At 51.6% G+C, this 71,361-nt stretch overlaps 1 protein-coding gene across 4 annotated transcripts; it reads left to right on the top strand.

The window, feature by feature from the left end:
* The first annotated feature begins 25,118 nt into the window (after positions 1-25,118).
* KY (kyphoscoliosis peptidase) lies at positions 25,119-70,816 on the top strand. Of its 4 annotated transcripts, XM_060010039.1 has the most exons (12): positions 25,119-25,254; positions 28,532-28,594; positions 32,189-32,251; positions 43,005-43,079; positions 44,845-44,907; positions 48,099-48,181; positions 52,269-52,377; positions 55,938-56,055; positions 64,208-64,396; positions 65,707-65,897; positions 69,921-70,444; positions 70,739-70,816. In XM_060010039.1, exons 1-12 carry the CDS (start codon positions 25,119-25,121, stop codon positions 70,814-70,816), a joined length of 1,692 nt encoding a protein of 563 aa, XP_059866022.1. The 4 variants fall into 4 exon arrangements, with proteins under 4 accessions (XP_059866022.1, XP_059866019.1, XP_059866021.1 ...); XM_060010036.1 differs by having other exon boundaries at positions 69,921-70,816; XM_060010038.1 differs by lacking the exon at positions 32,189-32,251 and having other exon boundaries at positions 69,921-70,816.
* The last annotated feature ends 545 nt before the right edge of the window (positions 70,817-71,361 follow it).

The following is a 71,361-nucleotide window of genomic DNA, read 5'->3' as shown; positions in this document are numbered from 1 at the left end:
ACTATTTAATTCTAGGACTTTTTCCTCATTCATCACCAAAAACCTGTCCCTACCAGCAGTCATTTCCCATTTCCCCCTACCCTCAGCCCCTGGCAACCACTCATCTACTCTCTTTCTCAATATGTGGACTGATGTGTCTGGCTTCTTTCACTTATCATAATTTTTTCACCCATGTTTTGTGTATCAGTACTCCATTCCTTTTGATGCCTAAATAATATTCCATTGTAATGGATATACCACAGCTTGTTTATCTATTCATCAGTTAGTGGATATTTGAGTTGTTCCCATTTTTTGACTATTATGAGTAATGCTACTATGAAAGTCCTTGCATAAGTTTTTATATGAACTTTTTTGTTTTTGGTTTTTTAAATGCTTTAATTGAGGTATAGTTGATGTACAATATTATACAAGTTTCAAGTATACAACATAGTGAGTCAATATTTTTATAAATTATATTCCATTTATAGTTATTATAAAATATTGTTTATATTCCCTGCACTGTAAAATGCATCCTTGTAGTTTATTTTATTCATAGTAGTTTGAACCTGCTAATTCCCTACCCCTATTTTCCCCCTCCTCTTTCCCTCCCACCACTGGTAACCAGTAGTTTGTTCTCTATATCTGTGAGTCTGTTCCTTTTTTGTTATATTTACTAGTTTGCTTTATTTTTTAGATTTCACATATAAGTGATGTTATACAGTATCTGTCCTTCTCTGACTTATTTCACTAAGCATAATACCTTCCAAGTCCATCCATGTTGTTATAAATGGCAAAATTTTATTTTTTTTATGGCCGAGTAATATTCCATTATATATATATACATCACAACATATATATATATATATATATATATATCTCACAACTTCTTTATTCATTCATCTGCTGATGCGTAGGTTGCTTCCATATCTTCACTATTATAAATAATGCTGCTATGAATATTGTGGTACATGTACCTTTTTGAATTAGGGTTTCCATTTTTTTCAGATATATACCTAGGAGTGGAATTGCTGGGTCATATGGTAGTTTATTTTTAGCTTTTTGAGAAACCTCCATACTGTTTTCCACATTGGCTGCACCAGTTTACATTCCCACCAAGTGTTTCATGGCCTAGCATGCAATCTATCCTGGGGAATGCTCCATGTGCTCTTGAAAAGAATGTGTAGTTTTTTTAAGGAACCTCCATAACTACCATATGACCCAGCAATCCCACTACTGGGCATATACCCTGAGAAAACCATAATTCAAAAGGAATCATGTACCAAAATGTTCATTGCAGCTCTATTTACAATAGCCCAGAGATGGAAACAACCTAAGTGTCCATCATCGGATGAATAGATAAAGAAGATGTGGCACATATATACAATGGAATATTACTCAGCCATAAAAAGAAACGAAATTGAGTTATTTGTAATGAGGTGGATAGACCTAGAGTCTGTCATACAGAGTGAAGTAAGTCAGATAGAGAGAGACAAATACCGTATGCTAACACATATATATAGAATTTAAGAAAAAAACTATCATGAAGAACCTAGGGGTAAAACAGGAATAAAGACACAGACTTACTGGAGAATGGGCTTGAGGATATGGGGAGGGGGAAGGGTAAACCCTGACAAAGCAAGAGAGAGGCATGGACATATATACACTACCAAACGTAAGGCAGATAGCTAGTGGGAAGCAGCTGCATAGCACGGGGAGATCAGCTCGGTGCTTTGTGACCGCCTGGAGGGGTGGGATAAGGAGGGTGGGAGGGAGGGAGACGCAAGCGGGAAGAGATATGGGAACATATGTGTATATATAACTGATTCATTTTGTTGTGAAGCTGAAACTATCATACCATTGTAAAGCAATTATACTCCAATAAAGATGTTTAAAAATAAATAAATAAATAAACAAATCAGGCCGGAGGGAGAAAAAAAAAAAAAAGAATGTGTATTCTGCTGCTTTTGGATGGAATGTTCTATATATATCTATTAAATCCATGTGATCTAATATGTATTTAAGGCCAGTGTTTCTTATTGATTTTCTGTCTGGAAGATCTATCCATTGATATAAGTGGAGTGTTAGAGTCCCCTACTGTTATTGTGTTACTGCCAATTTCTCCCTTTATGTCTGTTAATATTTGCTTTATGTATTTAGATGGTCCTATGTTGGGTGCATATATGTTTACAATTGTATCTTCTTGGATTGATCTCTTGATCATTATGTAACGTCCTTCTTCATCTCTTGTAACAGTCTTTGTTTAAAAGTCTTTTTTGTCTGATATAAGTATTGCTACCCTGGCTTTCTTCTGGTTTCCATTTGCATGGAATACCTTTTCCAACCCCTCACTTTCAGTATGTGTCTTTAGATCTGAAGTAAGTCTCTTATAAGCAGAATATAGATGAGTCTTGTTTTGGTATCCATTCAGCCAATCTATGTCTTTTGATTGGAGCATTTAGCCCATTTACATTTAAAGTAATTATTGATATGTATGTTCTCATTGTCATTTTGTTAATTGTTTGGGGGTTGTTTTTGTAGGTCTTTTTTGTTCCTATTTTCTTCTTCAAATATTAGTGTGCTTGATGTTGTCTCAGAGGTCTCTTAAACTGTCCTCATTTCTTTTTTCTTTTTCCTGTTCAGCATCAGTGATTTCCGCTGATGCTCTTTCCACTTGCTCGTCCATTCCTCAGTATCATTTATTCTATCATTTAGATTCGTTCTAGTGTATTTTTCATTTCAGTTATTGTATTCTTCTTCTCTGTTCGGTTGTTCTTTATATTTTCTAACCCTTTGTTAAAAACTTCTAACTTCTCACTCTGTACAATCATTCTTCTCCCAAGTTCTTTGATCATCTTTACAATACTACTTTGGACTATTTCTTGGATAGGTTGCCTAACTCCACTTCACTTAGTTCTTCTTCTGGGGTTTTATCTTGTTCCTTCCTTTGGAACATGTTCTTCTGTCACCTCATTTTACTTAAGTTGCTGTTTTTATTTTTATGTGTCTGATAGGTTGGTTACATTTCTCAAACTTGAGGAAGTCGCCTTTTTTAGGAGACATCCTATGTGTCCCAGCAGTGTACTGTCTTCTTGCCAGCAGATGCTGTGTGAGTACTTCTGTTGTGGTGAGCTGACTACTGTTCCTAGTCCAGTTGGTTGCCAGGTCCTGCCTTGTGTGGAGACTGCAGGCCACTGGTTGGTGAGGCCAGATCATGAGATGGCTGACTGCAGAACCCCAGGGGGTCCCAGGGCTAGTGCTAGTTCACTGGTGGGTGGAATCAGGGTCCAAGTGACCCCAGGCCTCTTGCCCACCCCCTGGTGGTAAAGCCAAATCCTGGGGCTAGTGACAGCCTAATGGCAGGCAGAGATGTGTCCTGGGGTCTGGTTGCAGGGTCCAGGGGTCTCAGAGCTGGTGTCAGATGGCTGGTGCGTGGGGCTGATTCCTGACACAGTTGGCTGCAGGGTCCAGGGTGTCCCAAAGCTTGTGTTGGCCTGCTAGCAGGCAGGACCAGGGCTCAGCCAGTCTCAGGGCAGGGTCTGGCCTGCTGGTGGGTAGGCCAGGTCTACAGGCTGCAGGACTGCAATTGTCTTGAGGTTGTTGTCTGCCCACTGGTGGGTGAAGCAGGTTCCAAAGATAGAGCAGACTCGCTGGTGGGTGGGAGTGGAGCCCAGGGGATTCTGGGGCTGGTGCCTGCCCACTGGTAGGTAGAGCAGTGTCCCAGCATCTCAGGTTACAGGGTCCTGGAGTTCCTGGTTGTTATGCCTGCATATTGATATATGGGGCTATGTCCTGGGCTCTCTAGTGAGCAGGACCATGTCCAGGGGCAGCTTTGGTCTCCTGGGATCTTCAGGCAGCCTGTCTGCTGATGGGTGGGGCTATGTCCATGCCCAGTTATTTGCTTGGCCTGAGGCATCCCAGCCCTGGCAGCTATAGACTGTTGGGTCAGGCAGGGCTGGGTCCTGGGGCTAATAATCTAGAGGGAGGATTCCAAAATGGCACTTGCCAGCACTAGTGTCCATGTGATAGAATGAGGTCCCCCAAATGGCAGCCACCAGTGTCTATGTCCCCAAGGTGAGCTACAGTTGCCACCTGCCTCTCTGGGAGACTGTCCAAGATCAGCAGGTAGGTCTCACCCAGGCTCCTTTCAAATTACTGCTTCTGCCCTGGGTCACAGAGCATGTGAGACTTTGTATGTGCCCTTTAAGAGTTGAGTCTCTATTTCCCCCAGCCCTGTAGGACTCCCAAAAGTGAGCCCCACTGGCTTTCAAAGCCAAATGCTCTGGGGGTTCACCTTCCTGGTGCAGGACTCTTGGGCTGGACAGAACTCCCAATGTGGGCCTCAGACCTCTCACTCCTTTGGGAGAACCTCTGCAGTTGTAATTATTCACCTGTTTGTAGATCAGCTACCTGGGGATAACATGGGACTTGACTATATCTCGACTCCACCCCTCCTACCCATCTCATTGTAGTTTCTTCTTTATATCTTTTTCATCAATGGTTATTCTGCAAATAGTTGTAATTTTTTTAATTAATTTTTATTGGAGTATAGTTTATTTACAACGTTGTGTTAGTTTCTAATGTACAGCAAAGTGAATCAGTTATACATATACATAATCCACTCTCTTTTAGATTCTTTTCCCATATAGGTCATTACAGAGTATTGAGTAGGGTTCCCTGTGCTATACAGTAGATTCCTATTAGTGATCTATTTTATATATAGCAGTGTGTATATGTCAGTCCCAATCTCCCGATTTATCTCTCCCCCACTTTCCCCCTTGGTAACCATAAGTTTGTTTTCTATATCTGTGACTCTATTTCTGTTTTGTAAATAAGTTCATTTGTACCGTTTTTTTAGACTCCATGTATAAGTGATATCATATGATATTTGTCTTTCTCTGTCTGACTTACTTCACTCAGTATGACAATCTCTAGGTCCAACTATGTTGCTGTGAATGGCATTATTTCATTCTTTGTTATGGCTGAGTAATATTCCATTATATGTTATATACCACATCTTCTTTATCCATTCATTCGTTGATGGACCTTTAGGTTGCTTCCATGTCCTGGCTATTGTAAATAGTGCTGCAGTGAACACTGGGATGCATGCATCTTTTCGAATTATGGGTTTTTTTCCAGATATATGCCCAGGAGTGAGATTGCTGGACCATATGATAGCTCTGTTTTTAGTTTTTTAAGGAACCTCCATACTGTTCTCCATAGTGGCTGTACCAATTTGCCAAATATTTATAATTTTGGTGTGCCCATAAGAAGAGGTGAGCTAAGCATCTTTCTTTTCCACCATATTAGCCAACCTCCCTTCCTGAGGCCTGTGAACATATGGTTTTAAATCTCTTGTATATGTAACTATCAGTAAAACTGCTGGGTGATATGGTAACTCTGTGTTTAACTTTTTGAGTAACTGCCTAATTGTTTTTGACAGCAGCTGCACCATTTTAAATTGCCACTGACAATGAATGAGGGTTCCAAGTTCTCCACATCCTCACCAACAATTATTATTATCTATCTTTTTTTATAGCCATCCTAATGTGTGTGAGTCATATCTAATTGTAGTTTTAATTTCCATTTCCCTAATGACAAATGATGCTGAGTGTCTTTTCATATGCTTATTGATCACCATGTATTTTTTTGGAAAAATGTATATTCAAATCCTTTGCCCATTATTTAATTGGGCCATTGTTTTTATTATTGAGTTGTAAGAATTCTTTATATATTCCAGATATAAGTCCCTATGAGATACATGAGTTGAAAATATTTTCTACCATATTGTGAGTTGTAAAAATTCACTTCCTTGTTAGTGTCTTTGACAAGACATTTTTGGTTTTGAGGAAGTCCATTTTATCTATTTTTTTGCTTTGATTGCTCATGTTTTTGGTGTCATATCTAAGAAACTCAACCCAAAGTTATAAAGATTTATACCTATGTTTTCTTCTAAGAGTTTAACAGTTTTAGCTCTTACATTTAGGCCTATGATACATCTTAATGTAATTTTCATTTATGGGGTGAGACAGGTATCCAACTTCATTCTTTTGCATGTAGACATCCACTTGTCCCGGCACCATTTGTTGAAGACTATTCTTTCCCCATTAAATTGTCTTGACAACCATGTCAAAAATCAATTGTCATAGATGTATGGATTTTTTTTCTGAACTCTCAATGATGGAATTAGTGCATCTCTTTTTTACCCAGCATGGGTTTTGTGGTCCTTGAAAATGGAACACCATTTTCAAAATCTATTTAAAGGCTCCACCCTACACATTTGTTTAAATATTACTCAACTTGACAAGCTGTCTGTTACTGGAGGTTCCCAAGGGAGACCTTGAGCCAGCCCAGGTCATAATGTTTACTGTGCATGATGCTCCCCATCTACATCCACACACAGCCTCCCTCAGTTCACAGCATTCCATTTCTTAGATGAGGAAACTGGCTCAAAGAGATGGGGGCAACCCCACCACTTGTGACATCCCACAAATCATGTTCAAACCCTTTTATCTGATATATAGGGCATTGCTGAAGCCCCCAACACCCCTCATGCAAGAAGCATTGGCTCACTGTACGCACAGACAGCTGTACAGCCTCTGTTTAAACGCTTCCACAAATGCAGGACTCCTGGTTTTCCTTTTCCTTTCACATCTATTATTTTCATTATGAAATATTTCAAACACACAGAAAAGCACTGTTGACACCCATAACATAACAAATACCCACGTGTCCACAACTGGGAGTGAATAAAGGCTAACATTTTTCTATGTTTGCTTCAGATCTTTTTTTAATGAAAGTCAACTATTACAGATGTATTGATGATCTATATGAATCCCTCCCCAATTCTCTCTCTCCACAATGGAATCACTATCCACAAGTAACAGTTCTGTTACTCATTCGTTAAACCTTTTCCACACATGTATACATGTGTGGACAATACATATTGTTTTGGATGCTTTAAAACTACATCTAAGTGATATCATGCTGTAATATTCCAACCCTAGTTCATTCACCCAGTTTTTTGTTGCAGATGTTTACCTATACAGTTCCATGGAGATCTAGTTCATCCATGGTAACATCCATATAGACTTTCAATGTGAGAGGACATCATGATTTGTACAACCCTCCTGACCATGGACACTTCCCAGCTTGTAAGTTTTACAAACGCTACTATAATAAACAACCTCTAATGATATGAGCTGGGTCATGAGGCATGTATATTTCAACTTTATTAGACGTTGCCAAATTGCTTTCTAAAAGTATTGTAACAGTTTATATTCCCCCCCAGTCTGCTATGAGCAGTCCATCTACCCAGAGCAAACCATGGTGTTGCCAACCACGCTATCCTCTAACATGAAAGAGGGAATTCACTGCTGTTCTCAGCAGCATCGTTTCCTTTCCATGCTGACTCTTGAAGGAACTACCTTACAGTGATGGATGCACTTTCCCCGTTGGTAAGCTCAGACTGTGGCCATCTAAGATCCTCCAGAGCATTTCCCCAAGTGCTCCTATCAAATCAGATACCCCTTAGTTAGAATTGATTTTTCACCCAAATTTAAATTTTAGAGGGGCTGTGTGTGGATTTGGGAGGAGTTCACATTGGAGGGCAACAACTTGCAAAACTGTCCTCTAACGTAGCTCAGAGAGCCTCAAAAATCATATTTGATTTAGGTTATTTAGTTGGTAATGGTTGAAAACATTTGCTTGTGCTCAGAAATAATTTGCCAGCCCCCCAAATTCCATCTTTTAACATGCGCTAGCTCTATTATTACCTAAGATTCTTTGATCCAGTTACCCAGGCATTTTAGTCCCCCCCCCAAACTACAGAACAAGACTAAAGAGCTTTATCATGACTGAAATCACCATCAGCCTCATCAATAAGTAACATGAACTGAGTCACAGTAAACCTGGACAGCACTGGTGTTGTGCAAAATACTTAATGATCTGTACCACACAGAGGCTGATCAATCCATCAGATAGCACCTGTCAATAGCCTGGTGCAGACAGACCATGAAAACCAGGTAAAGAGCAAGCAAAACCAGAGAGCTCCTGTCATTACAGCACTGCCAGACTCTTGCATTATGTGGGCCACAAGCCTCAGGGCTGGAGGAGTGAGTAGAAGGGGAAGCCAGGATATGACACCAACACAGTTTCTAACCAGAACCCCAAGAACAGGTTCACAAAGAGGAGGGAAAGGGCTGCTGCTCTGCATCCATGGTGTGTGCACCTCTGATGGAAGTCTGCCCCACTTCCATCAGCGGCTAATTTGAAGATTGAGGGTCTCTGAGGAGTAGGACAAACTCTTTTGGGCATGAGAGTGAGAGTGAAGGCTGTGGAGGTGGTGGAGATACTGGTGGGGGGGGTGGTAGAGGTGGAGATGACGATGGTGGTGGAGGTGGAGGTGACAGTGGAGGTGGAGGTGGAGATGACGATGGTGGTGGAGATGGAGATGACGATGGTGGTGGAGGTGGAGATGACGATGGTGGTGGAGGTGGAGATGACGATGGAGATGGAGATGACAATGGTGGTAGGGGAGTGGTAGAGGTGGAGATGACGAGGGCGGTGAAGGTGGAGGTGAAAATGGTGGTGGAGGTGGAGGTGGAGATAAGGATGGTGGTGGAGGTGGAGTTGGTGACCTCTTGATAGAAATGTGGCAATAAGTTGTGCCTTATTAAGAAGGGACCAGTCCAAGGGAAAAGTAGAGAGTGCATCCACCTGTGTGGAAATGTACATGATGTGAGCGGCCACCTACCTGAAGAGCTATTGAGTTCAGTTAAAAGAAGAAACAGAAATTATTTTCTCATGAGCATTAACTGGACACCACTCAGATCAGACAGAAAGCCATTCAGAAGATGTGGAAAGCCCTCTTCGCTATTAGCAGCAGCTCCAGGACTTGTTCTTGACTTGTCTTGAAGGTCAAGGAGGTGGCGACCTCATAATGCCACCTCTTATTTCTGCTCCTGGCTTTGGGCAGGCCCAGCTCCTGGGAGCCAAGGGCTGGCAGCTCCCCTCCTGGCTGGCTCACACCTGGACAGCATTTCTCAGTCCTCAACTTCCTCCTCACACCAAGGTGGATGGCTGGGCAGACAGGAAGACCATGGTCGTGGGCTTCATGGTTTCCTTGCCCCCATGACCTGGTCAGGGGCACATGAGAAACAGCGGGTCAGAGCACCCCAAGAGTTCACAAAGTGCAGACTTGGATGTACACATTTTCACGGGTCTCACACCCCTCCTTGCCGAGCAACCTTACGGTGCAGCCCCAGCCCACACCTCTGGTCCCTGGCCCTTCCATCAGATGGGTCCAGGCAGAGGTTGTGGTCTGGCAGGGGGGCAGCCCCCTGAAAGCCCTTCCCCAGTGGCTGGAGCATGAAGTTTGCTGGCCACTACAATTGAGCCAGGGAGTCCCCTTCCAGGAAGTGTCACGAGGCAGATGTGTCAGTAAAGAAGACGCGTCTGTAAAGCAGACGCATGTGTGTTTCACTGGGTTTTTCATACGGTCAAGTTGTGAAATAATAAATATAAAATATATATTAGTCTCTGCCCCAGTGATTGGTTCCCAACACAGACTCTTCAAACCCTTGTGATGTACTGGGTAGTAGGAGGATAGGTGCGCCAGTGAGGTGAGTCTGCGTGGGCTCCTGGATGGGGCTGGTCACCAGAAAGACTAAGCCATGATTAGAAGCTTGGAACTTTCAGGCCCACCCTCCATCCTACAGAGAGGGGAGAAGGGCTGCAAAATGAATTAATAATCGATCATGGCTATGTGATGAAGCCTCCATAAACATCCCCAAAGCGTGGGGTTTGGAGAGCTTCCAGATTGGTGCTAGGAGGGTGATGCACCCCAACTCCATGGGGATAGAAGCTCCTGGGCTTGGGCCCCTTCCAGACCTCGCCCTGTGTTTCTCTTCATCTGACTGTTCATCTGTACACATTATCCTTTGTGATAAATTTTCAGTAGTTGGTAACCCGTTTTCCTGGGTTCTGTGAGCCCCTCTAGCAAATTATTAAACCTGTGGAGGGGTCCCGGGAATCTCCAATTTGCAGTCAAGTCAGATAGAAGTGGGTAACCTGGGGACCTACGACTTCTAATTGGTGTCTGGAGTGGGGTCAGTCTTGTGGGACTGAGCTCCTAACCCACGGGGTCTACGCTAGCCCCAGGCTGTTCGCGTCAGAATTGCTGGGGTGGAAAAGCCACACATCTGGCGCTGGTTTGAGCGCTGTAAGTGTGGTGTAGTGTGAAAGGAAGAAAACACAGCGAGCCGCTTCCAGACACGAGCGCACCTGTTTCTAAATACAACGTGAACTTAACCGTACTGGTATATGTTTTGTTGTCTAATTTACTCCACATCTGCTCAGAGGAGAGCCCAGCTCCTGGTGTCTTCACGCCATCTCCTAACACTGCCGCCTTCCCGGGGGTGAGGGCCGGCCGGGGCACAGCCTGTCACACCCTCCACTGTGGGGCGTGCAACAGTTCCAGCGCCAAGTCAGGGTGTCTCACGGCTGCCCAGGAGGAGCCAGGTAACAGCCTGGAAGTACAGGGAAGTTAATTACTGCCTTTCGAGGTGAGCAAGGAGTAAAAGACAAGAAGGACCAGAGAGAGGAATCCCTGGCCCTTTCAACCACAGACACATAGTGTTTCAAGGGAAGGCGTTGTTCTCTGGAAACAGCCCATGTGCCTGAGGAAAGGAGCTCTGCTTCTTGAGACTGCGGTCAGCTCGGTACACGCCCTCCTGACTGTCCTCTCCCTTCTCACTGCCTCCCAGCAATCCCCCCTCACCCTTGCTGCCCTGGGGTTGCGTCCCACCCACCACCCTCCTCTCAGAAAGTGTCAGTGTAGGAATTTGCCTCCGGCTCTGTTTTCTAGGGTACCTGGAAAGACAGCTGCCTAAAATCATCTCTCTCCCTTCCAGTGGTACAGGTAACAAGTTTAGGGGAAAAATTGGATTGAAAGATTACTGTCCAGATAGATACGCAAGAGATATGAAGGCTGAATTTGGGAAGAGACATTACAGTGGGAGAAGATGGTGATGATGAGAGGACTATTGTGGGATGGCATCGGTAGGCCTTGCACCCCAAACAGATGGGAACAGGTGGAAGGAACCAAGGTAAGCTGAGTTTGGGAGCTCAATCTGAGAGGCAAAAGAGCCATTAGCGGAAATAATGGAGAGGTTGGGAGTGCGCATGGATTTGCTCTGCCATTTGCTAACTCTGTGACCTTGGGCATGTTACTTGTCACCTCTGGGCCTCATTTCTTCACCTCTAAGGTGGAGTGAGTGATGACCCCTACCTTATTCAAGAGGATGAAATGAAATAGTATTGAGCACACAGCCTGGGCAGGGGCTGATAATTAACATTTCATGTTATCTCCATTGCCTTGGTCCAGCCATGGAGCTTCCTCAACTGCACAGGGTGGCCAGGGCTGAATCATGAGCTCTAAGGTGCCTTCCAGACTGCCCGTCCAGGGCTAGGCAGGCCCCCAACCCTTCTTGGGATCACTGGTGATGAAACAAGAGGTAGGAAGCCCCCAGTTCTGTGGAGACGGTTCCCTCAGAGCCCTCCCAGCCCTGGCCCTGCCCCCCTAGGGCCCCCCTGCAGTGTGGGGAGGGAGAGGGAGGGAGGGGGAGGGAGAGGGAGGGAGGGAGAGGGAGAGGGAGGGAGGGAGAGGGAGAGGGAGGGAGAGGGAGGGGGACCCACCCCTCGGCCCTTCTAGTGCAGCATCCTGACTGTGATTGGTGTGACCCCACTATAGACTCTCCTGGGGAGCCTGCTGGAGATGCAGATTCCAGGCCTCCCCTTGACCAGTGGATTAGACTGGGGATGGAGCCAGCACCTGAACTTGGATGTGCTGAGAACCACTGTTAGGACCCTGGACCCAGGACCCCCAGCCAAGTGCGACTTCTTGCTTCTGAAGAAGCTCCTTCCACCAGGAGCCTGACCAGAAGCATCTGCCCGTCTCCCCGACTCCAGCTCCAGCTGCCCCAGCATGCACCCTCTCTGTACCCGTCTCCAGACATTTCTTTGTCTCTCTGTCTCTCTCCATGTCTGTCTTCCCCTGTCTCTCTGATTCCCTGTGTCTCTCTAGTTCCTCCTTGTCTCTGTCTCTATCCCCTGCCCCCTTCTCCGCCCCACCACCCTCCCCCCAAGTCCCTCCATCACTCTCTTGGTTCTTCTGTTCCTATTGTTCTCTTTCTGTGTCTCTTTGTCTCTCTCTCTGTCCTATTTCTCTTCCCTAGTCTCTGTATCTGTCCTCCATTTCTCTCGTCCTCTGTCTGCCTCTTTCTCTCAGAGTACCTTCCCTCTTAAGTGTCTCTCTGCCTTTCTGTGGCTCCTTCCTCTCTCTGTCGCTTTGTCTCTGAGTGTCTCTTTGTCTCTCTTTGTTTCTGTGTCTCTCAGTGTTTCTCTCTGTCTCTGTCCCTCTGTCTCTGTCTCTTTGTCTCTCTGTGTCTGGTCTCTGTCCCTCTCTGTCCTCTGCTTCTCCCTCTGTTTCTTCCCCTGCCCCATCGCTCCCTGGAGGCCTGCAGGCTGGTGGTGGAGCAGATGGCTGTCAGGCTTGGCCCGAGGCCGTCTCATCACACAGGCTCCTCCCTCCTTGGTGGCTTTTCAGCAACCACCTGGGGAGTGCAAACTGTCCTGCCACAAACAGGTCACTGTCACCACCGAGATCCAGGGCCTGGCCCAGCCCAGGGCCCAGCCTGCCTCGGGTAACCCTGTGCAAGGCCAAGCTCCCAGCTCTGCTTGCGCAACAGCTGCTCTAGAGCCAGAGGCCCGGCCTCGAGGAGAGGGCGGGGGTGGGGGGGGAGGGCGGGGGCTGGGGCTTGAACCCAGGAGAACCCAGCTCTTCCCCAGAGCATCACGCGAAGGTCGCGGTCCTCCATGGAAACTGGCCAGCCCCATCTCTCACTGAGAGGCAAGGTCAAGGCCTCCACTCTGGCCCCCTCCCTTAGCAGGAGACAGGGAGAAGCCAGGCTGGGTGGCATGCCCTAAAGCCCCCTGCCCAATATCTCCCAGACCTGCGGGGGGGGCCAGAAGTGGCCTTGTGCTGCTGCCCCGAGGCCAGTGCTGCCCGCCTCTGTCTGCAGAGAGCGTCAGTGTCTGGTGAAAAGCCAGGGCCCCCCACACCCTTGTTGCCCATGCAGTGTCCCCCCCGGTCCCTCTTTCTTTCCTGGAGCAGACGCTAAGGCAGCTGAGAAAACCTCTGCACTGAATGGGGGGGTCACTGTGCCACGCAGCGGGCCCGCTGCAGAATCCAGAACAGCTGCGTCAGGCAGGAATCAGCACACCCATTGTCCAGATGAGGAAAGCAAGGCCCAGAGAAGGGACATGACTGCTCCAAGGTCCCACAGCACTAGTGGGGGACCCAAATGGCCTCGTTACACACATGCGTACACACTCAGAACTGCCTGAAAGGAGCACCGGTCATGTGCAGGAAGCAGCTGCTCTAGGAAAACACAAACAAAAGACAGCCCCGGCAGCAGAGCACCCAACGAATGCAGTACTTGCACCCCACCCTGCTGTCCCTGGGGTCCCATGGAGAGGTGCTCCTCCCGTGCAATGTACAGAGACGCTCCTGACAGTGAGGGAAGCAGCCATGTCCCGGTTCAGGGCCAGCCTGCACGGCTTGTGCACAGGCACCACCCCGCGCCAGCGTGTGCTGGGTCACAGCCTGCACTTTGTCTTCCAGCCGGGGCGGCAGGCATGATGGCTGCTGGCTTACAGATGGGGAGACTGAGGCTCTGACTTGCTTGTCCACGCCAGGACTTTGAGCTCCCTAGGTCCCAAGTGGTTTTCTTAAGATGGAAATAAAAGCACCCAGCAGGGCTCCCCACCCCAGACCCAGGGAAGAAACGAAGGGGAGGCAGGAGAGACTCTCCTGGACTGAACGGGCCCAGCAGGTGTCCAGGTGCCAGAAACCAGAGCAGGCCCTGCGCATGCGCGGGCTCCGGAGGGAAGGCCTGGTTTCCTGGGGTTTGTGCATTCAGGAGGCCACCGCTGCTGCAGCAGCCGTCCCGTCCCTCCTGGCTAGAAGGAGGACAGGATGGCAGGATGCAGTGGGAGAAGGCCCGGCTCATGTTCCCCCTCTTCCTGGCAGGGATTCCATGGTGCGCAAGGACAGCTGAGCTGGCAGGTGGCCATGCCGTGCGGAGGGGAGAGCTGGGGGGGGGAAGGGCAGCCAAGGGAACTGGACCCAGAGCAGCCACTCTCCCCACCCATGCCCCTTCCCAGTCCTGGGTGCTGGGCCCGAGCCACTGGGCCCTGGACTGATACCTGGGCACCTGCATTCCCTTTACCCAAACCTGCTCTCCAGGGCAGGCAGGCAAAGGCCCAGCGAGAAGTCTCTCAACAGACAGACGGACTGACACCAGGGAGAAGACCCACTAGTTTGTAGGAAGCAGCAGGCCGCAACTGAATGAGACCTCTGTAATACTAGAATCTCTGATTAACACTGCCATCCCCACCCAGCCTCCGTGCTGTTCCCTAACCCCACAGCTCTGCACCTGTTGGAAGGCATCCGTCTGGGAAACCACAGGGTCCCTTCGCCTTGAGCTGTCACCAGAGTCCTCGGCTGCTTGGACCACCTACCTATTTGGGGACACTCCAGCCTGGGGACATATATTGACAATCAGTCGTCCTTAGAGATTCATCACAAAAGTCAGGGAACTATTTGGTGACATCTAACAATGAGGACTGTATGTGGATCCAGAAAGTGCCAGGAATGATGTGTCAGCAGCAGAAAACTACATCCTGGGTGTCAGAGGCGCCTGGGGCTGGGGCTCATGGAGCCCTGGCTGAAGCCCTAACAGGTGGGAAGTAAAGGTGAACTCTCCTCTCTGGGGCTCTATTGGGTCCTCACAAGACCCTACCCCCAGGGGGAGGACTTGAACCAGAAAAGCAAAGCAAAGCTGGACACTGAACTGGCTGAAGTTCAGTAGGTCTAGCCTGAGCCTACATCCTTGCAGAGAGGGTCCAGGGCCAGGAATCTTCCAGGAGGACCCTGAATCTGGAGCAATCACCAAGGGAGGCTCCAATTCCATGTCAAACAGATACGACCTGGCATCCAGCTCCAGCAGGTGTGCGTGCCCCCATGACCTCCTTCTGAGCACCACAGGAGCCGATCAACTTCGTGGTTCCTGTCCACAGGCACAACTTCAGGCACCACAGTCCCGAAGTGAACTGTCAGATAGCACGCTCTTCAATTGTCCTAGACCGATTCGCTTCAAGCTCTCGCTCTGATGCTTTGTGATAGCAAGCATACTCAACCCAGCCCTGCTCTTCAGGTTTTATTCATGTTAAACAGTTGCCCTATCTGAGACCCTGTCCCTCATCTCCAAACTGCATGTTGTTGAGACAATTAAGATGAATGAAAGCACTTAGCACAGGGTCTCGCATGCAGTGGATATTCAACGCATATTTCCTTCCTTCCTCCCTCCCTACCCCCTCCCTCCCTCTTCCTTCCTTCCTTCCTTCCTTCCTTCTTTTCTCCCTCCGTCCCTCCCTCTCCCTCCCTCCCTCCCTCCCTCTCTCTCTCTTTCTTTCTTTCTTTCATCTTCCCCCCAAAGCAGAAGCTAGGGACCTTAATTGATCTCCTTCAGCCCCCTCTCTTCTGTTTGTCCTGCAGCAATATTCTTTCTGTCGCTCCTCTCAGGATCCTCTTAAATTCCACTGTTTCCTTCACACGTGGATCTGCACACTGTTTTCTAGGTCCACTACAAGAGAGAGCCTCATTCATCTCTGTGTGCCCACCACACCAGACTCAAGGCCTGGAACGCAGTGTCTGGTTCTAGATGGAATGAAGGAATTGTTAATGGGATGGGGATGGAGGAGTGGGTGAATGAGGGGGATGGGTCTATGTTACCCTCAACAAGACCAGAGCTCTTGAGAGCAACAACTGTATCCTTGTCACTGATCACTGCCTCATTCCAATGATAGAGTTCCTGACAAAGAGTTGGCATAGAAAAAAAAAGTTTTATGGTTTATAAAACAGATAATGAGTCTTACACACGACTGACTATCATTTGGGGAAAAGTGGAATGTATTGGTAAACAACAGTAAAACTTGATCTAGGACACTGAGTTTCAATCCCAGCTCTACCACTTCCCAACTGTGTGGCCTTATCCAAGTGCCTGCATGTCTCTGAACCTCCATTTCCAAATCCTGTGAAATCACGATAATAGTTGATACCACTCAACTATCCCCTGAGGCTGCGAGGATCCTGTTGGGCATGGGTTCTAATCGGGTCCTTTTGAAGACCCTGCCACCACGAGAGCCTTGATAGCCAAGCCCCAAAGCTGAACATCCATCCCACCTGCTCACCAGGGGGTAGAGTGAGTCCGTGGGGAGGGGACCAGCAGGCTGCAGGATGTGAGCCTGCTCCACTTTCAGGCTTCTGTAACTAGGGATATGCATGATCGCCCTGACCTCAATCTTTCTCTGTGAATTATGGAGAGTTCTCTGAAAATGAGGCATGTGCAAAAAAGTTCCACTGGGCTCCCCACCCTCCCCTCATTTCATCCTTCCCAACTTAATAAGGACCATGGTTTATTAGCTGTTCCCTTCCAGCTCGCCTTGTCCTGTGCCTGCACATGTGAGACTAAAAATATCCATGTCTCCTATTGGAGGCTCTGCCCAGGAACAGGAAGGGCTGGAGCCCACACTGACACTGAAAACCGGCTCCCTTGTGCCCCCTGGGATCTAGGCCACTGGGCCTGTCCCGCTTGGGGCAGATGGGCACCAGCTTCCTCCCGACAGTCCCCAGGGATCCCCAGTAATGATCAAAAGGCTGTTCTGACTTCATGTGTGTGTGTGTGTGTGTGTGTGTGTGTGTGTGTGTGTGTGTTTTAAAACTTATTTATTATTTATTTTTGGCTGTGTTGGGTCTTCATTTCTGTGCGAGGGCTTTCTCTAGTTGTGGCAAGCGGGGGCCGCTCTTCATCGCGGTGCGCGGGCCCCTCACTATCGCAGCCTCTCTTGTTGCAGAGCACAGGCTCCAGACGCGCAGGCTCTGTAGTTGTGGCTCATGGGCCCAGTTGCTCCGCGGTATGTGGGATCTTCCCAGACCAGGGCTCGAACCCGTGTCCCCTGCATTGGCAGGCAGACTCTCAACCACTGCGCCACCAGGGAAACCCTTCATGTGTGTTTTTGTTCAGATACTCCAAAGTCATTTTCTGGGAGTCTCCTCACCACCCCGTCAGACAGCCTCCCACCATGAGGCACGAGGGCTCTTCCCCAGGGGACACGCGTGACCAGGAGCACAGCTCTGGGCCCCACAAGTGGCCCATCCAAGTCTTAGCCTGCTCCCGGAAAAGACATCTGTGCCCTTTCTATTAAAACACGCAGGACGGCAAGTGTGTGAGCACTGGGCCCATCTAGAAGCCAGAGTTGGTACACTGGTGAAACCGTGTGAACAGATTTCTTGCTCCTTGTTTCTCTGCCAATAAAACAGACAAAAGGCATCAGCCCAGCCTTGGGTTAGAGCGAGGACGACATGAGTTCATGGAAGTAAAAATGCAGAATTCTGCACAGAAGTAGGTGACGGCAGGTGGACGAACTTTGAAGCAGGAAGTAGGTGTGAGGACGCCTTGCTTCCATCAGAGAGAGAAGCAGATCGAGGAACATGTAAGGGACATTTCAATAGCTCGGCAATAAACACTTGGTGAAGCTGAAGGGGTAATCTCTCCATGGGCTTTCATGTGCCACTGGATACCTCTCTTGGCATGGCCTGAGATATTTTGGAAGTGATGATGAAAGACAAATTGATTTTCATCATATCCATCCACAGGAAAAGGCCAAGAACGCCAGCGAGTATAAAGACTCCAAAATTTAAACTACCTGGAACTTGGATGTGGTTCTTCCCACAGGTGCATCTCATTATATGCAAGAAAGGGGGTCGGAATGAGCCATGGACAGAAAAATAGGGACTGGTGATGAGGGTGTCATGGACAGAAATACTGACAGGGAACGGCTGACGGGCCATCGGGGAGGGACATACCAGAAAGGTTGAGAACGGAAACCGTGTTTAACAGAAATGTCACAGCTCTGGCTCCCGGCTGCGGTGAGGTGGGGCGGCTGCGTGGGACTGAACAACACTGTCAGAACCAAACTCTCCCCAGATCCGTGCTCCAGATGGTTCTGCCAGGAGCGGGGGAGGCACTTTTAGAGCTGCTTGTCCTCATTTTACCTTCTTCTCCTCTATCCCCTGAAGGTCCGAGGGAGACATAGAAGAGCAAGTGCTACCAGTCTCTGGACGGCTGGTACCTCTCTCAGCTAAAGGGAGAGGTCTTGCTGGCTGGGAACACTCATTCCACCCCATTTGATTCAAACATTTATCGAGCACCTCTTGTGTGCGAGACACATAGGAGGCACAGGAAGGGGGACTCAGGAATGAGGAAGACCATGAGTTGGTCCTCAAAGACCTTAACGTGATCCCAGCGTGGCCATGACCTCACCATAGACTTTGCTATGAAATAGGAAAGCTCTAGGTAGTTTGGAAGAGTATTCATTTTTCAAACTGATATTTAAATGTTTGTGCCATTCCAGTAGGAAAAAGGAACTAAGGATTCAAACTATTTAAAGTTTAATGATTTAACACACACACACCCACACACGTAAATTTATGTAAAAAATATTGTTCAATCTCAGTGGTAAGTTTAAAATGAAAATTAGAAAGAGTTACCATGTATCAATTATATTATGACAAAGGTTCACACAATGACAGTATTCATTACTTGTGACGGTCTACAGGGAGTCGGACGTACACAGCTAGTGAGATTGTAAACAGGCATCATTTCTCTGGAAAGTGATTGGACATTATATCGATTTCTCTGGAAAGTGATTGGACATTATATCTATCTCAAGCCTTAAAATAGTCATAACCTTTGACTCAAGTAATTCCACTACCTGGAATCTACTTCTAAAGAAATAATCAGAAATGTGGTCAAAGGTATAAGCACACAGATATTTATCAACATATTATTTATAAAAGTGGAAAATGCAAAACAAACTAAAAGTTCAACAACAAGAAAATAGAAAAATGGATTGAGGTACATCGGTATAGTGGGTGATGAAGCAGCCTTTTAAATTAGGTTTTGAATACCTTTCAGTAAACTAGTCACTACCTGTGTTGAGACTAAAAAAATCACGAGACCAAGCTCTATATGATGTGATCCCAGTTTTATTTTTTAAATAAGTATATACACATATATATGTGTGTATATATGTATATACGCACACACATTTATTATATATGTTGTAATAATTATATGTTGTAGTTGAAGGAAATGCTAAACAACAAAATGTTTAAAAGTGATTATCCCTGGATGATGAGATTGGGTGATTTTATTTTCTTCCCTATATAACGCTTGCATTTCAATAATGAGCATGAGTTTGGCAGGACGGCTTGTTTCACAGACCCCTCTAGGGAGCCCTGCTGGGGGTGGTCCCACCCTCACCCTGAATGGTCACCTGTGTCTGAGGGTTGAGCTGGGTCTGCCCTCCAGCTGGAGTGGAGGCCCCTCGTGTCACCTGCCTGCTCCACCAGCGCCTGGCGCCTGCCTGTGCTCCTGCCTGCTCTGAGCCCAGCTCCCCACCTCACCTGGGCAGTTCGCACCACACTCCCAGACGCCCCTTCATCACACAGCCCAAGTGTGGTGTCTGACGATCTTTTCACACCAGCATCCCCTTACCCAGCAGCCTCTCCAGAAGCCCAGCCCACAGTATGTACCCTCAGGCCTCGCCCTCGTGAACATTCCCTGCTCTCCCTTCCCTGCTGACAACATCCATCACGGCTCAGGGTGGCAACAGGAGCCCCACCCACTGCAGGCCTCCCCTCATGCTGACCCCCTGCTGCTCTTGGGCTCCCCTCTGAGCCCTCCTCCCTGTACTGCGGCATCAACCAGACCACCCTGCTTTCACTTCCTGAAACGTGTCATCTTTTCTCTCACCTCCAGCACTCTCCCTGCCCCCACCCTCTCCCCCACAGGCTGTTCCTCAGCCTGGAAAGTCCTCACCCTTCTGGGGCTCTTCCGACTCATTCACCACCAAGGACACTGTCTGGATGTCCGCCCCACCTCATAGCCTTCCTGGACCCTCCTCTTTAGGAGGACAGGTACCGCCTCCCTGAGCGCTTACTGTGTCATTTCATCATGATGGCACTGCCCACAGTAGGGTCTCAAGAACAAGTTGCAGCCGGTGCCAGGAAGCATCCTCAAGACAAACCCAGCAGAAATAGCAAGGCTTCTTTACAGATTAACCATCCTCTCTGCAGCACACCTCCTAATGATTCTGCAAATGGCAGAACTCTGCCTCCCTCTCCATCCCTCACAGCTCCTAAAGGCTGCTGAATGTTCCCGACCACCAATATTTGTCTATTGCCACTGCCACCAGTTCTCACCCACCGAGATGACACAGAGCCTAAGAAATCTGTCCCCAAAGGCCCAACTCAGGGCTTGAGCTCAGAGAATTTTCCCAGGAACCTCAACAGATGTCTTGGGCTCCTGGCTCAAGGTGTGTTCCTTATGACCATTGAAAGCATCTCCCCTGCAGGCTGACGGCTGTTCTTCCCCTCGGCTGGGACGCTAGGCATCTCAAAAGCATGTGATGGTCTCAGGGGGTGGGGGGTGGTTCAGCACATGAGCTTCGGGGTCATACAGGGTATGGTGTCTAGGGTTAGGGCACCAGTGCTATGTATGAGACACTGTGGGACCTTGTATAGGTCTCCTTAGGTCCCTGAGTCTCAGTTTTCTCATCCATAAAATGGAGATAATACAGAGGCACATCCCATTGAATGCACACCGTGTTCACAGAGCATAGGTGGGGGGGATGGGGGGAGGGAAGAAGAGCTGTGCTGAGCCACACTCCGCTGCACAGATCTGAAGTCAGTTGTGCAAGAAGTGGATTCTGTGGCTCACCGAGTTTCTCTGCAATGGCAGAACAGCGACAGAGGACAGTGACACAGGAGGGAAGGCAACTTCCTGCTCCAGGAGGGGTTCAAGGATGCCTCCAGTTTCTTCTGTCCACCCTCCCCAACTGTGGAACCACATCCATGAGAACCTCCTCAGACCAGGACAGACAGGGGTCTGACCAGAATACAGGAAACCACCATAGCTTTAACTAAGCTATCGCTAAGCACTTTATCTCAACTCCCTCACCCATTTGACAGATGAGGGAAACTGAAGCTCAGAGAGGTTAATTAAGTACATTGCCCAAGGTCACCCCGCTAGGAGGGAATCTGGAAGCATACATCTTCCTGGCATAACTGCTTCAGTGGGAATTGACAGGTTTTGTAAATTTGATGAGTGTGGGACCAGAGTTGGGATAATCTTCCAAGTCCTGTTAACTATCGGGATGGATCCAAAGAGAGGCACCACAGAGAGCTGGCATTCTCTAGGACTTGCAGGAACTAGGGTGCCCAGGAAGGCTTCAGGGTGGAGGTGAGGTCTCATGTCAGGCCTTGAAGGATGGCTAGACCGTGCTTGCCAGGGACATCTAAAAAGTCTTCCAGGAAGAAGTGAAAGCAATAACAAAGACTCAGAAGTAGAAGCCAGCCAAGCCAGGTTGGTCATGACTCCAGGAGAAGCCCACAACAGTTGTGAAAAAGGTTTCTGGGAAAGATGTCTGGTCCCCCGTGTAACTGTTTGCCCATCTCAGGGGAAGCGAGGGCATTAAGGGGCAGGGACCCGGTCTGCTGCCCTTCCCCGAGTCGCCCCCCTCTCTGTGCACCCCTTCCCCACTGCACCAATGGAGAAAAGCACGTTGTGTCTACAGATTGCCGGCTAAGAGCCTTCCGTGGGTTGGCTTGCCTATTAGGTCTCTATAGAAAAGGGGAAAACCTGCCCCTTGGAATCTCTAGAGAAGTAAGAGTTAGGACTGGTGGTCCCTGAGGAACTACTATTTCTGAGGAAAAACAATAATGTGAGTCAGAACACAACCCCTTCTGGCAAGGGCAAGCCTCCTCCCATCAACCACCCCCCACCGCCAAAATAGCAAAGTGGGCTCGGGGCTCAGAACCACTCAATTGACAAATCCCCCCTTCAAGCAAAGGGGCGAAAGCAATGTGGGTGACAGCTGGATGTGTCTGGGCATTAGATGTGACAGAGGATAAAGGAGACAATACAGACATATGACTGCTCTTTGTCGCTCGGTGTCCTGAAATTTCCAAGTCATTGTGATTAAAATAATTAAAGTTCTGCCCTAACATGGAGATATCCCCTGGCTTGTCAGATCCTCAGACGAGGGTGTAGATTAATTAGCTGGGTCAGAATACTGAGGTCCTTGAATCCCGTGTTGTTCAGGATGGTGGCAGGATAGAGGGGCTATTAGGGGGTGCCGAGCAAAGCCTGGCAGTGGAAAGGCCAGATGTGCTCGGGGAGCAGTGGGCATGGCTGGGGCTGCAGCGTGTGTGAGTTGGCAGCGAAAGAGGAAGACATGGGTCTGTAGAAGGAGGCTGGACTAGGGTGTGAATCATAGGCTGGGTGTCTGTTCTCTGTCCCGCTGGTTGTAGGAACAACTGGAGAGGGATTTTAAGCAGAGGGATAGATCCTCTGACGGGTACCTCGTAGCCTCGGTCTTCAGTCCTGCTCCCCCTTCCCTTTCCTGATACACCCACATGCCCTCACCCACATCACCTTCCCCGTGGTGTCTCCCTCTCAGCCCGGAACCGATGAGGCTCTAGATGAGGGTATGGGTCACCGGAGGCCGGGGATGGGGGAGGGTGGGGGTGAGGAAAGCATCTCTTCTTTCTGCTCATGCTTCTGGCAGGCCCAAAGACTGAGGGCTGTGGGTGGGAGCCTCCCCAGAGTGGGTCCAGGTTCTGGGCAGCAACAGGATCAAGGAGCGGCAGCATCTCCCAAAGCAGTCAAGGCAACGTGGCCCCTATATTTACGGGTTTTTTCCAAAGCAGTGTTCTGACTGCATTTTTGTCCCCCAAGAAACATACGTCAACAACTGGAGTTGTTCTGGGTTGTCACAACTGGGAAGTGGGTGCTCCTGGCATCTAGTTAGGTAGAAGCCAGGGGTGCTGCTAAATATCCTACAGTGCACAGGACGTCCCCCTACAGCAAAGAGCTCTCTGGCCTCAAATGTCCATAGTGCCGTGGGGGAGAAGCCCTGCCCCAAAAGATCTGTTTTCAAGTACTCTGGAAAGGCAGGGGGTCCCAGACCATCTTCCTGGAGCTCAGGCTAGCACCACCACCCTCCGCCCTGCCCCAGGTCATCATCCCCTCCTCCAAAGGCAGCTATGGAAGGTATGCCATGGTAAGCGAGTTCCTAAAATGACACTCCCAGCAGGGGAGTAAGCATGGGGGATGGAACGCAAATGTCTGCTGAGGGGGCTTCAGCTCCCTGCCCTCCCCACGCAGCCCCATTCAGGTGCTGCACAGGAGCTTCTGTTGGGATCCGCACCCTCAAAGGACTTAGCCCCAGTGGTGAGGTGATGCTAGGAACAGAGAGCTGCCTGGGCAATCTCCAAGACCCCAGCAGCTTCAGATATTGAATAATCCATAGTTCTTACTTCCCTAGTCATCTAGAGAGCAAGGCTTAGCCAGCCTCCCAGCCCTGCGTGTGTGTGTGTGTGTGTGTGTGTGTGTACATGCCCACATGCAGACAGGACAGGGAAGGACAGGGCTTGCTGCATGAAGAAACTGCCTTGCAAGTCATCATCTTTACTGGTCCTGCACTCAGCTCTCTCAGGACTCCAGTCAACACTGCCGGAAGCCAGTGACCACTCCTTTCATCGGATGCCTGGTGGGCAATGGGGCGGCGGTGATACAATGAGGTGGCGGTCTTTACATGCGACTAAACTGTGAGCCACAGTCAGCGAGGAAAGATCTTCAGAGTCTGAGAGTTCAGCTTTGTGACCCCCAGCTCCATCACTGACTTGTCACTTCACCTGTCCCTTTCCTCGCCCTTAGAATCAGGTAAGAATGACAGGTACCACTTGAAGACCACTTACAATGCACCAGGCACCTCACATGCATGTCACTGTTACAGCAGGACCTGCATTATGCCCATGATACGAGTGACAAAATGAGGGGAAGTGGCTTGTCCAAGGTCACAGGGGTAGCAAGTGTGGAACCCAGGCCTGTGCCATACGGTCTGCCTCCAAGAGGTAGCGGGAGGTCTCAGCGGCCACGCTGCAAGGTAGGGTCACCTAACTCCACAGCAAGGAGGGTCCCAGAGCAAAAGGTCTCCACGCCCACGGTATTTCTTAACAGTGGAAACTCAAGTTAAGGGACTGACCCCAGCCCGGTAGGCCCGCGGTGCCGAGGACTGCCAAGCAGATGCGCTGTAAACACTCCTGAGTCCCAGAGCCAAAGGCTCTGCTGCCACTGGCTGGGCAGGCCAGGCCTCACTAAAAATAGACGGGCCCTCAGGTCCAGCTCCCTGGCTGCCAACCGAGGCAGGCCGCTCCCTACACCCAGCCTCCTCCCCTCCCTCTCCCCCTTCCCCAGCGGGCTAGGGCCAGGCTTCTAGAAGGTACAGAGATGTTAAGACTTTCACTTCAGACCAGGCAGGGCTGTTAGGCTGACTCCCGGTGGGCAAGTTCCAAGTTCTGATGGGGCCATAATGGGGGAGGGGTGTCCTGACCCCAACGCCCCACACACCTCCCTCTGAGGAAGGGAGCTGTCAACCTCCAAGCCCACCCGGGGAGGCAGTGGAGCCCAGGCCAAAACTTGGCCAATTTCTCCACATTTTGGAATTGAATCTGGGGCCCCCTTGCCGTTTCTCTTTCCCTGCACTGATTCTCCCTGTTGACAGCACTGTACAATTTCTGTATTTGCCGCGGCTTTCGGAGATCTGCTGCTGGCCATCTCAGGAAGGCCCGGGGGAGCGCGGGATGGGGCAGCGCCCGGCCGGCAGGGGCGGGAGACACGGGGCGCGGGGAGGGAGGCTCCGGAGAGCGGCCGGACGGGAATTTCCTTTCAAAGGTGACTTAGAACCTCTTCATTAGGGTAGCGCCCTCCCGGGCGGGCCCTAATGGCGAGTTTGGCAGAGTCAGCGAAACGCGGCGCGGCTGCCGGGCGGCGAGGAGCGCCCTCTCCCGCACCCTCGCCGTCTCCCGCGCCGGGCAGCGGCGCATACGAGCCATTTGCAGCTCAGGCAGCCTCGCGAGCGGCCGCCGCGCACGGGCCGGAGCTGGCTGCACCATGGAGCTGAAGAAGGACAGCAACGCCGTATCCATCGACATGCTGCTGATCGTGCACTCGGAGAAGCGGCACGCCGCACAGGGCGCGCACTCTGACCGCCAGGCGGACCCGGGCGCGCCTCCGCAGCGCAGAGGAGGTAATGCGCCCCCAGGCAGGGCCCCGGCCTCCAGCCCCTGGACCTCCTCACCCCAGGGCCCGCCTGTTGGGGGAGCGCGCTACGCGCCCCCCCGAAAGGGGTCCCCGAGGCCGACCCGCTCCCCAAGGCTGGCTGCGCCTCCGCGCTGCGCCTCTGGCATCCCGTGGCAACGCGCAGCTCCGCGATTGCCCCAGTTGACACCCCGTGCAGGCCTGCCGTGCTTCCGTCACCCCCGGGAGCAGGTTTCCTCCTGGTCACTCTTTGAAGGGTGCAGATCAGGTTGGAAGATGCCCTGGAGGAAAGGGACCTCGGGCCTGACTCCTGCGTGCCCGAGGCCGCATTGCAGGGCACAGGGGACCCAGGGGGATTCGTGTGCTGAGTCAGCTTTGAGGTGGGACCCTCCCTTGGTGTCCTTGCACAGTTCATGGCCTCACTGTCCCCTTTCTTGAGCCCTCTCCCAGCCTCCTACAGCAGAAGGCATGCCAGGTGTAGAAGGCACACAAGCTTGGGTAGGCTTAGACTTGAAATCTGCTCTCCCCACTTAGGCTTCTCTGTTGATTCTACTTGTCCTACAGACTTTCTGGGGAAGAGTAGACTGGTAAAATAAAGCGACTTTTCATAGAGTGATTGTGGAAAGCAGGGCTCTGGCCTCTGTACTCTCCAGAGAACAGGACACAACGTGAAGAGAGTAGAGATGGAGAACAATGGCGGTTAAATCAGCCCCTCATACATCTGGGAACCCCCTGGTCCCGAGTCCCTGAGGAAGCCCTCAGGAGCCCTTGAGGAGGCTGGTGTGAGGGCGCACTAGACGCACTGTGTCCTGGTTTTTTGGGAGCAAAGCTTCACAGCCCTCAAGGTAAAATGACCTGCCTCCTGTCTCCCTTCCAGCTCCAGAGCTCCTTGAAGGTGGTCCCCAGTTCTTCTGTCCCCACAGCCCCTATGCACATTGAACATGCACCTTCCACCTACCCTGCTGAAGCAACGGTGCCGTGGGTGGCTTTGCCCCCCACCAGCCCCACAAGCTGCAGCTGCCCCATAGCTCCTGGTGACCTCCTGGGGAGGCAGACAGGGGAAAGAATGGAGATTCTGGAGAGCTGAGAATGTTGGCAGGTGCCCCAGTCTCCCAAGGGATTTGGGGCCCAGGAGTTATTTGGGTTAGATGGTTCTTTAGTTCTCAGAGCTGCCCCTGGGAGAAGGGGAGATGGCCCGCGCAGGGGTATTTGTAATGAGGAAATTGGCAGAGGCCGTTGGCCTTCCTTGATAGAAATGTGGCTACCCCTACTGCACGGACTGCGGTCCGGAAGGCCAGAGGTCCCCCACGAGGTGCAGCTCCAGGTTAGCGCATGAGTCCCCTCCTCCCTCTCTCCTGATCACATCTCTCCGAAAGGCTCTGACACTAGAAAGAGAGGGCAGAGAACACAGAGAAGGCTCAGAGATGCCAGAGATCGGGGCTGCTCAGAGAAGTGTCCAGCACCCGGCATAAAGCCTACATGAGGCCAGACCAATGCACTTCACACTCATGACCATGACTCAGGGAAAGAAGACCGCTGTTTGCTGAGCCCTCTCTGCTGAAATTTTTCTCCAAATATTTTCCTGACAGACATTTCTCCCAGGCGCTATGGCAGCGGAGAGACCCGTGTGACTTACTGATGATCAGACAGCTCTGCACCAGAGCAGGGAAGAGGGAGCATGCATGACCTCCAAGGCCCGCTGGGCAGCAGTAATGTCCAGGAGACCGCTGGCTAAGCCAGCCTGCGGGCCCACTCCTTGGGACAAGCTAAGGAGGGGAAATGCTGGACAAGACCAGCTTGTTCCAAGGCCTCCTGTTAGTGCACAGAGATCCAAAACCCACCCCTCCCCCACTTCCAGGCGTCTCCTCCAGTCTCCTCCCCGCTCCAGGCCCCCGGCTGCACAGGGAATCTTCCCCGGCTCTGCAAAGGAGGGCCTGAGCTCTGCTTTGAGAAAAGAGCAAAGCTTGGTTACTCTCACATGCAGAGGACTGAGTAAGGGTGTGACCAGGTGGCTTTCTGTTGTGTCCCTGTGGCAGAAAAGAGTCAGAGGGACAAGGGGGCAGGGAGCGTGTGCACTGGGAATTTGGGCTGCAAGTCAGCAGATACTCCCTCCCCTTTCTTGCAGGGCCCTAGCATTTCCCCAGCAGTTTCCTTAGAGCCGCACTTCTCCAAAACATGCCTAGAAGCCCTCAACTCCTATTGTATATTCCCCTGGCCATGGAGGAGGTAGCCTAAAGCTGCCACACCAGGTCTGAAAAAGCTTCAACGCCTTAGGTTTTATCCCCAAAGTGGATGGGATGTGTGCATTCCACTCCCCAAGTGTCGGTGAAGGTTCTGAGTGGTCAGGCCCAGACACTGACTATGGAGGGCTCTGCGGAAAAGAAGGGTGTCAAGAAAGGCCTGGGGGCGCTCAGAGTGGTGCAAAGGGTTGGAGACCCAGACTGGAGGCTGAGCTTCCAGGAACGCGACCATAAGCTGTGCGGAATGGCTGGTTTGGTGAGGAAGCCTCCGCTGCCACCAAGGAGCCCTAGACGCTCCTTCTGCGCCAGGAACTTGAAATTATTGCAGCAGCTTGCACTGCCAGAACGTTTGCCAGTTCTGTGCCAGGAACTCGACCTTGCAGCCATCACTTCCAGCCACCACCAGAGAGAGAGAGACAGAGAGAGAGAGAGAGAGAGCGGTTCCATTCGCTTCCCTGTTGCCTCACTAGGTCCCAAGACAGAATGGGACACAGGTTCATATCAGTGGATGCCTTGGCCACACAGGTCCATGCTCTAGCTGCAAGGGAGGCTGGGAGAGCAGGCAACCATCACGTTCAGTTCCCATAAGGATCCATCAGTTTCCGTCTTTGCCCACCCGCCACCCACATCAAGACTCTAAAAGTGGGAGATTCACCACGTACAGAAGTAGGCAGGAAAAATGAATGGCAAATGTCTTCACAATAATGCTTCCATATTTATGCAGTGGAAATGTGGGAGTGACAAAGGGGCACCTCTATTGTGAAAATTCTCCCTGAATGATCCTGATAACCAACCCGTCACCCTTGGAAACTACCGTGGTAATATTTTTTTAATGTTTTGAACGTGGAGGTTTGCATTCATTTCTTCAAGTGCACTTCATTCGTGGGCAGCCTCCCTCGGATCCCGGGAGAGCCAAGCTCCACCAGCCCCGCTTTAGCCCAGATCAGTTTGCAACTGGTGCATCACACACTTGACCTGAGTCTCCCCACCGCAGAGAGCCTCACGCCAGTCCTTGTTACTTCACAGGGCTTCAAGGTGTTGGAAACGGAATCCGGAGATGGCAGAAATTAGAAAGAAATGACCTACATGGTAAATTCTCTCATTTTCATTTTGTTTTCTTTTCGATCTCTGGAATTCAACATACTGAAAAATGCCTGGAAGCATTGGGTTTCACTTGCTTGAGGACTAGTCTAGACATCTAGCCACTCAGACAGTGGCTGCTTGTGATGCAGCCAGGCCTCTGGGGGCACTGTGACCCTGGAAAATTTTCCTTGGCAACAGGTCCACCAATTTCCTGGAGGGTGTGCGGGGAGGCAGGCGGAGCGATGCTATAACCCTGAGCACCCACTTGTTCGCTGACTGAGCTATAAAGAACTTGGCATCATATGGGATGGTGGGTTTGGGTGTGTTCCCATGGGAGGTGGGGCTTCCCAGGTCATGCATCCCATGCATCTTGGGGAACCCACCTTTTGAAAATATTTCTGAACAGAGAAGAGAGCAGCCTGCCTCGGGAGATGCCACTCAAGGGTTCTGTGGCTCCTGGCCTGGGATCCAGAATACAATAAGATCTGAAGAAATCAGCTTCCCAAGCCTCTTTATGGTGCCAGGTGTCTTTCCCCCTGCAGGCCCAGAATTTCTCTGACCAGGCCATGCATGAACCGTTATACTGGGCCTTATTCTGTGCCCTTATTGTGAGGTTTGTAAGCCCGGCCTCCAGGAACAAACACTGTGGAACTGCACTGTGGGCATGTGAGAATTCCAGTAAGAATCAGACCTCCATTCCCTGAGCCCCAGTAGGGGATTCAGTCAGATTCCGACTGTGTGAGCCCCAGGATCGGATGACTGACTCATCAAATGCCAGTAGGAAGGGATCCACGCCCCCATGACCCTCCACAAATGGGGAAACAGGACCCCAATTGAACAAAACAGAGCACCTATGCTCTGCCATCCTTCTGACAGTAACAAAAGGGGAGGATGAAATTCTAAAAGTAAGTTCATGCATTCATTCCCTCAGTAAAGGTCGACAGTGATTACTTTGTGCCGGGAAGGGTTCTAATTGTTGGAGATGGAACAGTGAATGTGACAGTCGGGAGTGCCTGCCCTCCTGGGGCCATGTTAGAATGATTGCATCGTAATGCCATTCACCACAGCCGAGTCTCAGCACCCTGGAGGTGAAGAGCTTGCCTGTGTCCCCTGCACTGTGCATGGAGATAACTTATCCTCAAGACACCCCCCCCACCAGGGACCACCCTCTGAGTCCTGGCTGATGGGCATGCATGGGTGGGATGGCTTCCTAAACCTTGATACGGGGCCATCAGATGGTAGACGCACCAGTTCCAGCTCTACCTAAGCAGACGCCAAGGTTAGCGAAACTGTGCTGTGGGCTTTTGAGAATTACAGTAAGAATCAGACCTCCAGACACCTGACACCCACAGAAGCACATAGCAGCCCGTGCAGGGAGGCGTGCTCGGCCAGTGTGCGGGTGGGTGGAGGGCAGGCGGGCCACGTGGGAGGAAAGAGACACTGCGTCTGTGTTTGTTGCAGCTCTTACTTTGCCTGAGTTGTTGGAAATTCATCTTATGGCTTCTCGGGCATGTTATTAATGTTATCAGTCCTCAGGAGAGGATTGAAATATACTGAATTCATCCTCTTTTTACCATCTTCGGGGTTCCTGGTTTGGGGGAAGTTTAGTGGAAAAATATAACAAAACACAAGGAGACGTGATAACTCTTACAAGACTCTTCCTTAAGACATGAAGTGGGTCTTAGTACAATGTACCAGCCGATAAAGAGAATGATTATAGTTCTTGCAATACCACCCAAGAACTGAGAGTTTCAGGTAAGTGCAGGGCTGGAGAGAGGCCGCACAGAGGCCTTGAGCCTGGGAAAGATGATGGTTCCACCACTCCACCAACATAACGCAATTTAAAATTTACTAAGTCAAATTTTATTTATTTTTTCGAGTGGCATGCTTGCATCCGTGCAGAGGTTAAAATTCCAGCTTCTTTCTGTGTTTTCTGATGGTGAGGTCCTGGGTACATGCTTGCCTTGCTGGTGCCCAAGGCACCCAGCCCTGGTAACTGGATGGCTTTCATCTGAGAAGGAAGCAGCTGATGGCTTGTGCTTGGTGGAGTGTGCACAAATGTGGCTGAACGTGGGGTTGGTCCAAAAAGGCACATGTCCCCCCTCTTTCTGCACTGTGCACTCCTTGGGCTGGGGCGTTGGCAGGGTGGGGGGAGCCCGAGTACTCCAAACTTTTCCAAGCAGCAGGTGTTTGGGCTGAGCCACCAGCTTGCCCGGCAACGGGCTTCCCCTGCTGTGATTGGCTGCTTTCCTTGGTCCTGGCCGAAGTCTGCCTAGCAGCACAGGGACTAACGCCCCACAGCTACAGGGAAACCAACTGTGCAACCCTGACTATAAATAGCCCACAGCAGCTATGCCAGCCAATCATCCTCCTTGAGGATTCCCTTCCCAGATCCTATTTCTTCCATCAGCCAGCAGAGCAGGGATGCGGCCAGCTGTGCCCGCAGGAGGCAGCTGCCCTGTCCTCGCCTGGGTCTGGCCTGGAGCTCCAACCCAGCATACTGCATCACCCTGGGTTGGCACACACAGCGGTCCTGGCCCTTGGCCAACCAACCGACCTCAGCCCGGTGGGGGCTAAGGGTCCTGGCTAGGCCTGCTTATAGAGAAGGCTGGAGAGGATGTGCTTCCCAGCCAGGAGGATCGCACGTCCAGCCCAGCTCAGTGACCCACCCACCCATCCACCCTGACTGGCTTCTGCCTGAGCCCAGGCATGGGAAACTCTGAGTGACAGATCTGGTTGGGTACACAAGGGATGTCGTATGAATGGAACCAGGTCAGGCCAGTGCCCCTGAGTGCTTGCACCAGGTCCAGGCACAGGTGCCAGTGGTCACTTCCAGTGACAGGCCCAACAGCCTTTCTGCAGCCCAGTGGGAGACCAGGGGAGAAGATGGCAGGCCAGGGTGGTAGTGGCCCTTCCCCCACCCCTCCATGGCCTATGGCAGCAGCTGAGCATCTCTCCACAGCAGCCTGGCTCCACTAGGCTCTGAGGACAGCTCTGTGTCCCGGGACATGAATATCGCCAGTGCATGGAGAGCATTCACCCTGCAGAACAGGTGCCCTGCAAATGTCTGTGAAACAACAAAACTGCAAGCACCCCAGCTCCTAGGCTACAGTAGGCGGCAGGGTACCCACACACCCCCATTCCTCTCAGAGGGAGGCAGGAGGCTGGAGACTTGGGTTCAAGTCCCGCGTCTCACCTGGCTGTGGGGTCTTTGGCAAAGTTAACCAGTCGAAGCTTCAGGCCTGTAATCAGGATAGGAGCCTCCCTGGCTATTCCAAAGAAAGGTGTGGAGATCAGCGGGGCAACCCTCTGCACCTTGGGAACTGGGCCCGGCTGCAGCAAAGTCAGGAGCTGTGGTCACTTAGCCCACGGGAGGCGTCCCCAGCTTCTCTAGAAAAACCCAGCCTCTGCCGGCACCTGCCGAGAGCGTGAGGCTGTGCGTACACGGGCTCCCGGTCACTTGCCTGTGTTCAGGTGTGTGACTCTGCTGATTCACACGTGTTTAGACCACGCCTGGCAGCTCTCTCCTCTGCCTGGGGAAAAATCCACCCCACCGTGGGCCCAGTGGTCACTGCAGTTCCCTCTGTCTTCCTTAAATAGGAAACCTGGTGGAGAAGCAGCACGCCCAGCAGACCCAGGTCATCACCTCCTACGACAACCAAGGTAAGGTTCCGCCACTGCCTGTGACCTCTCCCCCAGCTCCTGTGTGCCCGGATCCACTGTTCTGGCCAGAGACAGCAGGTGCAGAGCCCAGACCGTGGGGAGCAGGGGCCTCTCTGTCCTGGGGATGCTGGAGCACCCTTCTCCTCTCCCACATGCCATGGAAAACAGTGAGAGGCTGCATGTGTCGTGGAACAGAGAAGTCAAGTCCTCGGGCTCCAGCATGCACTGCTGTCATCATCATCCCCCTGGTTGTCATCACTGTACCTCACATTTGCTGAGTGCCAGCTTCATGGCAGGCACCCTGCCAGACCACGTACATGGTCATTCTCGTGTGGGTTATGCCTCACAACAGTCGTATTTGATCAGTGCTCTTACTATCTTCATCTCGCAGATGAGTGAGCTGAGGCTTAGAAAGGTTTTCTTTCGTCCAAGATCACATGGCCAGCAAGAGTCAGAGCGGGAGCCGCCTGACCCCCTCCCTGCCCCGCCGGCCCCACCCACCCCCCAACCACCACCAGGCCTCAGCTGTTACACTTCTCACAGCTCTGCTTCTCGTAGAAACTGGCCTCCCCCTACTGGCTCGCCGTGTGCAAGCCTTCCCTCCCACTGAGGCACAGCGGTTCCCTGGCCTCTCCTCCTGAGGCTGAGCCTTCCAGGCCCTTCCACCCAGGGACAAGTTTAACTCAGCAATGGGGAGTGAGAGAGCCCTTCCTCAAGAATCCTCACTTTGCCAGGACGGGTCCTGGGGGCTCAGGGAGGGCAGGCAAGGGCAGCCCCGTGCGGACTCTGCAGGTGACTGGATCTGAGAGCACGGCGGGGTAGAGATGGGATGGCTCCACAGCTACAGCTGGAGGAGAGGCCAGGTTAGAGACCTCCACTCCCCCCGCCACTAACCTCCCCTCCTACTACCCCGGTTTTTCTGCTCAGGGCCTGGTGCCTGAGAGCTCTCGTAGACTCAGCCCCAAGATGTCACCACTGGTGCTCTCAGCACTGATGTCCTAATCTATAAGGGTTACGTCCAGGGTGCAGTGTGGAAGGAGGATGCCCTGGAGGATTCGGAGGTCCTCGGGGAATCGCTGTCTGAGACACCGGCTAACCCACCATCCCCAGGGAAAGGCACTGGCAGGTAGTGAGGAAGGGCCTGTCAGCTCAAGTTCCCAGCAGGAGGTGGCCAGCTGTCCTTGCAATCTAGGTCAGTATCCATTTAGGGCAGAATTCCTGGGACTATGGCTGCAGGACAAACCCAGGCCCCCTGCTTCTCTGAAATGGACCTAGCAGCACAGCTCACCCCAAATAAGAGTAAGTGATACCTCACTAGAGTGAGAGTGGATTAGCAACCACTTCTCTCGCTTAGTTCTGGCCACATCCCTGATGGGGTCATGGTGTTATTCCTGTTTACAGAGGAGGAGTCTGAGACTGGAGATGCTGTAGTCCCCCAGCGGGGTGCTCCTGCCAGACCTGTGGGGTGGGACTAGTGGGATGGGGCCTGCCACTCTCCAGAGCCTCACCTGGCACACCATACCCTAGCTCTCATGGGCCATTCACGTGCCACCTCCCAGTATCTGAGGCTTCCAGAGGGCAGGAAGGAGGGTCGCCTTGGCATCCAACAAACAAGAGAGGGTCCATCGTAGGTTGGGATAGGATGGGCCGCCCCAGGTCTTAAGGGAGCCTGGACCACAGTGAGGGAGAGGCTGCCCTGCTCTGGGGCTGAGCCAGAGTCCACACTGACGCTGATCCGTCCATTCCACAAAAAGCAGCTCTGGATGCCGGCACTGGGGATCCATCAGAGAACACAACAGACAAAGGCTCCTGTCCCCGCGGAGCTGACACCTAGCGAGGGAGACAGATGACCCTAACAAGAAAAATGCAAGGTGTCAGATAAGGCTGGGGGAGAAAATAAAGCAGGAAGGGGGATGGGGGGGTGCACATGGGTGTGTATTAGTTTCCTACGGCTGCTGTAACACATTGTCACAAACTTGGTAGCTTAACACAGATGTATTCTCTTTAACAGTTCTGAGACTACAAGTCCCAAGTCAGCCTCACTGGGCTAATCAGTCTCTCGGTTGGCAGGCAGGTTCCTTTCCTTTTGGAGGCTCTGGGTAAGAACCTTTTCCTTGACTCTGCCGGCTTCTAGAGGCGGCTGGCACTCGCCAACTTGTAGCTGCATCACTCCAATCTCCACTTCCACTATCACGTTGCCTTCTCTCCGTAAAGTAGATACATTCCCCTCTGTTTTATAAGAATCCTGGTGATGACATTGGGCCCACCCGGATAATCCAGGATTGCCTTCCTATCCCGAGATCCTTAAGCGAATCACATCTGCAGAGTCCCCTTTGCCATATAAGGTAACTTTCACAGGTTCCAGAATTAGGACATGGATAGCTTTAGGGGCCATCATGCAGCTACTACAGGGAATGATTTAAAATAGAGTGATTGAGAAAGGCCTCCCTGGGAAGGTGACATCTGAGTAAGGGGGGCGGTGGAGCAGCGGGTCATGCGGCCTCCGGGTAAGAGCTCCCAGCAGAGGGACACTGGGTGTGGTAACTTCATGCGACAGGTGACGGAAAGATCACTGGAATCTTGGATCTTCGTGCGGAAGAGGGCTTCGGAGGATTCATCTGCAATGGGTGTGTGCGTTGAATGAGAGGGGAACGATCACAGGAGCCCCAGTGACCTCAGGCCCCGAAAGTTATTCGTGACGAATCAGATTTGGGTTGAGGCCTCATCCTTCCAGGTCACCCACCCTCATCCCCACGCAGACACTCTGTGCCTTCTTGGATCACGCATGCACTAGGCTCCAACTGCCGTGTTTCCAGACTTGTGACATCCCTGTCGAGCTCCATTCTGCAGAAAGAATCATGAATGGCCCTGGGTTTTCAAGAGCCCAGTGGAAGCCAGGGTCAGTCAGGGCTGCAGGAGATGCCCTTCATCACCCCCTGACGGGTGCCCCTGAGGTCTTGGCCCTGAGCTCTGCACACTCTCTGTCATCCCACGACTAGAGCCACTGCAGTACCCAGTGCGGGATCTACAGAGATGGACCGTCCCGGCTCATCATGCAGCTCACTGTTCCTGGGATGTCAGAGCTTACGCTTCCGGCACTAAAGCTGACTGCCATACCCTGGGTAGAAACCTCTGTTGAACACCCAGCCAGGGGCTGTTTAAGGGTCATTTTTTTAATAATTACAAATGCTTTAGCTGAGGGTTTCTGACTCTCAGCTACTGCAGGAAAAAATTCCAAGGCAGAGGAGCCAGGTTGTAAAGGTGGCAGGCAGCCGGTTACGGAGAGCATTAAGGACCACCTTAAGTCAATGATGGCAAACATCTGATGTGAATCCTGCAGCCTCCACACACTGATATGCACCCACGTGTGTGTGTGTGTGCACTCACACACACACATTCACATACACACGCACATACCTGACAATCTTTGCTAATTGATAAGCGCTCCAGGCAGCTACTTCCAATCAGTCAGAGTTAATGAACAACACGAAATCTGTTTGCCATCTCTGCATTAGGAATTCTGAGCAAATTAGGCCTTTAGACAAAGCCTGATTCAAAGCCGCAGAGACCTGGAGATAAGCTCTCGCGTGGGAGGACTCTCCTGACAGGGTAGAAGGCAGGCCCAGGGCAGCAGGCCAGTGGACGGGCTTGGGCTTGCCTGCTGCATCTCCGCGTCTGCGAGGGTGGGGAGACGGAAGCAGAGCCCGTAGCATCTGGGAAAAGGGCCTGGGAACCACTTCTCAGATGTAGCAGAAAATAATCGCTAATACACTTTTACTAAGACAGCCAAAGTTTCAGCTTCAGAAAATGCTGTTTGGGTGACAACTGGTAGAAGTGGGGAGGGGTGCCATGAGAGAGCCAGCCAGGTGACCCGAAATCCCTGGAAGGGGCTGCTTTGGGTTTAGATGTGACTAAGATTAGTGTCATGGTATCTGACTGCACTTAGGGTTTAGATCTCACTTTAAATGGTGCTCCAACAATGCTCCACTCTTTATCATTGGCCAAATTAATTTTTTTCCATAAATTAAGAGTCTTATTTGATACAGGAATGTTGTAGTCAGCAAACTCTTAGCACTTCACACCTTTAGGAAGCACGGTTACTGTGACCCTGCTCACCTGGGGACAGCATGCCCAGACCCAGGCCTGTGTAGAGCAGAGGAGCCTCCCGGAAGGGCTCTTACACAGCGGTGAATGAGAGCGGGAATCACACTCCCACACCCATCAGGGAGGCGGGGAGGGGAGCGATAATCAGCAGCGCCACTTTGGGACAGGGCCAGGAGTGGGCCTCAGGAGGATGCTGGGCGTCAGAGGGGAGAGAGAAGAGGCAGTGCAGGAAGCAGGAAGGGATGAGAAACAGTGATGGGTGGAGCTTCCGGCCAGGGCGAGTTCCCAGCGTGAGACCACCCCGGAAGGGCTTAAAGAGTATTTTGTTTTTCGGCTTGCTCATTCTCTGACAGAGCGACGTGGCTGGATTGGAGTGGTTGGAAGTACCCAGACGTTAGGAGAAGTTTGGGGAAGAGGTTTGTTGTTGAGCCCTAAACCAACAGGTGGGTCAGTTTTGCAGCTTCCCTCCACTTCTGGAGATCGTTGCAGCTCAGCATTTCCCAGATTTTGTTTGATAAAATAGTACTGGGTCCAGTAGACTTCTGCAGGACTTCTCAGAGCATTGTGTGTTGCGAACTACAAAAGGGGAGAAAGTGGGCATTTTTCTCACAAGGAATCTGGCAGCCAAGTACATCTTGGCACCCACTTTGAAAACTGACTCTGAGTGTCTCTGGGGGAGAAAGTGCAAAGGCAGAGGTGAGCAGGCTGTGCCTCATGCCTCGTGGGAAGACACACAGGCAGAGTTGGCTGCCCATGGCGATGGTACCCGATCCTGTGACCAGACCTGAATGATGCTTTGAACTCTGAAATGCTTAACGTCTTGTCAAATCGCAGGCTGATGTTCTTTGACAGTGAATGTGCTAGAAACTACACTCAAAATGAATATTAACCCCTTTAAAGTAATCCCTCGGGAGGCCACATTGTATCTTTTAAAATTGTTTGAGAATTACCCTCTTTGGCAGGCAGAGCAAGTTCATGAGCTACACAGGAAAGTCAGTATTGTTATTCTGTGAAAACACATTTAACAGGCAAAGGGTTAGTAAAAAGAGCTCTTACAAAATCAACAGGGAAAAATTAACGCATCAATAGGCAAATAGGTGATTCATTAAATAAGATTTAATATGGCAAATAAGTATATGAAAAATACTACACTGAAAATTAAAGAAATACACAAAAACAATGAGATGTCATTGTTCATTGATAAAAATGTAAAGGATTAATAACAATCAAATGTCAGTGAGTGTATTGGTACTCTATTTTTACATTACCAACCACCCCAAGACTCAGTGGCTTAAAACAATGACCAGCTTACAAGTGTACAGGTTGGCTGGATATTCTCGTCTGAGCCACACCTGGCTGATTGCAGGTCCTGGCTGGGCTCGTTCATGTGTGTGGTCAGTTGGAGGGTTGGCTGGAGAGCAGCTGGTCTAGGGTGGCCTCACCTGAGATGGCTCTGCTCTGTCCATGTGGTCTGTCATCCTCCAGGAGGCTAGCCTGGGTGCAGTCACCTGGCAGTTGTGGCTGGAATCCCAAGAATGGAAGTGGCAGCGGCAAAGGCTCTAGGCCTAGGCTCGGAGCTTGCACAGCGTCACTTCTACCACATGCTAACTGGCCAGATCACATCATTAGGCTGGGCCAAATGTGATGGAAGGAATAAAAGATCTCTTCTTAGGAAGAAGTACAAAGTAGTGTGGCCAATTTTGCCATCAAACACGGCAAGGATGAGCAAAGTAGGCATTCTCTTGCACTGTTGAGAGGATCGTAAACTTAAAATCATTCATGTGAAAAGTTTGCCAGTATCTAACAAAAGCCTTAAAAATCTCCATACCTTTTGATCCATGTTTAAGAATGTATTTGAAGGAATTGATGTGAAGAGTGTGTAAAGCAGTGTGTATCAGAACGTTCATCACATCACTGTTTAAATAGCAGAACATACGGGAAATGTTAACTATCCAACGAAAAGGGATTGCTTATAATGATTATAAACCATTTGTAGAACAGAGTATTATGCAGCCATTTAAAATGATGACTTGTGAAGATGACTTTATATTCACTGACATGTAAAGACTTAAGTGAGGAAAGCAGGATACAAAAAGCATGTTTATTGTAATCCTGCTTTTCAGGGTCACCTTCTATTTTTACATCTTTCTGTATCATACAAGTTTTTGTTTTGTTTTCATTCTGCTTTGACTTTGGGGTTGGTTGGTATTTTAAAATTTTTATCTTCATTTAAACTAGCATACAGTAAAATTGGATTTTTCTGGTGTGGAGTTCTATGAGTTTTAACACATGCACAGATTCACGTCACCACCACCACAATCAGAATACAGGGAAGTTCTGTCACCCCAAAAAGTCTCTTGTGCAGACTCTTTGTAGTCACATCCTCCCATCATTCATTCCTGAGAGAATTGTTGAGAAGTACAGCTTGATATAGATGTACCACAAAGTGTTTATCCATTCACCCATCGAAGGACATTTAGGTTGTTTCCAGTTTGGGGTGATTATGAATAGAACTTCTATAAACATTTGTGTATATGTCTTTGTGTGAACATGAGTTTTCATTTCTCTGGGATAAATGCCCAAAAGTGTGATTGTTGAGTCATATGTTAAGTACATGTTTTGTTTTATAAGGAACTGCCAAACTGCGGTATCATTTTACAATCCCACCTGCATATACTTGTCAGCATATAGTATTGCCACTATTTTTTTTTATTATTGGTCTTCTAATAGGTGTGATATCTCATTCTGCTTTCAATTTGCATTTTCCTAATGGCTAATCATGTTGAACAACAACAAGATGTTGAACATCTTATTTGGTGATATATCTATTCTTTTACCCATTTTCTAATCGGATTGTCCTTGCACTTTTGTAAAAAATCAATTTGCCATATTTGCATGGGTCTATTTCTTAACGCTGTTATGTTCCATTGAGCTATATATCTATCCCTTTGCCAATATCACACTGTTGTGATTACTCTAGCTTTTTTTTTTTTTTTTTTTTTTTGCGGTACGCGGGCCTCTCACTGTTGTGGTCTCTCCCATTGCGGAGCACAGGCTCCGGACGCGCAGGCTCAGCGGCCATGGCTCACGGGCCCAGCCGCTCTGCGGCATGTGGGATCTTCCCGGACCAGGGCACGAACCCGTGTCCCCTGCATCAGCAGGCGGACTCTCAACCACTGCGCCACCAGGGAAGCCCTGCTCTAGCTTTATAGTACATCTTTTATTCTTTTAAGTGATTTTAATTAATTTATTTATTTTTGGCTGCATTGGGTCTTCATTGCTGCGCACCGGCTTTTGCTAGTTGCGGCGAGCAGGGGCTACTCTTCGTTGTGGCGCGCAGGCTTCTCATTGCAGTGGCTTCTCTTGTTGCAGAGCATGGGCTCTAGGCGCGCAGGCTTCAGTAGTTGTGGCACATGGGCTCAGTAGTTGTGGCTCACGGGCTCCAGAGAACAGGCTCAGCAGTTGTGGCGCACGGGCTTAGTTGCTCCGTGGCGTGTGGAATCTTCCCAGACCAGGGATCAAACCCATGTCCCCTGCATCGGCAGGCGGATTCTCATCCACTTTGCCACCAGAGAAGTCCTATAGTACATTTTAAAATCAGCTGGAGTTCTGTTAATTTTTTTTCAAAATTAGTTTGGTTATTCTAGTTGCTGTACCTTTCCATCTAAATTTTAGAATCATCTTGCCTATATGTACCATCTATAAAATTCCTGCAAGGAGTTTGATTGAAATTGCATTAAATCTATAGATAAATTTAGGGAGAATTGCCAACTTGACAATATTGAGACTTCCAGTTCAGAACATGATATGTTTCCCCACTTATTTAAGTCTTCTTTAATTTGTGTGATCATATTCTTTAGCTTTCAGCCTAGAGTTCCTGCACTTTTTTTTAGATTTATACTTAAGTATTTCATTTTTAGAGATATGAGAAATAGTAATTTTAAATTCAATTTCTAATCACTTATTGCCAATACAAATATAATTGATTTTGGGGTGCTGACCTTGTATCCTGTGACCATGCTAAACTTACTTTTTAGTTCTAGAAAATTCTTTTGTAGATTATTTGGGATTTTTCTTTGTAGACAGACATGTCATCTGTGAATAGAAGACCTTTTTTTCTTCCTTTCTGATCTATATGACTTTTATTTCTTTCTCTTGTCCTATTTCACTGAGTAGGACTTTCAGTACAATGTTTATTAGGAACAGTAAGAGTGGCCATCCATGCCTTATTCCCAATCCTAGGGGGAGAGCATTCCAGTTTTCACTAGTAAATATTCTCTTAGCTCTGAGTTTTTGGTAGATGCCCTTTTTTCAGATTAAGAAGTTCCCTTCTATTCCTAGCTTCTTGGGAGGTTTTGTTGAATGGATGTTAAATTTTGTCAAATGCTTTTTCTGCATCAGTTTATATGATCATGTGGGTTTTCTTCTTTAGCCTGCTAATATGGTAAATTACATTCATTGATTTTCAAATATTGAATTGGCCTTGCATTCCCAAAGTAAACCACACTTGGTTGTGGTATGTTATTCTTTTACTATGTTGCTGGATTTTATTTTTCTAATATTTTGTTGAGGATTTTTATGTTTATGTCCATAAGGGATATTGGTCTGTAATATTCTTTTCTTATACTGTCTTTGTCTGGTTTTGGTATCATAAAAGGATATAAATTATTCGATACTCTTCTGTTTTCTGAAGGATCTTGTGAAAAATTGTCATTGGTGTTATTTCTTTTTAAATTTTGTTAGAACTTGCCAGTGAAACCATCTGGGTCTGGTTTTTGTTTGCTTGTTTGTTTTTGGAAAATTTTGAACTAAAAATTTAGTTTTAAAAATACATATAGGAAAATTCAGGTTATCTACTCATTGGGTGAGTTTTGGTAGTTTGTAACTTTCAAGGAATTGGTTCACTTCATTTTAGTTGCAGAATTTCTCTTCATAGAGTTATGTGTACTATTTCCTTATTATTATTTTAATATATACGGGGTCTGTAGTGATATCACTCATTTCATTTCTGATATTGGTGTCTTGATTCCTGATTTGTGTCTTACCTCTTTTTTATTTGGTCACTCTGGTTAGAGTTTTATCTATTTTACTGATCTTTTCAAAGAACCAGCTCTTGGTTTTGTTGATTATTCTATAATTATTTCTTCAAATATTTTTTTTTTTCTGCACCACACTATTTCTTCTCTCTTTCTGGGATCTCAGTGACATGAACATTAGATCTTCAGGAATTGTCACACAAGTTCCTGAGGCTCTGTTCACTGTTTCTCTCTGTTTTTCCTTAATAATTCCTATTGATCTATGTTCAAGTTCACTGACTCTTTCCTTTGTCATCTCTATTTTGCTATTGAGCATATCCAGATAATTTTTTAAACAACTATAGTTTTCAGTTCTAAAATTTTTATTTCTTTCTTCTTCATGTCTTCTACATTTTTCTGATACTTTGTATCTTTCCATTTATTTTAAACTATTTGCCCTCACTTTTCAGAGCATGGTTATCATGGCTCTTTCAAAGTCTTTGTCTGATAATTCCAAAATCTGTGTCATCATGGGGTTAGCATCTGTTGATTTTCTTTTCCTTTTTAAGTTGATATTTTCTAGGGTTTCTCTATACTGAGTAATTTGGGATTGTAGCCTTTGCAATGCTATACAGATCTGCCCTGCACATGCACCACCCAGCAGCCAGTCTGGGCATTGGTCTACCCCCTAGTTTAGTTCTCAAAGACTGTGATACGATGCTTAGGATGAGATCAAAGCTTGCACAACATGAATGAGGTCCATCCATGAAGAGGTGACCACAGGAGTTCATCCATAACTTTATGGAATTGCTTTCTTGAGCTCCCTCCTCTTTATGACCCACTTCCCAGTCCTCTGGCCCCAAAACTGCGGTTTTAGTTTCCCCACTCTTCTGGGTAGTTCTCACAATTCTGCCTGCATCTGGAACCAATCAGCAGAGAACAAAGAGAGAAAAAAAATCAATGAGTATTTTCTCCCACACTCTTGGGAATCATAGCTTCACTGGTACCTCCCCTCAAAGTCTTAGGTGCCTGCCGGGCCACCAAACTCACTGCTGCACTGATACCAGCAGAACTTCCCTGGGGGCTGAGTCAGGAGATAATGGAAAAAAGGGGTAAAAAAACAACAGGGGATTTCCCACACTCTGACTCTTGGAGTTTCCCTTTCTCACTCCACAGGCCAAAAGAAAGGGCTTCTCTTAGAGCACTTTTTCTCTGCATCCATTGTGTACTGCTGGGTTAAGGGCTGCCTTTGAGTCCAGTCTAGGTAATACAATTGGGGGTGGGGAATGGTCAACTCTGACAATTTGATGATGCTTTAAATTCTAATCTTCTTTCCCAATTTGCCTATCATTTACTTTGCGGAGTCCTCAAAGAGTTAGCCCATGCATTCTTTCCAATGCCTACAGTTGCATTCGGTGGGAGAGACAAGGTAGAATTTGTTTACTCCATCTTGCCCAGATCTGGAAACTGTCTGCTTATTTCTTGTTTTTTGGTTTTGTAAACAAAAATTATTTGCATATTCAAAAGAAAACTCTAAAACCAATTGTGTTTTATTGATCAAACATCTGTCATGAGACATTGCACCCTTTCCTGGCAGCGTCTGGCTGAGAATATCACCCCCTATTCCTCTACAGGGACACAGCTGACTGTGGAGGTCCACCCTCAGGATGCCATGCCCCAGCTGCTCAAGAAGTTCTCCTTGGCTAAACGTACGTACGTACAGGGCTACTCATGTGTGAAGGGCTGGCAGGGAGGATTGAGGGTAGCTGGAAGGGCCAGAGCCCAGCCTGGACACCTTCTTGGGGGAGGAGAGGAGTGACCTGGGCCTACACACTGGGAAGAGGCAGAGACACGACAGCTTCATCCTGGGCACTCTCTTCTCCACACTCAACAACCCCTGTTCTTAAGTCTCTGCCATTAGGTGTGGGTAACACAAGGCATTTAGCTAAAGATGAATTTCATCACAAGAGTGCCGTTGTTTTTAGACACCGTTTATTGACTGCCTAAAAAGTGGCATGCGCAGTGCTAAGCACTGTACACTCAATGAGTTTTTAACTCTTTGGTACGCACCAGTATTATCCCCACCTTGTAGATCAGCAAAGGCTCAGAGAGGTGAAATAGCTGCCAGTCACCCAGTTAGGAAGCAGATCAGAACCCAGGTCCTAATGAAGCCTGTACCCTTCACCACCGCACCCGGCTGCCTTCTGTGCTGTGCGCACAGGCCCAGACCCACGCCCACGATGTCTCCTCTGCTCCCTTCTTGGTCTTCTCCCTGCATCTTTCCATCCTGTGGGTAAACAGGGGCCTGGGGAAATGCCGGCCAAGGAACGGAGGCTGCAGGACAGCCAAGGCTGAGGTTCATGAAGTGAACCTTCATGTCTGCTTGTGGCGGGGGCCGAGGCAACTCCTCCAAGGCTGCCTGGTCCTGCAGCCCTCAGCAGCCAGGGCCTCGGGAGGGCAGGCAGGTGTAGAGAGGTCAGGCACTGCGAGTTGACTGGCTGGGTTCAGATCCCAGCTGTGTGACCTCAGGCAAGTGGCTTAACCTCTCTTTTGGACTCAATTTCCTCATGTATAAAAGGAGGAAAATAATTCAACATCCCTCATAGGACTGTCATGAGCTAAAATGAGATCGTCAATAATGCACAAGCCAGGTGTAGTAAGTACACAAAAAATCTGGCTACTCTTTTGAACCCCCATCACTCTACCAAAGAATGTAGGTGGAAACAAAATGTGGCTGTAAGAAAGACAAGGTCCACTGTTTCTCAGAGTGGCCTATGTACATTTGCAACCTTCTGTACATTTGAAGGCCTACAGTGGCCTTCAAGGGCAGAGAAAAACTTGCCTTGGCTTCCCCACCTCTGGCTCCTTCTGGTTCCAACAGGGACCCACATCTTCCTGACCTGGCTTCAGATCAGCAGGAAATTCTCTCCTGTTGCCTGTGGAGTCTAATAACAATTGCTGACCACTCTGCCTTAACAGTCCTGGATTTATAGGATTTGGTTGTCCTTGAACCTTACCGAGGAATAATTCCCCTCTCCCCCCTTTCATGAGCTGCCCATGGTCAGTTCTTGTCCTGGGGTCATCTGGTAGTGAATTTACTGGTGCTCTGAGGATCCCCAGCTGTGGTCCGAGATGGCAGGAGCGTCCAGAGGAGGGAGGAACACGGAGCTCCAGGCAGGCCCACTGAATAATCGCAAGGCTTGATGCCCAAGCAAATTCTCCCTCTGCTCACAGACTGCACTTCTCTTTCTTGTCATCCCGTCCCTGGCTGTCAGTCCTCCCTATTCCTCAGCAGGAAGCCCGGGGCAATCCCAGCAGCAATTCCATGGTGGGTGGGGATGGGACCAAGAAGGCTGTGAGAGGGAGAGTGAAGAGGAGGCGTCAGAAACAAGGACACCCACACAGAGAATCGTCTGTGCTTGCATTTCTATTTCTTCTGAAATGTCTCTACTTCTGACCTTTGGGATATTGTAGGTTTACAAGGCGATAAAAATGGAAACACAAGAGCCCGGCAGCCTGGAGGGAAAGACGCCCACGGTAAGTTGTGGTACCTTCCTTGGAGCCATTCTCTGAGACGGTAAGTTGGTTTAGCCTCATGAGCCAATCTGTGCTCAATTGGAAATGGCTCCCTGGAGCACTGTGCTGGGAGTCTGGGCCACCTCTGGGCTCAGGGGACAGGAGTATCATGATTGATTGGCAGCGTCTGCCATGGACACAGGTAGAGAAGTAAAAAGCTCACACACTAGATGTGATCCCAGAGTTAAAGCATAAACCCCACCAATAACAAGGCAGCCCATTATGGGAAACATTAAAAACAGAATTCAGAATTGTATTAACTTTAAATGGAATACCAAGCATCTGTAAGGAGGGAGGCAGGAGAATAAGCAGAGTGGGGCAGAGGAAGAAATCCCGAATGGGTAATAGACGGCCTGGGTTCAAATCCTGCTTTTGGCGCTCACTCACCTTCCCTGGGCCTCAGTTTCCCCCTCGGCTCAGACCAGATGGCATCTAAGGTTTAGTACAGTTTGGTACTTCTTCCCATTGTTTTGCTTTAAAATTAGAATAACTTAGTTAATGCCACTGGTGTTTAAAATGTATTTATGCAAAATCATATTCAAATATATAATCTGCTCAGAAAGTAAATTTAATGAGGCATAAATCATTATGGATATTCTTAATGTTCAGATATTGTAGAATGGAACCAAGAAAGGGTAAAACTTTCTTAATAATAGGGTTTTTCAGTCCCATTTTAGAAACAGCATCCTTCTTTGAAATGGGGGTGGGGAGACCTCATTTGCAGAGCTGACGCTTGTTAAATGTGTAAGTCCACTTCATATCCACTTAGGTCACTGTGACGGCCCTTGTCAGGGGATGGCAGGAACCAAAGTCCGTGGGGGGAAGAGGGCACCAAGAAGGGGGGGAAGCTCAGCAGGGTCTCCTGCTGTGTCCCCCCTCCCTTCTGTGGGTCTGGCAGGACAAGGGCCGCATGGTAGACCACCCGAGATAGGCCCTGAAGTGATCTGAGTTATGGGAGGCGAGAAATCCCAGCTCTGGCACCAGGCAGTCACTGAGCCGCTATGGCGCTGGGCTTCTAGGGAGCTCCAGGGTAAGACTGTACAGGACAGAGGGCTGGGGGCAGGGGACGTCCAGGGAGTCTTGGTGCTTATTAGAGGAGCAGAAAATGAAGAAAGAAAATGCTAGGTTGCTGGGCGAGGCCACAGCCTCACCATAGAGTTTGCACAGCCTGCCTGCCCACCACGCACCCTGTCCCCTCTTAGGAGAGGAACAGCCTCGGATCCTGGATGTGTCAGAGGTCACAGGGACCAGCACCTCGCCCCGCCCCACACCCTCCTTCCCCCCCCCCGCATCCCCCCCCATGAGGACTCCTGCAGGGCGTCAGCAGGGACTGAGGGAGCAGGGAGAGGGGGCCAAATCCAGTCTGAGGCTGAGAAGGGAGAAGGCCTGGGTCCTAACAGGAAGGGACCCACAGCAATGGGGAAGTGCAGAAGGACCCGTGTGGCCTGCTCCTGATGGCTGAACTTGACTGGAGGCTGGGAGCTCCTCTGTGGCCAGACGTTGACCAGCTCCCTGACCCGCTGGCACTGCCTGCCATGCAATGCTGGCCCAGGGAGGGTCGTGGAGCAGCTCCAGCCAGCGCTGGTGGCGTCCCCACCCTCTCACCACACCTCTCAAGTCTATAGCACCAAGGAAACCACTGTATGCATCCCGGTGGGAATGGCAACACTCTCCAGCATCCTGTCCCCCGCAGTTCCACAGTCTGACCTACAGCCCTGGTTCTGGCTATGCAGCCTCTACACTTGCTGCTCTGGTCTTCCTGTAGCTCACACAGTTACTTGAAGACATTTAATAAATTACTTTTCTTTTTAAACTGAAAAAAAAAAGGACTCTCACAGTCCACGAGGGTTGTGTGGGTACATGCAGGCGCAGCCCCGCACCGGGCACAGCGGCTTCACACCCCTGCTCTGCGCTTGCCCGCAGAGGACCCTCACCCTGCACCCTCCCAGGGAGAAGAGTGCTGCTGACCTTACCACGTGATCCACCGTCTCTTTCACTCTCCCAGGTGCCCCATAGATTGCGCCGGAGGCTGGGCTGCTGGCTTTAGCACTGCCCAGTGAGGGGGAGGTCACCGGACTAGATCCCAGGCCTTGTGCAGCCCCACCAGGCACTTTCCCATGTTACTCTGCTCTTCCCAGGCTTGCTGTCATGTCCTGGGGTCCCACCAGCACCCCTGACTCACCCAGCACCCAGAGGTTCCTGACATAGCAGGCTGAGAGTTGATTCACTGGAGTCAGGGGATCAGTGCCCCTTTGGCCCCATCCGCCTCTCACCCCCGCCCTGTCCTCCCATCCAGCTTGCCTGATTTGGGTCAGCCTGGCTCAGAGGGCCTTGAATAAGAAAGACCCAGCCAGAGCCCAGGCTCTTCTCTGGGCTGGGACAGGGGTTTGCTGCCCATCCATCCATGGGTTGGTCTGACCACTGGTCAGTCAACCCTGCAGCAGCTGCCTGGGGCTGTCCTGTGTCCTGGCTTCCTCTGAGAAAGGCTGTGCGTAGAAGAGTGATTCTGAGGCCCAGCTTCCCTCAGGGCCCCCCCACACTGTACTTTGGGCACCTGTTGCCAGAACTCTTAACTTTCTTGGGGTGCAAGTGGTCAGTCTCCAGATGACCATGGGCAAGGGAAGAAGCCTGTCTGGGTGCCAAACGCACCTCACCCTACAGAGGTCCAGGTGGCCCAGGACCATCTTGCCCTCTCCCACACCCGGGTGCCCTTCAGACCACCCTAGGCACCGTGGCCAGGACATCAGTGGCAAGCAGCGCTGCCTGGGTGCTTCCCACAGAGCATTCATTCCTGGCAAAGCTAGCAGGGAATCTGCAGGAAACTGTGGGGTGGGGAGGAGGGATTCTGTCATCAGTCCGTCTGGGGCTGCTGAATTCACTGAGGTGCGATCCATCACTTCTTTTACTGCTGGCTTCTGGGGTCTGCTTACTATCCCTGTGGGTCTCCCAGAGGACTAGAGGAGTTGCCATGGTTCCCAAACCAGTTGGACCGAGGAACCCTTCTAAGAGATCTAGCTCTTGAGAGCAGTGTTTCAGTCCCGGAATCATGTTGAAGGTCAGGCCGTCACAGCTCCTCAAAAAGACAGGGAGCCCTGGGCCAGGCAGTCCCGTTGGCCAGTCTCAGACCCTGACCAACCTCCTTGTGTTTCCAGCCTACCCCTGGGATCGCTCCAGCCTGAAATCCATGCCCCTGGACCTGCGGCAGTTTGAGAAACTGGACACCTATGCCTCACAGGTAGGAGAGCCAGGCCCTCTGCCTGCGATGGTCACCCCCACAAGGCGGCTTGGAGTTTCCCAAACCAGGGCGGCAAAGGCTCTCCCCAGACCCCTCCTGAGTGTATCCTGAGTCCCTTGGGTGGATAGTACGGAGCGCCTTTCCACAGTATGTGGGAGGGGGACAGAAGGGCCCCGGACAGAGGCCATTTCACCCTCCCACCCCACCCACGGTCCTGATGCTTTCGCCCCAGGCTACACACCCCGCGCCGCCCTGTTGGCAGGCGCCTCCGGCCAGCCCTGTCCCGTCCTCCCCTGCCCACTGGGGCACTGCTGCTGCTGAGCCCTGCCAGCCCCAGCCCATGAAGGAAGGGACGTGAGGATGGGGGGAGGACCACAGATGCAAATGGCCAGCACCCACATGACCACAGCAGTCCTCACCCCTGAACACGTGGGCGGCTGAGCTCCCACACCTCTGGGCCTGGGCACATCTGGGGCAGGTGTGGGGAGGGGCAGCTACAAGAGCTGATGCCCGAGAGACCCACGGGGGTCCTGGGAGCCAGGCAGGAGCCATACCACAGAGAGTCTGATTGGAGCAGCTAAGGAGCTGGACCCGTCGCTAAGGTCAGAGTGAGCAATCCTAGGCCGATAAGCCGGGAGATCGTCTGCAGTCCTAGAAAAACCACCCTGGGGTTGGCACGTAGTGGATACTCAGGAAGCTTGTTTGCTGAACTGATGAGTGATGATAGGAGCTTGGATCAGAGAGTCTGATTCAAGGCAGGGGCATCAGTAGGGGGTGTCCAGCTGTCCTGGCAGGAGGAGGCATCCCTGGATGAAGCGGGGACACTGAGAACGGAGAGGAGCTGGAAGCAGAGGGGAAGGACCCCTCCCCAGTGTGTGTGCAGTGAGGTAAAGGTGGGGCAGGGCTTGCCCAGTCACTGCGCTGAGCGGTGGAGGGCAGGCAGGGTAGCTTCTCGGCGCGCAGAGTGAGGGAGCTGGAGCACGTGTCGGGGGTGATGGTTTGTGTGGGGTGCGGTGGGCTCTAGCGCCTGTGGAGGTGACCCCTGGGCAGCTGGGTAGCCGAGCCCGGAGCTGTATCTAGCCTGGAGAGGTCTGGGCCGGAAACCCTGCTTTGGGAGCCGTCAGATTCAGCTAAGAGCTAAAGCCATAGGGAGGGTGCCATCTTGGGGAAGGCAGGGCCAGGAGCCACCTGAGGCCGGGCGAGACCAGGAAGGGTCAGTGTTCTAGAAGGTGCGGTCATGGTTCACTCTGGCCAGGCGAGGCTAGACAGGCTCCCTTCCACTGCTCAGCACTGAGGCCCTTCGTACTTCCAGGGGGGCCGCTCAGAGGAGGTTGAAGGCCTCGGCCAGGCTCCGGCAGGCTGAAGGGCAAATGGGGGTTGAAGGGGGAGGGAGTGGAGGGAAGACCCCACAGGAGCCTGGCAAGGAAGGGAGACTAGATGTGGGCAGTCCTGAGAGAGAGACTGGGGAGTGTTTTGAAGAGACACGGCAGACAGGAGAGGCTGGGGCCGCCAGGGCCGGGAGGAGGAGGTGAGGATGCAGCGGAGCGAGGGCAGCGCCTGAGGAAGGAAGGGCAGCTTTGCCAAGGCAGGCGGCGTGGCTCCGAGGCCAGCAGAGAGCCCAGCGGAGGAGGAGGGCTCGTTGGTAAGGAAGTCTTCACTGGGCTTTGTTGAGTCTGAGGCCTGGTCATCTGCGAGAGTGAGGGAAGGGAAGGGGGATGTCCAGAGTCTGTGCAAGGTGGGATATGTTGTCATGGCTGCCGGAAGGGATGGACAGGCTGCTGGACAGCCTCAGAGAGCAGTGAGTGGGGACCAAAGGGCCAGAAACCATAGACCCGAAGCTGGGGATTAAGTCAGGAGTCAGCCAGGCTGTAATGCGGGCCTGCAACGTGTGCTTCTAGGCCCTGGGAGAGGGACAAAGACAGGACTGTGGTGTTGGAGCAGCTGGGCAAGGGGACACGCGGAGGGGCCTGGCGGTCTCCCTGTGCTCAGAGGGTGGGTCCTGGAGCTCCCGTGTGAGCGGCGGAACCTCCTAGGTCAGGAGGACCTAGGGTGGGAGCTGACGGAGGCGCGGGCAACCATTGCAGAGGTAAGTGCACAGGTGCCCCTACTTCTCTAGAAAGAGTGAGCATGGCCAGGGCTGCCTTTCCAGCAACCCCAGCCCTGTTTTCTCCTGAGGATCCATGCAGAAAACCTAACTTGCTCTTTTTTTATATATTATGGTAAAACATATGCCATATAATTTGCCATTGGAATCGTTTTTAAGTGTACGATTCAGTGACATCAATTACATTCCCAGTGTTGTACAACCGTCACCACTGTCTACTTCCAAAATCACCCCAAGCAGAAACCTTGTACCCGTTAAGCAATAACTCCCCATTCTCCCTCCTCCCAGCCCCTGGTAACCTCTAATTTATTTACTGTCTCTCTGAATTTGTCTAGTCTAGGTATTTCATATAAGTAAGAATCATGCACTGTGTCTTTTGTGTCTGACTTGTTTCACTTAGCACTGTGTTTTCAAGGTTCATCCATGTTGTAACATGTCTGAGAACTTCATTACTTTTAATGGATGAGTAATATTTCATTGCACGGATATACCACATTTTGTTTATCCATTCATCTGCGATGGGCACTTGCATTGTTTCTACCTTTTGGCTATTGTGAATATTGCCCCATGAACATTGGTGAACAGGTATCTGAGTATCTGTCTGCAGTTCTTTTTGTATATACACCTAGGAGTGGAATTGCTGGGTCATATGGTAATTCCACGTTGAAATTTTTGAGGAACTGACAAATTGTTTCCCACAGCAGCTGCACCGTTTTACATTCCCATCAGCAATGTACAAGGGTTCTAATTTCTTCAAATTTTTGCCAATTTTTTTATGATTGCCTTTTTTTTTTTTTTTTTTTTACTATAGCCATCCTAGTGGGTATGGAGTAGTATTTCATTGTAGTTTTGATTTGCATTTCCCTAGTGACTAATGACATTGAGCATCTTTTCATGTGTCTATTGGCCATTTATATATTTTTGGAGAAATGTATATTCAAGCCCATTTTAAAATTAGGTTGTCATTTTGTTGTTGAATTATAAGGGTTCTTTATATATTCTGGATATTAAACCCTTATCAGGTATATGATTTGCAAATATTTTCTTCCATTCTATAAATTATCTTTTCACTTTCTTAATATTGTCCTTTGATGCACAGAAGATTTTTATTGTTATGAAGCCAAATTAATCTATTTTTTCTTTTATATCCTGTGCTTTTGGTATCATATCTAAGAATCCATTGCCAACTCCAAGGTCACCGCGATTTACCCCTGTGTTTTCTTCTAAGAGTTTTATGGTTTAAGTTCTTATATTTAGGTCATTGATTATTTTTGAGTTAATTTTTATATATGGTATGATGTAGGGGTCCAACTTCCTTCTTTTGCATATGGATATCCAGTTGTCAGATACCATCTATTAAAGAGACTATTCTTTCCCCATTGAATGGACCTGGCACCCTGGTCAAAAGTCAATTAGCCATAGACGTATGAGTTTATTTCTAGACTCAATTCTGTTTCATTAGTCTATATAACCCTTATGTCGATATCACACTGTTGTGATTACTGTAACTTTAAGTAAGTTTGAAATCCAGAAATCTGTGTCCTCCAACTTTGTTCATCTTTTTTCAAAATGGTTTTGGCTATTCCAGGCCCCTTAGAATTCCATATGAATTTGAGGACTGGTTTTTTCGTTTTTGCAAAAAAGGCTGTTGGACTTTTATAGGGATTGTGCTAAATCTGTCGATTGCTTTGGGTAGTGTTGACCATGACTAGGGGCTGCTACAGCGCCCGGATGGCCACTTGACTGGCCCCAGGAGCTGCTGCAGAGAGATGTGATGGCTCTAGGGCCAGTGGTTCAGCTGGTCAGCACTTCCCACTGCGTCCAGACCGCATCAAGGTTGCCCTAAGCCCAGTCTTTGAGCCTCTGGGCCTCTCCTCCTTCTCTGCCCAGAGGAAGGGCAGTGCTGGCTGCAGGTGGCAAGGCACCGGGCTCCTCACAGCCCTTGTCTGGGCCCTGACGTAGCACACTCCTCCCACTTCCCAGGTGACAGTCAAGAGCGGCCTGGACGCGCTGGTGAGCGACCTGCTCCAGGAGGCCCACAGTGACCTGGAGAGGGTCCGCGCCATCTGGATCTGGATCTGCCACCACATAGGTAGGCCTGCCGGTAGGGCCACTGGCTCTGGGACCCTGTTCCCAGAGGAACATCTCTGGGCTTGACTCCATCACCCATGTGTGTGGAGGAAGAGGGAAGGTGGAGGAGAGGGGCTCTCAGATGGCTGGGTTCAATAACCAAGGTTAACTCACTGTGTGCTAGCAGTCTCCATGAAGGGTGCATGGGCAAGGATCCCACGTGGCCCTCTGCCCATAGCCAGAGCTGAGGCCCCTCACCCAGCGGCAGCCTTCCCTCAGTCCTGCCTTCCTGGGTGACCTGCTCCACAGAGATGAGAACCCAGGGCAGAAGGTCATCTCCAAGAAGGAAGAGGCTGGGGATGAGCCATAGCTATTTGAAAAGTTGCTGTAACACCAGAGGTTTCTCAAAACACCCGGGAGTGGTGGGTGAGTGGGCACCCCTCTCCCGGCTGCCTGCTCCCACAGTGGGGGCCTCAGCTTCTGCTCTCAGCCCAGTCTCCAGGTTCTCAGAGCCACCCCAGGGGACCTGGGCCTGCGCAGCTGCCCACAGCTCTGCATGGGACACCCTTGAGAGTCTGACCAGCTCAAGCCAATCCCACAGGCGGTTGCTAAGGGGAAGCTGGATGCTGCACCCTGCAGTCCATGGAGGAGCTGGCTGGTGGGATGGACTTCTAGTGACTTCCCTGTGACATAGAGACCAGCAGGGCTTCCCTGACCTGCTGCCACTGGGCTTTCTCTTTGTCCTCCCAGAGCAGCAGTTAGGGATGCAGCTTAGAGGATGAACTCACCTGACACAGGTAGGGCATCTGCCATAGGACCTGAGGAGCCACTCCTCCAACTCCAGCCCTGGCACTCAGCCTGGGCTTTAAGGGGGCAGGATGGGAAACAGGACATCCGTCAGGACTTTGCTGCACCGCCCACACACACCCACACCCACACACACACATGCACACACACACACACATCCACACACACGCACACACACAAACCCCACACATGCACATCCCAAACACACGCACACACACCCACACACACGCACACACACGCGCACACACCACACACACAAAACACCCCACCCCACATGCACACATGCACGCACACACACACATACATCCCCCCACACACCCCACCCCCACACACATGCACGCACACAAACCCCACACATGCATACTCCAAACACGCGTGCACACACACACCACACACACCCCTGCACACCCACACATGCACACACACAGACAAACCACCCCACCCCACACACACACATGCACACGCACACACACCCACACACACACACATACAACCCCACACACACCACACACACACATCCCCACACACACCACACACAAACACACACCACACACATGCACCACACACATGCACCACACACACCACACACACTCACACACAGCCCACCCCACCCCCAACATGCACGCACACAAACACACACACACACACACCCAAAACACCCACACAGCCCCACAACCACACACACACACACGTGCACACATACACCCCACACACATGCACACACAAACACACACACACAAACCACCCCACCCCACACGCACACAAACCACCCCACCCCACACGCACACATGCACGCACACACACACACACCCCACACACACACAGCCCACCCCACTCCACAGATGCACACGCACAACACACACACACCAAAAACACACACACACCCACAACTACACACACACCCCACACACACACAAACCACCCCACCCCACATGCACACATGCACGCACACACACACACACCCCACACACACACAGCCCACCTCACCCCACAGATGCACACACACAAACACACACACACCAAAAACACACACGACCACACACACACACAAGCATACACACACAAACCACCCCACCCCACACGCACACACACCAAAAGCATGCACACCCACCCACAACCACACACACACACACACCACACACATATGCACACACACAAACCACCCCACCCCACACGCACACACCCAAAACACGCACACCCACCCACAACACCCACACACACACACCCCACACACAAGCACACACACCCCACCCCACCCCCTACACACACACACACACACACACCCCCTACGCACACATGCAAACCCACACACAGCCCACCCCACCCCACAGATGCACACGCACACACACACACCAAAAACATGCACACCCACCCACAACACCCCCACACACACACCCCCCACATGCACACACCAAATACACGCACCCACACACACACACGCACACACCCCACCCCACCCCACACACACCCACACACAGCCCACCCCACCCCACAGATGCACGTGCACAAACACACACACACACCAAAAACACGCACATCCACCCACAAACACCAAACACACACGCGCACACACACACACAAACCACCCCACTCCACACGCACACACCAAAAACACACACACCCACCCACAACCCCCACACACACGCACACACCCCACCCCACCCCGCACACACATGCACACACACACACCACACGTGCACTCGCACAAACACACACACATCAAAAACACGCACACCCACACACACACATACACAGACCCACACACACACACACACACACACACACACACATCCCCACACACACCACACACACAACCCAACCCACCCCCACACACGCGCACACACACACACCGCAATCACACACACACCCACACAGGCATACACACACCCCACACATGCACACACGGACACACACCCGCACACACCCCACCCACGCCACACACACATGTGCACACACACACACATGTACACACACGTGCACACACACGCACAACCCACCCCAGCACACACACACACGCACAACCCACCCCAGCACACACACATGCACACACACACACCACACACACACGCGCACACACAGCCCACACACACACCACACCACCAGCCCCACACACACATGCACACAGACACGTGCGCATGCACACACACACGCACACACATACACATACCACCACCACACACACACACACACCACCCCCCAGCCCCCCCCAACACACACACACCTCCTTTGTGCCCTCAAAGGCCACAGGCTCAGGTCCTCCCCCATGCCTTAAGCTCTACTGTTACTGAAGTGACAGTCTGTCTTCTCTGTTTGGGACAAGTTTTAATAGTAACTCAGTTCGCCCCCTGCAGGTCAGTGTGAGGCTTTGGCCTTGGGGGCTGCCGCAGGGATGGGTGAGCTGCCTCACTGGCCCCGCCTGCAGAGCTGTGTTGTGGTGGGGACACGCAGGCAAACCCCAGCCCAGTGCTGTCTTTGTCCCTCCCCTCCCAGCCGCTCCTACGAGGCCTAAGGAGCCAGTGGCCCCTCAGCCAATGCCTTGCTCTTCCTGCCCTCACCCACACAGAGGGGACATTTGCCAGATAGCACCTGGACTGGGGCCCTGTTCCCTTCAGTCCATAGCAGTTTCTCCCCGGCCTGAGGGAGGCCAGCCCAAGTGATGCTGGAAGTACAGTGGAGGGCAGGGGCAGCGCCAGATTGTGGACCCCTCTCTCCTCTGCACCAGCCGGGTCGTCTCCAGGGACCTGGTTCCTCACGGCCTCCTCCTCTGCCCTCCAGAGTATGACATCGAGGCCGCCCAGGAGAAGGACCGCCAGGCCTTCAAACCCACCACCATCCTGCAGACCCAGAAGACCAACTGTGATGGCTACGCTGGGCTCTTTGAGAGAATGTGCAGGTACAGAGGTATCCCGGGCTGACCACCCTGACCCTCCCCCTGCCAAGTGCCCTGCGCCTTCACCCACGTGCCAGGCCTGAAACCCGAGTTTGCAAACTCTGCTCTGAATCCAAGTGAGTCCTGAAAAGGTCAATTTCTCCCTTTTTAACACCAGCGTAATTGACTTTGTACCATCTGTCGGGCTTCGGGATACATTAACATAATGGCAGATGAATGCACAGAGATAATTTGGTTATAAAAGGCCCTTTTTCCACCTTCTCCCATCTCTGTGCAGCTGAAGGTTAGAAGAATGGCAGATCTGGGAACGCAAGGACAGTGACTGCGGGCGCCAAGAGGACTGTGAAAGGCTGTCCTCAGGGCTGGCACAGGGGCCCTCTTGGGGCAAACAAAAGCTCCACCCTCGAAAAGATTTGTCAGTTGGAAAAGCTGAATAACTAGGAAGCAGCTTGTCTCTTGGAGCCTTTGGGCTCCGTTTCCATTGCTCCGGGAGCGAGCACCTGGCCAGGTTGCCCAGGTGGGTGAGAGCAGGCGAGTGGCTGCTCTCATTTGTGTTTGGAGACCTCACTGCGGGTTCTAGGTGACCTGGAGACAGACTCAAGGCTGGGGGAGCCCCGCCGACCTGCACAGCTTCCTGTGCCTGCTCTCTGAGGTCTGCCGTGTTCCCCGGGAAGCAGTCAGCCAGCCCTGGGGACCACTGAAAAGCCCATCCCCAGGGGTGTAGACAGACTGTGCCCACTGCCCCTGCAGCCCTCTGGGAGCCGGGGTTCTCAGGCACCCAGACATCAGCCAGCCAGGACTGCAGGGGGCAATTCATCAAACCAAGAGTAGCAACAGACACTTAAGAGTCCACGGGCGGGCGGGCGTGGTGTGTAGGTGCTCTACAGCGGCCACAGGATGTCCTGCTCCTGGGGGACACGCATCCCAGTCCCTGCCTGACCCCCAGTGGTCCAGCCTCCCGCACCCAGCAAGCGCAGACATGCTTCTCCACCCCTCCTGCTCACCGTTTGCTCTTAGAGGGGCCCACGGCGGGTCAGGGTGCAGAGGTGCAACCCATCTCCCAACCCCCACATTCCCACCCCACCCTAGACCCAGGCACCCCACATGCCTTTGGGCCTCTCCAGAAACCGGGGTCCTCACCGGCTCCCTGCCCAGGCTCCGAGGCCCTGGGTTCCTGAACCAGACTAAAGGCTTACGCTGCCCCATGATGTCCTCCCAACTGCAGCCTCATCTCCCTCCTGGCCTTGCCGCCTCCGCCGCTCCCCCCACTTCCAGCTCCTCAGGCCCTTTCTGCTCTCCTCTCCCTAATGCTCTTTGGGCCCCGCTGCAGGATGGCCCCCCTCCCCCTCCCGGGGTGCCGTCAGCACACCTGTACACCAGCTCAGGTCTTGCTTAGGCTTTTCTTTAACTCACTTCTGTAAATTAAAATAAAACTTAACTATAGATTTATAAAGTGCATAGAAGCAAAAAGAAGAAAATTAAGTTACCCGAATCCTACCACTTAGAGATGACACTTGACATTTTGTCATATTCCTTTCTGGACTTTGTTCTATCATGTAGGCTTTGCCTGTGCTCATTTCTTCTTATAGGTCTTATAGGTCTTCTGTGTCTTCATATGTCTCCCCGGACCCTTTCTGCTTTCCCTGTGAATATACATCTCAGAATCCTACACATAGTAGGTCCTCAATGACAGGAAATGACAGGATATTCCTAGCAGACTTGTATGAAATGGACCTTCTTCTCTTTTTAAATAATGGAATAGCCCTCCCTCTGTGTTCAGCTCTATTTGTGCCTAGCACCTTTCAGCATTTTCATCTCAATTTGCAAATTTGAAAACACTCAGGGTTTTAAGTCATAGAACATATCCTTATTTATCCAGTAGAAGCCTTCTTAGCATGGTATGGAAGGAGTATCAGATTTATAGCAGAAAGACTTCCAGGCCTCAGTTAGTTTACCAGTCCTTGATTTCCAGTCCTTAATGTACCACTTATTAGTTTTGTTCCTTTTGGAAGGCACTAAGCCTCTGGGAGCCTCAGTTTTCTTACCTGTATACTGCGGACTTTATTGCCTACTGGCAGGACTGCAGGACTAAATGAGAACATGCAGTTTGCAGTTTGCTAACCTGACTTGGGGCTTGTTGTTTTTTTTAATCCTCCCTGTCTTCCCACAGTACTGGAGTATCTTTGCTCTGTAGAACTTTCCTACAGACCCACATAGACTCACATAGGCTCAGAAAATTGACATTGGCCTTGAGTGGAACTGTCAGCTCTTTTGGCCTGGTCCAGATGCTTAACAACGGCCGTATTCTGGCCTGAAGCTGATCATTAAAACACATCCCAACGTTTTGCATCATTTAAAGCTAGGTTCCAACCTGGCAGTTACCATGTGAAATACTCTCTGCATTGCCTGGGACATTTAACAATAGCTCACAGTTCGCTGAATTCCTTTAACTTTGGCTTTAAAGTTCGGTAACCTTGTCCATGCATCCTTCCTAAGTCCCCTTACCTTTAAAATAACTGCTGAAGGTTTGGTAAATTCATTACCGGACTCCTTAATAACTGAAGACGTGTAATCCACACTTGCTGGTTTACCCCTGCTTAGTTGTCAAAGTGGCCTCTTAGCAAGAGTTGTATCCACACGGCTGTCATTACTTCTGCCAGTCCATTTCACCTCCCTGCGGTGGCCTCATTAAAGACTTATATAATAAAGTAATTTGGTGGGGAATTCAGATATTTTTGCAATGTCATTCATTTCTTCATCGTCTTTCCCAAGTAACCAATATACCTTTTTTGTTAGCACTGTTGCTTGTAACTGCTGGACCAGTTTCTTTCTGACCTTCTCTCGTCCAGCATTGATGTCTCTCCTTTTGCCTCAGTTCCCCGACAGCCTTCGTGAATTTTGCTTCATTTCCTTGCAAGGGTCAAGCTTAATTCCCCAGAATTCTGCCGCTAAGTCAGCCTCCAGTGCAATGTCTCCCCGTTATCACTGCGCTGGCACCACCAGCTAGCAGATTTTCCGGGGACTTCTGATAAGGCCGGGAGCTTATTGCCAGTTTGAGACTTTGGTGGTGAGGAGGCTCGTTGTCACCAATCAGATGTCGGTGCGTTTTCCATGCATCCTTCAGCTGTCACAGTGGCGTGCTGCTGCGTGCCCCAGACCATCCCAGAACATCACATGGTTCCAAAGGCCCAGAAGCCTGGATACATTAAATAACCTTAAATGATCCTCACCATATACGGCCTCTGAAAGGGGCATCTAAACTCTCCCATCCTTATAGACACACCAAAGGAGAGTGCTCACGAAGATGAAATACATCACTATAGCAAACCAGCCTTTAATTTCACTCTGTATACCACCCAGAAGTTTATAGATTAAAACAAATCTCGGTGTACAAAAGGGCTGGTGCAATTACAGAGCCTACTGAACTGTGCATCAGGAAAAACGAGTCCTGGCGCTGCTTTGGCCCCTGGACTACTGAGTGTCCCCAGGCAAGTCAGCCTCCCTCTCTGAACTGCCAACTCCTCACTTGTCAGAGAGGAGCCACTGAAGTCAACCTCAAAAGGCTCTAAACAGGGCTTTGGAGTGAAAATTATTACCATGATTACAGTTACTGACCTTGCTGTAAGGGTGGTGGTATAAGAAAAGGGTAAGGGGACCGACCATATAGCAGAAATATGAAGACACTGTCAAATTTACAAGAAATCAACTACATAAATTGTGAAACATAAATCATGGTTATTCATGTCCTGCTGTAGTATAGAAATCACAATTTTTTTGCCAGTTTAGAATTTACCTTTTTTTGGATTTATATAATATACCTTTTTTAGTTTTTATTGAAAAACATTGATTTGAAATGTTGGGTTAGTTTCAGGTGTACAGCAAAGTGATTCAGTTATACATACATATATATATCCTTTTACATTCTCTTCCATTATTGGTTATTTCAAGATATTGAGTATAGTTCCCTGTGCTATACAGTAGGACCTTGTTGGTTATCTGTTTTATATATAGTAGAGTGTATATTTTAATCCCAAACTCCCAATTTATCCCTCCCCCACCTTCCCTTTGGTAACCATAAATTTGTTTTCTACGACCTTCTTGAGGACCATTTCAGAAACAGCAAGGCCCTAAAAATTCTAATTCACACATTTGCCCAGTTAAACTGGCCCTTGGGCTTAACATTAACGAAACCATGTTTCCTAATTTTACTATTAGAAATCACAATGTTTTCATCAAGATGGGAAAAAAGAGCATGGCTCACTGCCTCTCCTATAGCCTTCCCACCCTCCCTGTTTTTTTCTGTGTGGCTCAGACATCCTGGGAGAAGTGGTCCGAGGTGAGGAGGCCCACTATGGTCAGGGGCTGATATGTGCAGGGTACAGCGCCCACCCCAGGCCGCTTAGCCACCCTGCTGCCGAGGCCCGGATCGTCTCTGTTTAAAATGAGTCACAGTCTGGATCCATCGCCTCCTCAGTAAAACCACTGGTGTTGGGATTTTCAAAACTGTCAAAAGTAAAAACCAAGATTCTGCAGCCCGAGGTTATTAGATATGTCTCCCTGGCTGATATCTGGGGCTCTAGGATGGCTGGTTGGGGTTCTTTGAGAGGCGGAAACGTTTCTCGTCCTCCGCTTATTCAGTGCTCTCCCCGAGCTTTCCAGCAAATTCCTGCTCCTTTGGGTTCCCTGAAAGGGCCGTGCTTATCACTAGCATTTTCGTGACGGTTCACATATCTGCCCCCTTCCGACTATGAGCACATCTAGGGTGGCCAGTGACCTTTATGTTTAGAATATTACAACTTATTATGTTATGCTATTTATTACATTTTGAAATGATATATGTGATATTATCCCCTGGTGCCTGTGCCTGGTACAGTGCTTTGCAGTGTATACTGTTGGTGATCTTTTGATGACCTGAGATGGTGGTGGGTCATCTGTCTAGCAACCAGCAGCTAGAATTACTAGGTCCACACCCTCGCATGAGAGTTATGGATTATTAACAATAATGCTTTACATTATGACTTCTTTGTCCAATTCATCTAGCACATGGCTGCCAGGTAATAAAACGTCCTCATGTCATAGTCAAGCATGGCAGAAGCTTACAGCTGAGGGGGTTTTTTCATCTTTACTCTGCCCTAGGCATTCCCCATGGCCCTCCCAGCTTCTCCTCAGCCTGTCAGAAGAGAATCAACCCCTAGAGATCATTTAATGCCAACCTTCTGTGTTGCCCACAGTGAGCCTGGCAAGGTCACACTGGGGTGAGCCCCGCCCTCCCGGCTCAGCCAAGTCACCGCCGCCTCCAGCCCGCCCCCGCCCCCAGCCCTCTGGGAGGACAGCTGGCCACTCGCTTCTCCCCCCTCCGGCCCTTTCCAGGCTTGGGGCGGGGTGTTCACTCTTATTCCCCTAGTTGGTGCTCAACTCTGACCTCCACTTCACACCCGTGGTGGGAGGATACCTCTGCCCGGGGACACGGCTTCTCCCAGGAGGACACTCCGGCAGAGCTCGAGTCAGCCATCTGCCCACATCAGCCCCAGCCCCATCTTTCTCACAGCATCTGGAGGCCGCAAGGGCGCTCAGCACCTCTCCTTCCCCCCTTGACTTCGCTCAGAGCTGAGCAGCCACCCTCCCAAGGCCCGCAGCTCCCCTCCCTTCCTGCAAAGCAGCCCCTTGTGTAAACACTGGTGTCCCAGTACTCCACACTCCTCCACGTCATCCTAGAAATTCATATGCACCGACGTTCTGGGCAAGAAAGGAAAATAACTCACTAAAAGTGTCGTTTTCAAGTAGTATTTATGGATTCTTTTCCAATTCGAAAAGTAACGCATAATCGTTATTGAAAATTTTAAAATTAAAGAGAAACTTAAAGAAGAAAATTAAAATCACCCATAATCCCATCACTAAGAGACCAGATGACTTTTGGACTGTCTCTCTCACTCTGCCCTCCCCCATCTCTTGTTTTCCATGCATGCGCGCACGCACGCGTGCACACACACACACACACACCCCTTGTGCTGATGGCAGGGGTTTATAGGCTCTTGTCAGTTAACAGCATGTCAGGAACATCTCCTACCTCGTTAAATGTTTTTCACAACATTCCTTCTCCTCGTCCACTCTCTGAGTATAGGGAGCCCTACCTCCTATGGAAGGCGCCCCCATGCCTCCCACGTACCTCAGTCCCAGCCCTCTGGCCTGGCATGGGACCCTTGCCTCTCCCCTCTGCTGGCTGTTTCTTCTAAGACTATAAACTCACTCAGATCACACAGGCTGAGAACCCCCTGGGCCTCATCCCATTGCAGCTAAGTGAGGAGGGGGCTCTCCAGGCATGCTGCTGCACTTCCCTCCCCTGGGGTCCTGGGCCCACCCCTCCCAGGCCTCGAGCTTCTGGGCGGCCCTTCTGCTCCAGGGAGTCCGTGTTGGCTTTTACCAGCAGAATCCTGACATCCACGGGAATCTGGTTTCTCTCGTTCTCTGCTCCCGCCCCCCAAGGGGTCCTGAAATCCTCCCCACGGGCCCGGCTGGTCTGTTCCCATGGGATTTCTTAGGCAGCCTGGGAGGCCTGGACGTCCTTTTGGCAGGCAGAAGGGTGGGGGGCTGCAAAACTTCCCAGCCCATAAGGAGCCTCAGCAGAGCAGGCTTGTCCCCCGGCAGGAGAGGGGAGCTCAGGCCGCGTGGGCACGTGAGCGGCCCCCATGGCAAGGTGGAATCTGGTAATTTGCAGGCTCCATATTTTGCCTCACTAGGTCTTTCAACAAATGATATGTAAATAGAGATAAGTCGTATTTAATCCAATATTCTACTAATTGTTAATTAAATGGTCGTTTTTATACGGAAAATTTCCCCATTCCTATCCTGTGTGCATGGCCATTTCACCCCATTAGCCTGAGGCTCCATGGCCTCTTGTTCAGAGCAACTGAGACTGCAGACCTGCTCCCGGAGGGACCCCAGCTGCCCGAGGCTGCTTCCCTGATTCAGGCCGGGCCTACACCCGGAGCACAGCCCCGGTTCGTGCAAGGGGAGGGCAGAGTCAGCGGGCAGCTCGTGCTGAGCCCCATCCGATGGGCCATCACGAACATCCTGGATATCACGGGTTTGGGCGTTGATTACACCAACCTTCCACAGTGAAAGGAAAGTGTCCTGAAGAAGGAGCACCTTGTTCTAGCTCACACAGAGGTCCCAGAAGGGCTGGCACTAGGGGTCCCCTGCACCAGAAGAGCTGCCATGTGGGGGCAGGGCTGCTGAAGGAGAGGACCAGCTGGCCATGGCAAGACTCTCGGGGTGCTTGCCGTGGCCGTGCGGTGCTGCCCACAGCCCAGGTCTGGGCCTCAGTGTTCCAGCTGCAAGTGCCCAGATTAGAGCTTGCCATTTGGTCCCCAGAGGTGACCAGCGCCCATCGCCCCACCGTCCAGGCCAGCTTGGATGTGAGCAGTGAGGGAACACACTGTCAAGGGGGTCTTGATAAAAGCTCGAGCTGACCGCTCAGCATTTCCACTCCCGAAGTAACAGCTACAGGGGACTCTGAAACCGTGGCCAGGGCGATCAGTCGGCAAATGGCCTTAATGCACCGTGGTGGCCCTGGCAGTGGGCCAGTCCTCCCCAGGTCAAGATGGGGACCCCAGCTGGCCTGCCCCAGGGGTCCCCACACAGGTGTCCGCGGGCAGGACGTGGCGGTGGAGGTGAGCTCAGCTTTCTCCCTAACCCTCGCGTGCAGCACCCTGCCTGACGCCCCACCCGTGGCACCTCAACCCAACTCCCCAGCCACGTGAATCGAGTCGAGAGCATTGGCATGCCCCTGGTTTCCGTGTCCGCCAGGCGCCCCTCACCATTGCACCACTGTCCTCCTGCGGCTACCGGCGGAGCCCTCAGGCAGGCTCTGGGGAGAGACATTCCCAAGTGCTCTGTAGAGGCTGGAGGGGGAGCAGACAGCGGGGACCGCAGCCAGGCTGTGCCAGAGGGACCAGCCAGCCCTGTGTCCCCCTGTCCTCCGGCTCTGCAGACAAAAGTCTGTGTGTGTGTGACTGGGCGAGAGTCAGGGAAGAGGAGAGGCCCGGAGGGACTTCCGGACAGCAAATGCACCTAAGGCTTGGGGCCACAGACAGACAGACTTGTGCTGGACGCAGCCCCAGCAGGAGCCGCCTCTCAGAGCCCTGTCCCGCCCCAGGATCGCTGGCGTGCAGTGCATGACGGTGCCTGGCTACTCCAAGGGCTTTGGCTACCAGCCGGGGCAGAGCTTCTCCGGGGAGTTTGACCACGCCTGGAACGCCGTGTTCCTGGAGGGGAGATGGCACCTGGTGGACAGCACCTGGGGCAGCGGCCTGGTGGATTCCACCACCTCCAAATTCACCTTCCTGTAAGTACCTCGGTTCTGCGGGGTGCCTGGTGGGTGGAGATGGAGGAGGCAGCAGGTGGAGAAGGCTGGATGGAAGGGGAAGGAGGGCTGGGGGGCCTCCTCCGTGTGCTGCTGGCCGCTCCCACCCTTCCTCTGGTGGAGGGAGTGAGCTAGCTCCAGGCCAAGATAAGGGCCCAGGCCTTCCTGTCACCTCACTCTCCACTGTCTAAATCCCCCCTCTGTCTCCCCAGCGCTCCCTCCACCCAAGTACCAAAAGCACAGTGTTTGCCCACAGGCCAAGTGCAAGGCAAGGCCGGGCTGAGAAGCTTCTCTAAGTGTCTGTAGGTTCCCCTCAGGCCTTTGGCCACTGACCGTGTTACAGTTGCCAGAGTTGTCTCCTACTGCTTCTCGCAGACACCGGGCTTCCTCCTCCTGCTCTCTGGGCTGAATGCAGCTGAATCCCACCTCTGAGAAGGGGGGTCTGGTGTGCGGGACGGGGTGCTGGGGTGTGCAGGTTCCCGGTGGCCACAGCGGGGGCTGGAGCGCACCTGTCTGCTGAGGCTCCAGCCTTAAGCTAAGGCCCTGACATTCGTGCTGGATCTTGATGGCCGTCAGCAGCTCAGATGCCTTTTCATCCAGAGAAATGAGAGCACGGCCCCATTTGTGCAGCTAAAATCCTGGTGGTCCTGCACGCGGGGCCGCTACAAGTGCGTGCACGGAGCCCGTACATGCAGGACGTGTTCACTCACACCCCTGCTTTGCTGCCTCAGCTCTGGGCGCTGCTCACTGAAGGCTCGCCCATGTCGGATGAGTCCCCTGTTCTTCTCCTGATCTGCATCACTGACCAGAGAGCCGTGTCTAGGCAGCCCCAGGGACCACATCAGGGCCTCCCACCTGCACAGCTACTCCCATCAGGTCACCATGTGGACGGAGCCGGTGCACCAGGCTTTCCCTCCCTGCCCTCCCTCCACTCCACTGGCACCTGGTCTGCGGGTCACGGCTTTGCTCCCTTCAAATCTCTTTGGCTTTGAGAGCAGGGGCAGCCCATTCCCCGCCTGGTCACAGCCCCTCCTGGGTGGTGGCCTTCTCTTAAAAGGGGCCTCAGATCCTGTCTCACCTCCTATTCATGGAAGCGGCCACTGAGGGGGCATCTGCAGCGCCCACGTTAGGGTCGGAAATGGTGCCTCTTCCCACTGGGTAGTGGCTTGGACCCCCCCTAGGATACGTTAGCCCAAAGAAGGCCCCAAAGTCCCCCTATGGGCCCCCCTGCGCCTCTGCACAGCCGGGGCCTGCTCCCCCCACATGACTACTGACCTGCTTTCCTCCTCCAGCTACAATGAATTCTACTTCCTCACCCACCCTGCACTGTTCATCGAGGACCATTTCCCGGACAACAAGAACTGGCAGCTGCTCAAGCCTCCTCAATCTCTGAGGCAGTTTGAGAATAACATGTATCACAAGAGTGAGTTCTACAACAAGGGGATGCTGAGCGCCCACCCGCAGACCTCCGTCATCAAAACAGGTAACCCGGGCCCATGGGGCTGCCCTGCCAGGGCCCAGCTCACTGGACGCTGTATATGGGGGCTGTGCAGGGGAGACAGAGGCAGCCCGGGCCGTCAGGCCATCAGGGCATGACGCAGCCTCAGGTCACATTTGCGGGGACAGAAGCCCCTCCCACCAGCATAAACCAAGACAGGGATGCGTAGGGGGTCCGAGGTTTCCCTGGCCTGAGGGCCGCGTTCTCAGCCCGGGGTCGGGGCACCAGGGCTGGTGGGCCCGAGCTGGGGGAGTCTCTCTCAGCTCACACAGCAGGGAAAGGACTGCCTCAGACCTGGCTACACCTGCCTCCCAGCTCAGGTGCCCGACAGATGCTCCTAAACTCCTGGCAGAGAACGTGTGTTGACCCGGCTGAGCCAGGGTCTGTGTGTCAGTGGCTTAAGCAGCTAGTGGGCGAGCGGCGGGCGTGTCCCAGGACAGAGCGCTGGGGGCTGTAGTAGGGAGGTAGCCACCGAGCTGGGTGCTGGGAGCTGGAGGAGAGCAAGCATCACGGGACATGGAAGGACGTGCTCCAGGAAGGACACAGCAAGGCCTCCAAGGTCTGAGCTCAAGCACCCCAATCTACGGCCGGGCTCCAGGGGCGCTGCCTGGCCTCTCAGAGCTCCCCTCGCCGCCTGGATGCCGGCCGGCTCTGCCCGCTGCCCTGTTTCCTTCCCTCCTAAAGGCAGGACCAGCCTCTTCAGCCGACTTCCCCAGGGCTGGGCGTGCAGGACCCCCGGCCGAGCTGTCCCCAAGGCTGGCCTGGAGTGACCTTTGTTCCCCACCTCCCCACAGGGGCCACGGGCAGCCAGCTGTGTGTGTTTGGGAACTACAAGGCCTATGGGGGGGCTGGGCCCAGGGGTGCCCGAGCCACAGTCAGGGCTCAGCCCAGCAGGATCAGTGCACCCCCACACTTCCTCCAAGGACTGCCTACGGGCCCCATCTCTGCCCCCAGGGCCTTGTGTGCTCCCAGGAGAGAAGGCCTGAGCTCACCTGGTATGAGCACAGCGGGCTCTGTGGGAGGGTCTTCGGGGGACCCCCACCCCACACTCAGGAATATAGGGGCACCCACATTAGTCCCAGCTGACTTGTCCCTTCTACCTCACAACAGTCTCCTTAACTAGGCTGCTGAGCTTGGGAATACTTTTTCTAACACTACAAATACCTGGCAGCTCCCGCTGCTAAGATAACGTCGTGAAGCTGCCGTCTCAGGAGTGCGGCTCCTACACGTATGTCAGATGGGGCCCTGCTCCAGCTGTCATGGGCCACGGGGCCACAGGGAGGAATGGGCCAGGTCACACCAGCGTCAAAACAGTGCCCCCAAGGGGTTTGCCTTTTCAAGAGACAGAGAAATGTAAACACTGGGTTTCTTAATATATAGTAAACCTAAAATGTGATTGCATATTCATGAAGCATATTTATAGAACATTTCTTTGCTGGAGCTAGTTTTCTTAAGATTGGGGATGGGAAGAAAGCTGAGAGGAAAACTGAGGTGGGCAAAAGGCAGGGAGGAGAGAGTGAGAGGAGGCAAAGGAGGGGTGAGAGGAAGAGGTGGTCACAGGCTCCAGCTTGGTCCCCAGGTGTCTCCAATCCTTGATTTCAAGTCTTCCCAGCCAGTCAACTTACCTTTGCCAAGAACGCCCTGGGCCAGGCGCCCCGGCCAGGCCTGGGACATGGCAGGAAAGGAGGCAGGTGGACCCTTCCCTGTGGCACCCTCAGGGAGGACAGATGGACGTTACCCATAACCAATTCATTAGTACAGTGCTAAGTTCCCTGGAGGAGATGCAGAGCCAGGAGAGAGGCTTCCAGGCAGCTCAGCCTCACCCCAGGACATCAGGAAAGCTTTCTTTGCAGTCAGAACGTTACACTGAGGTCTTATCCAGGTTTGGGGGACAACGGTATGGGGAAGAGCATGTGTGAGGGCCCTGGGACGTGAAGGGGTGTCCCCCGGGAGGATGTGAGGGAATACCGTGCGGGCCCGAAGACGGTCCTGACTCAGGCAAGGCAGGAGGGGACAGGCCTCTCCACTGGCCTCTGGTTTGATGGTGAAGTGAGCCCCAGAGTGACCGGGTGGATATTTTCAGGAGCCCTCGGGCTGCCATGTGGAGATGCTGGGAGTACTCCATGCATCAAAGGTGAATTGCACGGGGACCACACAACCAACTGTGGTGCAGGATGGAGCAGGACAGGGTCCATGAGCAGCTGAGGGCTGAGACAGCTTCTCCCCTCTGAGCTGGCTTAGATTAGGAAGTGAGGGGAGAGAAGGGATTCAACCGAGAGAGGTTGATAACAAGTTTGCTGTTCTTGGTCACTTTCCTTTGGAGGTCACCAGGTCCCATGGTGGCTGGTGGCAGTGGAGAAAGAGTGTAGACAAAGAAAATAGCACATAAGCACAAAGAATGCCACAATTAGTGTATGGGAAAGGGAAGGGATCAGGTGGTGGTCAGAGGGTGGAGAGAGGGCCAGGCTGGAGAAGGTGGTGGATGCAAGGCGAGGAGAGGACTTCCAGGAGGGCATGGCCAGTGGCGCAGCTCATCCAAGAACACTTGAACACTTGGAGAATGGGAACGGAGGCCAGACTTCAGAGAGCTGACTGGGTGGAGGGGGACTGCCGTGGGCAGGTGTTTGGGAGAGTAAGGTAGGTGAGGAGTTGGCAGTACCTGGGAAGGCAGGGCAAGTCTTCCAGATGGAGGAGGTAGCACTGAATGCAGTCGCTGAGCACCCTGGAGTCGGGGACCTTGTGGCTGATTAGACAGGAAGTCTCAGGGACACTTGTCCTAGAGCCTGGGCATGGCTTTCTGCCTACCCAGCAAGAGCACTGGACCCCCGATTGGGGAAAGGCTACTAGGGAGCATGGATCAGACGTTAGTCTGTCTCCTTCCTTTGTGCTCATCCACGCACGGGACCGGGGAGGTAGCTGGGAGGAGCAGGAGATCAGCTTCTGAGAGGAAGGCAAGGCTCTCAGAGAAGCCCTCCCCCTCCCTGTGGCCCTGCGAAGCAGGGAGGGCCAGGTAGGGGTGTGCTGGTGGGCTGCAATAACCGGAGAACTCGGCCCCTCTCCCCGACAGCAATGACCAGGACAGAGGAAGACAGCACTGGAGGGCAAGGGGAGAGGCAAGGAGCGGGGAAGGTGGGTGCAGAAGACCCTCCCTTGCACTCACTGACCCCATTAGAGACATGTGGCCTGGGGTGGCAGGGGGGGCTCAGGGAGAGTGGGGGACACGCAAGGAAGCAGCCCTGCCCCTTGAGCACAGCCTCCAGGAGGGAAGCCATTCCAACCCGTTTGTAAGGTGATGTGTTGACATGACAGCTGTGATAAGGTAACGCCCAGATGCTGGAGGGAGCAGTGTGAAAGCAAGACTTGAGACTTGGAGGCTCTCCAACCAGGGTCTTGGGCCCTCCTTGTCCCTCGGCCCTCTCCCCTGCCCTAGAATCAGGTTAAGGCTCCGTGTAACACTCATCTGATACGATCAAATGGGCAAGGCGAGCACATACAGCTGGGGGCAGATTTTTTTCTTGAGACACCCTCCCACCCAGCTTGCAGCTCTCAAAGAGAGCCACCTAGAGGGGGTAGGGGCGCCCTTCCAGAGGTGTGCTGCTTCTGGCTTATATCATGTTCAGTGAGATCACACTGGTGACTTAAAACTATCATGGTTGGGCTTCCCTGGTGGCGCAGTGGTTGAGAGTCCGCCTGCCATTGCAGGGGACATGGGTTCCTGCCCCGGTCTGGGAAGATCCCACATGCCGCGGAGCAGCTGGGCCCGTGAGCCATGGCCGCTGAGCCTGGGCGTCCGGAGCCTGTGCTCTGCAACGGGAGAGGCCACAACAGTGAGAGGCCCGCGTACTGCAAAAAAAAAAAAACACTATCGTGGTGAAGGTATTTACACCATGGAAATGGGCAGACGCTATATGTCAGCGCTTTCCCCCCAGAGATCCCGTTGTTAAACATTTACCAGCACATCCGCACAGGCCAGACCCCTCTCACCTGACCCCGGCTCTCTCCCCACAGTGAACGGGAAGGTCACAGTCACCATCGAGAGCTGCGCCCCGACGCTGTTCATGTTCATGCTCAACGGCAAGCAGGAGCATGGACTGCTGAGCCTCAGGAAGAACGGGATGAAGCTGGATGTGTACCCTCCGACCGTGGGCACCCACAAGCTGCAGATCTTCGCCAAGGGCAACTCGGAGATCTACAGCTCGGTGCTGGAGTACACACTCAAGTGCCACTACGCAGACATCGACGTCCGGCTGCCCGCGGAGCTGCACCAGCCCGTGGGGCCCAGCTGGTTCTCGGAGCAGATGGGCATCACGAAGCCGTCCCACCCCGAGCCCGTCATCTACACCAGCGACGGGCGCTGCTCCATCAGCTTCGGCGTGGAGGAGGGCATCAGCGTCCTGGCATCACTGCACGGGGACGATGGCCCCGTCACCGAGGAGACACAGCGGCGCTACATCTTCCAGCTGCAGCGGGAGAAGCGGACGGAGCTGAAAGTCCAGTTGCCCCACGCCGGCAAGTTCGCGCTCAAGATCTTCGTCAAGAAGAGGCAGGAACCGGGCAACTACGTCTTCGTCTTCAATTACCTCCTGTGCTGCACCAACAGCAAGGTGAAGTGGCCCGTGTTCCCCGAGAGCTTCGGCAACTGGGGGCAGGACAATGAGCTACTGGAGCCCCTGTCGGGCGTGCTGCCCGCCAACCACAACGTCCCGTTCAAACTGAAGCTGCACGGTGTCGCCAAAGCCCTGGTGAAGGGGCAGGACACGTGGCCCCTGACCCTGAACCGCGAGGGCTACTGGGAGGGCAGCTGCAACACAGCCGGCTGCCAGGAGGTCTACGTCATGGTGCTGGAGAATGCCAACCACAACTTCTACTCCTACATCCTGAAATACAAGGTGAACGCCCAGTGAGGGCTGGGGCCCCGCCACCCCTGCTCTGGGCAGTGCAGAGAGCCCCAGACACCCCTGAGTCTGCATGGAATCCCTTCTAGGCCTCTGCCTCAGTCTCGCTGCTCTGCCGCGGGAGCTGTGACGTTTGTGTTCTGGTGGCCGAGGGGACAGAGGCAAAGGCCCTTTAGAAGACAAAGGTGCTATGTAAATCTAAAGTATTGTAAACTGTACACCACTGCCCAGACGCCCCCTTCTCGTGCTGATGCTGTCGTTGTTATCTGGCTGGTGTGGGAAAGCAGGGATGCTGCCCGGGCCGAAAGCTTTTCCCATGATGGGGAGAGAGAAGAGGGTGTACTCTACGAGGCTGAGTCATCCTGAATCCTAGAGCCCCTTTCAAGGAGCATCACAGTGTTTCTCACCAACTCCTGGACCCCAGGGGAGGCTGGACTGTCATCTTTTTCCCAGACCTGACCACCTTCCGCATTCCCGATGCCACTTGTTGTTCCAGGGTCCGAGAAGGAAGGTGTGGAGAGGAAACTAACTGCCCCCCAGATGACTAGGGGCTG

Source organism: Delphinus delphis, chromosome 4 (genome assembly GCF_949987515.2).
Source record: "Delphinus delphis chromosome 4, mDelDel1.2, whole genome shotgun sequence".
Taxonomy (NCBI): domain Eukaryota; kingdom Metazoa; phylum Chordata; class Mammalia; order Artiodactyla; family Delphinidae; genus Delphinus; species Delphinus delphis.
The sequence above is the reverse complement of the archived record's forward strand: the minus strand, read 5'-3'. Positions and strand labels throughout refer to the sequence as shown.

Bases quoted from the DNA above. Each gene is read 5' to 3' on its own strand.
- KY (XM_060010036.1), top strand. From the start codon at position 25,119: ATGGAGCTGAAGAAGGACAGCAACGCCGTATCCATCGACATGCTGCTG. The intron at 28,595-32,188 runs GTAAATTCTCTC...TTCCTTAAATAG, and splicing joins AGAAAGAAATGACCTACATG to GAAACCTGGTGGAGAAGCAG. The intron at 56,056-64,207 runs GTACAGAGGTAT...GTCCCGCCCCAG, and splicing joins CTCTTTGAGAGAATGTGCAG to GATCGCTGGCGTGCAGTGCA.